This window comes from Elephas maximus, chromosome 1 (assembly GCF_024166365.1).
Source record: "Elephas maximus indicus isolate mEleMax1 chromosome 1, mEleMax1 primary haplotype, whole genome shotgun sequence".
Taxonomy (NCBI): Eukaryota; Metazoa; Chordata; class Mammalia; order Proboscidea; family Elephantidae; genus Elephas; species Elephas maximus.
The window spans coordinates 75,721,110-75,784,351 of NC_064819.1; the positions used below are offsets into that span (position 1 = coordinate 75,721,110).

Genomic DNA, 63,242 nt, shown 5'->3' on the forward strand with positions numbered 1-63,242 from the left:
AATTCTTCAGCTTTGCTCCTCTGTTCTCCCTCGGTCTGTAACAGCGACTTCTCATTGACTACCTTGGAGCTTTACCCTTGAATGCACATGAAGGAAACATTGTCTGTTTTTTTTTTTTTTTGTTGTTGTTGTTGTTTTAATCTCTCTGGTTTTAATTTTATGAGCAACATTGGACATCTCTGAAATGTAGTAAAATTGATCTTTTTGTGTTTTTCCTCCCGTATAGTTCCACATATGACTGGATTGGCAATGTCTTGACTGACACTTCGACTTAATTCATGAAGGAAAACCAGGGAAGTGAGAAGGGAAGGCAGCCCCAAGCAGGGGGTGATGCACAAAGAGGAAGAAGGTCTTCTCCTTCACTTCCCTTCCAGAGCTCTCCCATCCTTGCAGTAGCCTTGGCTTGGTGCCTACTTCTCTGCACCCGGGGGAACAGCTAGATAAAATACTAATGAGCATTTCAATAAATTATCCTACTACACTTTTAAAAATGTGATAACCTCAGCATCCACTAATTCATTTTGCTTGAAAGAGCAAAAGAGCAAAGAAATTTGGGCTCAGTCCATCTTTTTTTATTTGACTGATGATTGAATATTTTTTCCCAATAGACCAAGCTGGTATTGTTATTTTGTAATTAATGAATTACCACACTTATCTTTACTGTTTATCCCTTCTGCTTCCTTCAATATTTCTTTTTTCTTACTTCATTTGTTGAATACACAGCTTATTTAATCATTTGTACTTCAAAAGTATTTACAAATAGAATCTAAAACCAAAGAAGTACCATGAATAATGCTATAAAGTTTCTCAGCACATCATTTTCAAAGTAGTCTGATAACTTACTTTAATGGTTTTTCTAAAGTATGCATTAAGAATTAATATTTTATTGATACACAATTTAGTTATTAAGTTGCTTCTTACTATAATTTTCTATTTGCATCTTGTTTATTTTTATAACTTAATATATAATATCATATGCGTGTATGTATATAATTTTGTAAAAAGTAATAGAATTTACTACCCTTCATTTTTTATTATTAAATTAATTTTTAAAACCTAGTTTTGTAGTATAGAATAAAAATTCAAAGTTAATTATTAGTTATAAAGACTATCATCATATTTAATAAAGCAATTAATATATTATCGAGATTCAAAATACTGAATATAACTTGATTTGCTTATTAATGTCCTATTCAAATTATGTTTTCTAAATGTTTAAAAGGAATAGTGCTAAGTGTGAGAGATCCCACATTGTGAAGTTATTTTAATTGTAATCCATATCCTTAGTCTTCATTTTACTTTTGGGAGGACAAAACACACTTGTCAATTTGCCATGTAGCATGAGGGAAATGGATTTGTGCTGGAATTGATGAGTTATTCTACCTGCCTATAATTTTTAGAAATGTATTAGATTCCTTTAGCTTCCTCTTTTTCATCCCTTAGCCCTAGGAGTAAATTAAGAAAATAGCATAATACTATTTAGCTTTTCCTTGTCAAATTAATCATTCTTGAATTCATATCTGTCTCCCTCCCACCTTTTTATTTCTTTCTTCCAGAATCTTTCTTTCCCAGATACCCCGTTGTAACTCTAGACACTGGGGATATATTGAGAGAACAAGAAAGGACAAGGCTCAGGAAACATACAGTCTAGGGAAGAGATAGACAAGACAGTAATTTAGTGATGCTCTTCAACCAGATACATTTTATGTAGCAGATGAAGCCACAGATGGTATTAATTTAGTCAGAGTGGTCAGAAAAAGGCTCTCTGAAAAAGTGACATTTGTGTTGAAATCTGAATGATTGACAGGGAAGCTGCAGTGCCAACTCTGTAGCAAGACTAGGCAAGTTCTCATTGAAGGCTGTCAGCTGGAGTAAGGGCCTCTGGGGTGAGCCAACCGGCTTATAAAGGAACCCACAAAGGAGCCCAATGACCACCTCTGTGACACTAGGTATCTGTGCAGCTGAGCCAACTGCAAGCACTTTCTCAACCCAATTCTCTACACTGCATTGCTGGCCTATGGATTGCTAGTTTTGCTGAAGAACCTCCCCTTTCCCAGGACTTCTTCATGTCCAGTGCATCATCAAGAGGCGCCTTGATGGCTCAGGGCCCAAGGACTTGAGTCTCAGATGCTTAGCTCAAGTTGAAGGAGAGGAAAGCTGTGAGCTAGGGATGAAATGCCAGGACTCTCACTGCTCTGCAGTAGGAGAACCAGTAGCCTCTCTCCCTTCTTTTCACTGTCTTGACCCCCACCAGAATCTGAGAACTGATGGGGACAAAGCTGCTTTTCATTATTCTCGGTTGGGAGTTTTTTTTTTTTTTTTTGCATATTTTGCATATTTCTGCCTCTAAAAGTGAGAAAAAATCAGCTCAGCTTCTGGGACTGGTACTGGAAAATTATATCTATGTTTCCCTTTTTTAATTCTTGAGGCCTTTTTAAGGATATCTAAGGATTTTTTTTTTTTTTTTAATAAATCTGTACTATCATTACAGTGACCTGTAATGTCCATGATGGTGAGTCTCTGATTGTGGGGCCTAAGACAGACCCTTACACTTCCCTGTTGATCACCTATTTCCAATTACTCCCTTGCTCCATCTGTACTGTCATTACAGTGACCTGTAATGTCCATGATGGTGAGTCTCTGATTGTGGGGCCTAAGACAGACCCTTACACTTCCCTGTTGATCACCTATTTCCAATTACTCCCTTGCTCCCACTCTTCCCACATGAATTTTCTCTAAAGATTTCACTGGGTGTCAGAATCTTCCTTCACAGACTCTCTCGCTCTTCATGCCCCTTCCCCATGCCCATGAAACTGGGACATCCCAGCCTCACAAATTCTCTCGTTTGTCTCGCCTTTCTATGGGGACAACCATAGCTTCCTTTTTTCCCAGGATGTTGTGTGGTGTCGAGTCAATTTTGACTCATAGTGACCCCATGTGATAGAATAGAGCTGGTCCATTGAGTGTCCTAGTCTATAATGTTTACAGGAGTAGATCTCCAGGTCTTTCTCACATAGGCTAAAAAAACTAAACCCTTTGCCGGTGAGTTAATTCCAACTCATAGTCCTGAACTGCTCCATAGGGTTTCCAAGGACCACCTAGTGGATTTGAACCGCCAAACCTTTGGTTAGCAGCCTTAGTATTTAACCATTATGCCACCAGTGTTTGCCTTAGGCTACAGCCCTACAAAAATTGATGAAAATGTTCAGGGCAGTTGAGTACACAGAAAATTGCTTTGCCTTACTCTACTTTCTGGAACTTACTCTAGCCTGCCTGGGGTCCTGTCCCCACCACACTTTCCCTGATTTCCTTGGTCCTTGTCATGTTTTCAGCAAGAGGAAAAACTGGAGAATGCGGGTATGGATCCCACTACCTATTGCATGCTAAGTGAGTGTTCTATCATTTGAGCTAATTCTCCTCATCTTACTCTGCTTTCAAGATTTTGGTTCATTTGCAATTCAGATAAACAAATGTTATGCCCTCTTGACACCAAGATTGAAGCCATGATCCAAAAGCAGTAACTGCTTAGCATCTCAGAAACTGCCTTGTGCAATAATGAGGGAGCAATCATTGATTTGAGAGGTTACTGTGGGAAATTTCTTTTTTCCATCACATTTCATACTTCCTGATTTCATGGAAGAGAAGAGAGCATGTCTTATCTAGGGGAGGCCACACGGATGACTGCCGGGTTGATTAGCACAGGTATCCCAGAATGATTTGTGGCACTTTTGTTTAAAAAGAGTTATTATTATCAACTGAGTATTGATGAAGTGACATCTAGGAGAGGGTTTGGAGTCAGTGTTTCCAGACTCCACTTTCACTTGCCATCTCCCAGTGCAACTGAACCAAGACCAAAAGTACTGCTGTGGAGTGGATTTCGACTTACAGCAACTGAAAGGACAAAGCAAAACTGCCTCATAGGGTTTCCAAGGCTGTAAATCTTTATGGACGCAGACTGCCACATCTTTCTACCCTGGAGCAGCTGGTAGGTTTGTTAGCAGCTGAATGCTTTAACCACTACACCACTAGGGCTCCCCCAGTGTGACTAGCTATGTATAAGTAGAAAACCATGTTTACTGGTAACTTGTACATTTATATGTAACTCAAGCAATTTTAGTTTAAAATTCCAGTTAAATATTCCATCCTTTTGACATGAAAGGGAATTTGTTTTGTTTTTCAGTTGCTGACAAATAATTGTAAGAAAGAAATCAATGTTCAGCTTTAACTGTTGACACTATAAGATCTATCTGGAAACAGGTGGGGACCATGCAGTGTTGGAGAGTTGTTTAGTCTACTGCTTCCTGTTCCTCCCAATCTCCTCCCCAAAACACTGTAAGTCCCTTGTGCTCCACATTCTCCCTGAGCAATCCCATCACGAAAAAACCTTCAGCTTTTCCAGGCCGGCAGCACTGGGTTTTCTCCCTGGTATCTGGAGGCAGTACACACCTCCCCGGGCTCAGTTATTTCAGAGTATTGTGATAGATTTTCTTTCTGACCTTCAACCACACAGTAATCTCATTTGCACAGTGTGCTTGTACCATACATGGAGATCTCATCCATGAAATCCCACTTTTATTGAATGAACAAATAAGTTATTTAGATGTCTTGATTAAGAGAGTAGTCAAACGAAACTTTGAGATTGGGACTACCTGACAGAAACTTGATCCAGGGCCTGATAGATTTGCAAGACATCCCCTATCCAAGAGTTGGCACTCGGAGAAGTGAGGACATTACGTACAGAGTGAACAGCAGAGAGTATTTTAACAGCTGGTCTTTGTAGAACCACAGGCCTGCTGATAAGGCTAGAGCTCCCTCTGGTTACAGTTCAGCCTCTATCTCCCTTAAAGCCTTGTGCCCCAGCAGGCATTGTTTGGTCTTCCCTCACAGAGGTTTTGAGCAATAGGTAGCTGGGAAGTGAATACTGGGTTCCTGTTCCTGTGGCTTGAGTCCCTTTACTCCAGAACTGTAGGCATTTGGTGGTGCACTTCAAATTTCACTCCCTTGCCTGCAGGCCAGTAATACCCATGGGACTAACGGAGGCTGCCTGCCTGGGATTCCTGTTTCACTTCCCTTGTTGCGTCTCTAATCTAGTCCTATCTCCACTCTCAACCTTGGGCAGATAGGTGAGTAGCTTTGATAGGATTAGAAAACACTTTAATTTTTAATATCTCCTTTATCAAGGTTTCTGTAATCCTGAGCATTTTTAGTTTCTGGCCCTGGACATCCAAATTATCTTTGTAGGTGAAGACTCCTGTTGAGAGTTCAGAGAGTTTGGTCTACAAATTGGGGATAAATAATATGAGGAATTCACATTTGTCTTTTTTCAGAGGAGACCACTAAGACAGATATTTAATTTTAAAATTTTGCTATTTTGAATAGGTAATACAATCACGTAGTTGAATGTTCAAGAAGTTTTCCAAAGGATAATAGCAAAGAATTTCCTTCCCAGCTGTGTTCCTTGGCATTCAATTCTCTGTCCCAGATGCAACCAATGTTATCAAATGCTTATGTGTCTTTCCAAAGACTATTTAAAGAATGTATAAGAAATGATCTATTTACCTAAGTGTATTTTTGGGTAACTGACTCCTTTCTGCATCCCTGGTGGTGCAGTGGTTAAGAGTTCGGCTGCTAACCAAAAGGTCAGCAGTTCAAATCCACCAGCAATTCCTTGGAAACCCTAAGGAGCAGCCCAGTTCTATTTCCTATAGTGTGACTATGAGTCAGAATAGACTCAACACCAAATGGGTTTGGGTTTTTTTTGTTTGTTTGTTTGGCTTCTTGCTGGACCTTACCCTTTTAAGTTAATCAAAGATTCCATTGTATAGATCTCCCAAAATATATTAAACTATTTTATAGGTGGGCCTTTAGGGGGTTTTCAGTCCCTTGGTATTACAGCTATTGCTGCGATGATTATCTTCATACATACACTTTTCTGGCATCTGTCAAAGAGTACTGTAAGAAGTGAAATTGCTGGGTCAAAAGAATATGTGCATTTGTAATATTGAATTGTAAACTTAAACATCAGGAGAAGAGTTCTGGTATTATGCTACTGGACCTGGCAAAGATGCTGAATAGATACACAGAGTACTGGTGATGGCATTAGATAGATGCATTCATCCCTCCATCCCTTCAACACATATTTATTAAGGGTCCACCTGAAGTGTTAGGCTCTGGGGCTCTATATTATATGTTAGTCTTGGGGATTCAGGCCCCAGCAAGACAGTGTTACAGTTTTGTATGGGGGGACAAAAAATAAAAATAAGGTAATAAACCAGATGATTTCAGAAATGATGGAAGTAAAATGCATGATGTGATTCAGGGAAGGGCTTCTGAGAAGACAAATTTAAGGTGAGCCAATTAATGGAAAAGTCAGGTATGTGAAGACTCTTGAGACTTCCAAGCAGAAGGAATAGCTATGCAAAGGCCCAGAGGCAAAATCAGCTGGGGCTACTGAAGAGGAAAATAAAAAAGAAGGTAGTGTTTCTAATTCAGACAGAGAAGTTCAATGAAGAGAATTTAGTGAAACACTGAATGCCCATGCTGATAAGGGATATGAAAGTCCTTGGGTCTGTGTCTTGGGCAATTGCATGGATGATGGTGTTTTTCTCTAAGACTGGAACTTCTTTAACTCAAACAGTTTGGGGAGAGAAACTACTGGGTTGTCTTTACGTCCTATTAGTCCTGAAATACACATGGGATGGGTAAGTGGAGATATCAGTAAGGGAGTCAGGGATTAAGGGTGGAACTCAATGGATGTGGCCCTCCAGAATACAGATAGGGGTTGTAGATGAAGGCAGGAAAAATAAACTCTATAGGGACACACTGCTTAACAGGTTAACAACTAGTGACATGTGCCTACAGAGTATTTGAAATGTGGCTAGCCTATAATGAGATGACACAAGTGTAAAATACATATTGCATTTCAAAACTTAGCATGAGAAAAAATACTTCTTTAATAATTTTATATCGATCATTTATTGAAATGAAAATTTAATAAATAAAATATGATATCAAAATTAATTTCATTTGTTTCCGTTTACCTTTTTTTAATGTGTCAAAAAAATTTTTTTTTATTAGAACATTTAACGTTGTATATGATGCATACTGGGTAGCTCTGGGATAAGGTAATAGTTCAGAACATTCTTGCAGGGAAGGGGTCACAGTTACAGAAATATTTACATAAAATGTCTGAACGGCTACAGATACCCTAAAGTTAGGTTAAGATGAGAAGGGGGCTAAGGATAGAATCTCAGAGAACACTTGTTCTTAACAAAAAGGTAGAGAAAAAGTGGAGATGGACCAGTTCAAGAACTACTTTAAAACAAACAAACAAACAAAAAAAAAAAACCATTGTCACAAGTACATTCCGACTCATAGCAACCTTCATAGCAACTGCCCTATAGGATTTCCAAGGAGCGGCTGGTGGATTGGAACTGCTGACTTTTTGGTTAGGAGCCGAGCTCTTAACCACTACGCAACCAGCGCTCCCAAAACTTCTTGGTGTTACATAAATCCAGGAAACAGACGATTCTCATGGGGGCTAGGGGTGGGGCAAGGAATAACGGTCATATTTCAAAAGTAAGTTAAAAAAAAAAATTTCCCGTTGCACTTTACAATTTTAAAGACACTATTCCTGTCGGCACTGGTTTTTTTTTGTTTTGTTTTTATCCCTGTGGCATTGATGAGAGCAGTTTTAGTGAAATTTGGGTCGAGGCCTGAGTATCAAGAAGTGCCAAGCCTGGAGCAGAAGTGGAAAGAAATGGAGGCTGGAACCTGGGGTTGTGTTCTCTGCGGGGAGTAGTAACACAGGGACAACAAAGGCTCCCAGATATCTTAGGAGAGAAGCTCTAGGCGTCAACGGAAGAACAGAGTCAAATTGAGAACAGAGTATACAAATCAAGAGCGAGAAGCCAGTCGAAACTGGAGAATGCGGGCATTGATCCCGTTACCTGTCGCATGCTAAGGGAGCGCTCTACTATCTGAGCTAATTCCCCAATGTTTGTGGGCGAGCTTTTATATCACAGCCATTCGCTTTCCTGGTTACCTGGGGCTGCAGGGAACTTTAGGCCACCAAGCCCCAGCCAGGACAGGATTGAGGGCGGAGCTCCGCAGATAATGCCTGGGACAAAAACTTCATGAGCCGGAAGGGTGAAGAAAAGCGATTACCGGAAAAGCACATAGAGGAAAACCTTGCTTCTCCCTCCCAACTTCTCCTCCTTTATCTCCAGAAAGTAAAGAGAGCACATTCCGGGCGGGGAACTACCCCCGCGGCCAGCAAACTCCCAGGCCTACTTACACAGCTATCCCAGCGTGAAATAGAAAAAAACGTGTTTAATAAAAAAAAAAAAAAAAAATGTTCTCCTGTGGTCTATATATGGGGGATTGCTGAAAGGAATCAAATGGTGGCAGAAGGAGGTTTGGGGGATGGAAACAGAGGGACGGATAGAGGGGCAAAGCCTGAGGGCCTCAGGAGCTCCTGAACCCAGCGCATGCAGAGACCGAATGTCCCCATCAGCAAGATGAGCTCTGCTCTGGCCACCTGAGCTGAATGCCAGGTGAGATGTGGTTAATACAGACCCTCACGCAGTTTCTTTGAATGTGGCATAATATTGCAATTTCAAAAACATTTTTAAACGTGGCTCATCTTGGAAGTTAGAGGAAGATCTCGTTCCCAATTTATTTTGGGCACGTTTTCGTCAGAAAGAGCCCTTCAGGGAGATGAGTAAAACAAACAAACAAAAAACCCAGTGCCGTCGAAGAGAGATGAGTAGAAGAGTTAATTGTCACTTTCTTTATAAAAGCATATCTGACCACCCGAATTAATATGCCAGCCCTCACCTTCACACATGCTCGTCCCAAATCTCTCTGCTCTGTCTTTCTCCATAATACCTGGTCAACTGTCAGAGAAGCAGATAGAAAAGAAATTTTCTTCCGCTCCCTGCCCATGGCTTGTCAATGTGAGTAAAGACAAAAAATCAGCACACCCAGACTCTCCTACTTGTGCCTCCTGACACAATTCCCAGGGTGTTCCTTTTACTTAGTCACCAAGAGGAGAAATTTTATTTTCCCACAAAAACATTTTTTAACTTTGGGCTGAAGGCCAAAAAGGTATATTTGGAAAAGTTTTTTTTTTTTTTATTTTACCACTGTGTTCCTTTTTTTTTTTTTGTATACAATGTTTAATTTGTTTTTCAAGCTTGGCACAGAAGCACAGAACACAGTGGCACTGCCCTCACAAAGCCTGGTAAATCCGAATACCATTGAGTAACCAAGGAATTAGGGGAGGGAACGGGAGCATATAAAATTGGAGAATGCAGGCGTGGATACTGCTACCTCTCCAATGCTAAGTGAGCACTCTATCACTTGAGCTAATTCCCCTCGCTGTCTCCTTACTGGGTTCATTTTTCTATCAGAAATCCAAACATATCTCCATGTCCTACTTTGCTTTTTCGTTTGTTCGTGTTCTACAGAAATTTCATGATTACCAGGTCAGGGAAGGGCAAGACCCAGAGTAGGCCTTCTCAGAGACAGCCTCAAAAAAGGAGCACAGTGACAAATTTATGCTCAGAACTGGGAACGTGGGGAAAAGGAAGACTGAGACAGACCTCTTCAAGAAAGCTCTAGCTCTGATTCAATTTCACTCTCCCCACTCTGTCCCATAAGGTCGCTATTGGAATTAGAATCAACTAGACTGCACTCAACAGCAACAACATTAGGTGAAAGAGAAGGGAGCTCGTCCCTAATTAGCACAGTTATCCCTAATGCTCTGCTACCTACATCACCTTTTAGTAATACCTTCTTCCCCAGCCCATCCCATAAATCTGGAAATAAGCCCCAACATCCTCCCCTTTATTGCTCTTCAAATAACTAATCCTTTATCTAATATCTGGGCTACTAATTGATTTCTGCATTAGGAGGGTTGAGGTCTGTTATGTGTTTCTTCCTTGAGTCTGGATTATAATGATTACCTTTTTTTTTTTCAGAAGTAATTAGACGGTAATTATAGTAATTACCTTCTTTTTTTCAGAAGTAATTAGACGGGGAGCTCACACTAATAAATTTTATAGTGTTTGGTATTATAATGCCTATATGTTAAAATCTGCTTTATTGAGACATAATTTATACATAATAAAATGTGCACATTTTACATGTGTAGTTAATGAGTTATGACAAATATGTAATCATGACCATAATTAAGATATAGAGCATTTCCATCATATGAGTGTGCCTCATCTCGTTCCCTCAGTGTCCTCTCTCACACTCCTTCACCATGAAATCATTGGAATGATTTCTGTCAATGCAGATGAGCCTTTCCTGTCCTAGAATTTCCTGCAATTGGAATCACATAGTATCTATCTCTGTTTCTTTTTTTTTTTTTTTTTTTGTCTTCACTCTGCATGTTTTGGAGACTCATCCGTGTTTTTGCATGTATCAGTACTTTTTTTTTTTTTTTTTTGCTGACTACTGTTGCATTGTATGAATATGCCAAAAAATATATATTTAAGTTTGTTGCAATTACAGATTGTATTCTCTATTAAATCCATCATTTTACATTTATTAAGACACCATATGGTCTATCTTAGTGAACATAATATATTGACATATCTATTTTTTTTATTGTACTTTAGATGAAGGTTACAGAACAAACCAGTTTCTCATTAAACAGTCAGTATACACATTGTTCTATGGCATTGGTTAACAACCCCAGGACATTGCAACACTCTCCCTTTTCAACCTTGGGTTTGCTATTACCAGCTTTCCTGTTCCCTTCTGCCTCCTGGTGGCATAATGGTTATGTGCTACGGGTGCTAACCAAAAGATCAGCAGTTCAAATCCACCAGGCGCTACTTGGAAACTCTATGGGGCAGTTCTACTCTGTCCTATAGGATCACTATGAGTGGAAATTGATTGGAGAGCAATGTGTTTGGGTTTTTTGGTCTGCTTCTTAGCCCCTGACCCTGGGCTGGTGTGTCCCTTTAGTCCTGTTTCTATCTAATTTTCTTGTTTGCCTGTCCCATCTTAGTTAAAATTACCTGGCTATAATATCATCAGTGCTGTAACAATCTCTTAGCTTATCTTGCTATCTACAAGATTTCCTCCATTTTTTTCTTCATACTACACCCCACTGAATGTTCTTCCAATTGCAGATCTAGTTACGTGACTCATTCCTTACAGATTTTGAATGACTTCCTACTATTATCAGCATAAAACCAACACTCTTGCCTGTATTATTGCAACATTGAATCTATACGCAGTCTCATTTCTTCTGCTAGAATTCACACATACCTATTTCCAGCTCCTCAAAGCAATCAAAACCTAGATACTGAATCTACTCCAAGCTTTGGCATTATTTCTGTATGCCTGACACAGACCCATCATATCCTCTCTCACCAGCTTTCCTTCACCCCCCTCTGCCCTCAGTGATTGGGATAGGGTTCCCTCAGGAGTCTGTGTGGTCATAGTCAATTTCTAGGCTGTCACAAAACTGTAGTTTGCCTGTTTATCTTCTTTATTAGGTTGTAAGTTTCTAGAGAGCAGAAATTCTCTCTTATTCATATCAGTATACATGGCACTTACAGTGTCTGGTCCATAATGGTTATTCTCAATGGTGTGCTGATTACTAGACCACCTCCACAACAATACAACCTGATTTGCAGCATTTTGCAGTTCTGTTATAAATGCTCCTACCGTGGCTGATTTCAAACTACCAATAGTTTAACAACAGCCTTGCAAAATTCCTGAATATTTAATAATCAGCTCTCATAAGCCAGTGCGAGCTGGATCCAGAACATATTTATTCTAGGAATTTTTTAAAAATAAATAAGCAATTAAAGCATGAGTAGGTTTGTAAGGATGTAGGTGAAAGTTGGGAGATAAATCCAACGTCCTATTTAGACAGACAGGAGGAGATACTGTTTCCTCTTCAGTGTGCCAGAGTTGGAAGCCTTGGAGCTCCAGACTGTGGGACGACTTCAACGTTCTCCTCAAATTAGTTAGACAGGAACCATAGAGCTTCAAATCATGATTCTGGTTCTACAGAATTATATCCACATCTTTCAAAAAATTGACAAGTCTATTTATTTCGAGACATTTTATATTCAGGGATTGAAAATTTGGGGGGGAAGGAAAATTTTCCAGCTCCTTTGGCTTTATTATAATAGAGTTGCAGGCTGTGTTCTTATCCAAATGAGATTTGAGGAATCATGAATACTATGTTGATTTTTTGCATGCCTTCTCTAGTTCTGGAAGCTCAGCACAAAACAAACTAAACAAAATCTGGCGTTATACATATTTTCTGTAGAAAATAGATGTAAAAGAAGACATATTTCATTAGTTAACATTGAGAGTCCTGTTTTGTGGATGGGGACATTACAAATAACTTCTCTGAGCTAAGAGCAGACGCACAGATAGCCATTAGACTTAGCTACTTAGAAATTTATGTAAAGGTGACATATATTCCATTCTCCCTGTATATGAAGCATTTATCAAATAGGCCCAACACAGATTTTCAGCTTGAGCTAGTCTGTTAGAAGAAAGATCTAAGTGCTGAATGCACTTGGAATACAATAGGCACAAACTAGTGTCTACTTTTTAGTTCTAGCTTTCTTTTCTTCAATACATGTAATAGCCAATGTCTTTGTCATATTTAAATGGGTTACTTTCTAAGTGGAACAATACTTAATCGCCCCATTTAAGTTTACCAACCCTCAACTGTCCCTAACTCCCTTCACTGTATCATGATTCTCCATAGTAGACAGCATCATCTAACATTGCTATTTTGCTAATTATTTTGCTTACTTTTTCTACTAGAAAAATAAACTCCATTACAAAAAACAAAGCAAACAAAACCCCAAACCTGTTGCATGCCATCAAGTGTATTCTGACTCCGTAGAACTGCCCTATTGGGTTTCCAAGGAGCACTGTTGGATTCAAACTACTGATCTTTTGATTGGCGATTGAATGCTTAACCACTGTGCCTCCAGCAGTGTTAGTTTTTATTGCTTATTAGATCATCCTAAAAACCTAAATTTTTGCCTGGCACATGGTAAGCATTCGATTAATACATCTTAAATTAAAGAGTGGCTAATTTAATGCATTAATAATACATAGGAGAAATGGATGTGATACAGATTATAGTTTGTTTTTTTTTTTAAGGGAATCAGGGCAACTGTAGGATAAAGGATATTTTTGCTAGACTTAGAGATAAGAGACTGAGCTCTGACATGAATATTTTGGAGGTGGAGAATAAGAGGGTGGATGGAAGGCAGCTTCTTGGACAAAGACGTGAAGATAAATAAACAAGGGACCAGAAAAGAATAAGCACGTAAATTACTGTTGTTCTATTTAAACACGCAAAAAAAGTAGTTTGACATGCAGAAGGTGAGCCAATGGCTTGTACCTTCTTTAACAATTCCCATCTTGAACCCTTTGTATAAAATTTTATACATGACAGATTTAGCAACTAAATGTATAAGTCCTTTATTTGGCTAAACCACATCCATTAGTACTTTCTGTTCCAGCCATACTGAATTATGCGCAGTAACCAAACTCTATCACGCTGATCCTTACCATGGTATCTTACTTGCCATGTTGCTTCCTCTACCCTCTCATTTTGTAAATCAAGACAACTCTTCATTATGAATCAATTAAACTCAGCTATCACCTCTGCAGTGCTTCCCTTGATTTCTAAGACGAGTTGGAACAATTTTATACTTACACCCACTAGTCCTTGTCTATTCAATACAACAGTTTCAATTGATAGCTTTTCCTTTTTTTTTTTTTTAATTAGCAAGAGAAACTGGTACAGTGTTAGTTTTGGAAATGATGGGTGATTCAAGAAAATTATCGTGGACTTTGGACTTTTTTGTAACTGAGTTTTCTTCCCTGACTTGGCTCTAATAACTGATCTGACTTTAGCTAATCTTGGTTTTCTACTTTCCCATGGATAAATAGATATATGACAATCACGCAGGCTATGTTTCTAAAATGTCTACCACATAATATATTCTTATTAAGTGACAGCTGTTAATATTTACAATGCTAATAACAGATACAGCTAATGAATACACTTCACTTTTCTCTGTGTCACCCCGACTTTAGCAGTGAATTGCTCAGTAGAGGGGGTTCAGGAGCCTTAGGTTACTTTTAAAAACGCCATTCGAATCTTAGTTACATTTTAAATCATGTTCCATGTCAAACCAGATGGAATTACTCTTTTCTATAATAATGGAACAGTTAATAACGTGTTGTAACCCTGCCCCAATTCATAGACTTTCTCAAGAGAAAACTGCCTTTCAAAACCCTTTTAAAACTGACCATTCCCGAAGCTGACTCTTTAGACTAAGATTGGACTGGACTATAAAACATAAAATAATACTCCTGAAGAGTGTGGTTCTTAGTTCAAGCAAGACTAAATGGGTGGCTGCTGTCCAAAGGCAGGATGAGAAGGCTGAAAGGAACAGGAGCTAGTTGGATGGACATGGGAAACCTGAGTTGGAAAAGTGGAGTGTACTGCCACATTGCAGGGATTGCAGCTAGTGTCACATAACAATATGTGTATACATTTTTGTATGAGAAATTAACTTGTACTGTAAACTTTCACCTAAAGCACAATAAAATAAATAAATAAAAGCTTACCAGTGGCCATCTGAGATAGAGCTATCAGTCTCTACTCATTTGGAATAAAAAAGCGAGAAAAAGAAACAAAGACTCAGGAAAGAAAGCTGTTTATAGGACTAACAGGCTACATGAATCACAGCCTCATCTATCCTGAGACCAGAAGAACCAGACGGTTCCCAGCTACCATTATAGACAGTTCTGATCAGGGCCACAATAGGTGAATCTTGATAGAATGGGACAAAAATGTGGAACAGAAGTCTTAAAAAGTTCAGACCTACTGGACTGCTTGAGACTAGAGGAGTCCCCAAGACTATCGCCCTGAGAAATCTTTAAAACTTAAACTGAAATTAACCCTTCAGGTCACCTTTTAGTTAAATAATAGATTGGTTCATAAAATAAAGAATATCACCCATGAGTAATGAGTTTCTTTAAAAAAACTCCTTTCATGAGACCAAAAGGTCAAAAATTATTCTAAAGCAAAGATGATAGGGTAAGATGGTAGTGAAACTGAAATGAAAATGGAACATCCAGAACAGAATGAATCAGAAAGATGATACATTGTGGAAAATGTAACCAATATTACTGAATAATTTGTGTAGAAATTGTTAAATGGGAATCTAATTTGCTGTGTAAATTTTCACTTTAAAAACAATAAAATATTATTTAAAAAAAAAACTTTTAAAGCTAATGCCTACACAAGGATTGAATTTTGCCATGTTCTGTCTACAGGTGGGAGGTGTCTTCAATAACACATTCAGTTGGTATTCATTCATTAACAACAGAAAAGGATAAGGTGTATCTAGGAAGAAGTCCAAGGGAAAGCAGTCTCATCCTCAGTGAGCCACAAAATTAAGTTCCAAAAGCTAAGCTTGTGTTGTTGGTATGGTCAGCTTCTGAAAGGCACCTTTGCTCTTTTGTGTAATACCAATGCTCTTACGGTTCTGTTAAGAAAAGCGGTGAAGAGCAGCTCTGATCTCCGTGTGAGAGTTTTTCTATGAAACCAGATTCCAAGTAAGCTAAAGAGGCAGGAAAAGGTTAAGAACAGGCTCAACCAGACCTCCATTATGACAAACTGAGTCCCATCTTAGAAAACGGAAGGCTTCAGGGATTTATACAAAACGTGGGTGGGTTTGTGTGTGGAGAAAAGAATGCAGAGACAGTGACTGAGAAACTTTTTTTGGGCCATTAGAGAGTTCCCATTTGACACTCTTCCTGTTAGTGAGAAAGGAAGCAGGAAGGTCCTGTGTCAAGCCTATGCCATGGGAAGCTTCTTACATTCTCTTCTCTGGAGACATGCCTGCTAGTCAGCATGCCGTGTTCCAGGGAAGGTGGAAACCTTTCCCTGCCTCGTTATTCATGTGTGTCTCTTCTCCCAGTTTTTCACACTAAAATTCTCTTTTTATACATTTCTCCTTACGTACATTTCTTCACTCTGAATTGATTCCTACCCATAAAGTGTTTTTTCATCAAAGTAATAGAACTTATTAATTAACAAATTAGCATATAAAGTTTTTAATACACGCTTTTGTATTTTTTTCTTAAAAAAAACTTACACAGTATTATAACACAGCATTATGTATATTACTTTCTTACTGAATACATCCTGGACATTTTCCAATTATCTTTTATATAGGTCTGCCTCACTCAGATGAATGAAAAACCAAAACCAAATTCACTACTGAGTGTCAATTCTGATTCATAGCAACCCTCCAGGGCAGAACCCCCTATAGGGTTTCAAGGAGTGGCTGGTAGATTCAAACTGCCAACCTTTTGGTTAGTAGCTGAGGTCTTAACCCCTGTACCACCAGGGCTCCACTCAAAAAAATTTTTTTTTTAGCTGCAGAGAATTCCATTGAATGCAAGTACCATAAGCAGTCAGTGGGGATACGGCTTTTGCTCACCAATTAAGCATACGTACAGTTTCTGAATAATGTGGATTATTTTTAGTGATGTTTACTCTTCCAGACATGTCTGGGATTTTGATGTACTGGCTGAGTTTCTGGAGGTTATTTTTTATTAAGTTTGTTTTGTGTCTTTAGTGTATCCATGATCTGTTTATTTGGCAATATTTTCCATTTCTTTCTAGAGTCCTTGGCATTTGGTATTATTTTGGACTGGTTGCCAAGTTGTAATCTTTGTAGTTCTTTAAGCTTTTCTGCTGGGCTTGATCTAGGCTTAGTATACTGCCTGGACTTTTGCATGGTAATACTTTATGGTGAAAGTCTCTCAGTAGCCCCTTGCCCTTTTTTTTATTTTTTTCAGTTTCCACCAACTTTGGCCTCCAACACATGCCACCATTCTTATAAAATAAGTAATTGTGTAGAAAGAGTCATATTATATGCACTATAGTTCACCTTACATTTTTTTAACAATTTATTTTATTTGTTGTCCTTGAGTATATACGGAGCAGAACATACACTAATTTAGCAATTTCTACATGTACAGTTCAGTGACATGGTTCAAATTAAGCAACCATTCTCACCGTCCTTTTCTGAATTGTTCTTCCTGCATTGACATAACTCACTATCCTGTACGTTTCCTATCTATCTTTCAAGTTGGTGCTGTCAATTTGCTCCCGTATAAATAGTTCTTAAAAGAGGACAATGCTCAAGGCAGACATTCTTTACTAGTTAAGCTAAAGAGTTATTTGGTTTTAAGAAGACTTCAGGGGATACTTTTGGTTTAAAGTTTCAGGATTACCTCAGGGTAATAGTTTTGTGGGTTCATCCAGTCTCCCTGGCTCCAGAAATTCTGGATTCCATGAGAATTTAAAATTCTATTCTGCAATTTCTTCTTTTTTTCAGGATTCGTCTATAGAATCTTTGATCAAAACGTTCAGGCACCATCCAGTCCTGGTCTCATGGCAAAGAAGGCAGTTGCTCATGGGGCAATTAGCCACACGTTCCATTCCTGCTCTTATTCCTGACTCACCTTCCACTTCTTTGCTCCAGATAAGTGGAGGCCAATTGTTGTACCTGGGATGGCCATTTGCAACCTTTTAAGACCCCAGGCACTACACAACAAACTAGGAAACAGAACAGAAGCACTAAACACAATGTTAACAAACTGGGATTCCTATAAAACTACGACCTCATACTTCTAAACCAATAGGTCAAATTCCATGAAGTTTGATTGTATATAAACTTATTACAAATGTAATCAGAGAGACCTTTACATATCAGTGTATGGAATGCTTCATTCTTCTTAAAGATGGTGAAGAGTAGAAGAATATTGCACTACAGAAAATACCATATTTATTTAATCAGTTCCCTAATAACAGACATATAGATTGTTCCCATATTTTGCTATTCCCAGTGCTATGGGCTGATTTGTGTCTCCCCAAAAGATATGTTCTCGTCCTTACCCACTTAATTGGATGTTAGTGTATTTGGAAATAGAGTCCCTTGCAGACATAATTAGTTAACATGAAGTCATACTGGAGTAGGATGGGCCCTAATCCAATATGATAGGAGCCCTTTTAAGAAGACAAGAAGCAACAGAGGCAGTTACAGAGGGAAAACAGTTATGTGAAGACAGAGGCAGATGTTGGAGTTATGTTGACACAAGCCCAGGAATCTCTGGGACTGCCAGAAGCTATCAGAAAATACCTACTTTGTGCAAGGAACTTCCTCTAGAGCCTTCAGAGAGAACTTGGTCCTGTCAACACCTTGATTTTATACTTCTAGATTCCAAAACTGTGAGAGAATAAATTTCTGTTGTTTTAAGCCACCCGGTTTGTGATAATTTGTTACTGAAGCCCTAGGAAATGAATGCAATCAGCAATAGTGCAATTGGTTATCTTGTACACATATCAATTTACACACACACACGTATATACACACATATATATACAAGAGTATATGTGGGATAAATTTCTACAGAAATTAAGTTGCTGGATCCAAGGGTATGCAATTTTTTATTTTGGTAGATATTACCAAGATGACCACAGAAAATATAAAAGTTCATACTTCCATTGGCAATGTATGAGAATAGCTGGTTCAACATAGGCTTACTAACCTGAAGTCTTTTTTCCAAAAATGAAAGGTGAAAATCATGATTTTTTTTTAATAAATTTTGAGATACCAGAGATATAATTCAATCACGCAGTTTTGAGAAAGAGTGATGGGGAGACAAAATACAAAATAAATTATATATTCCTCCTTTTCTGCTTTAAGCAAATACTTTCACAAATGTTTCTTCACTCTGAATTTACTCTTCATATAGGATTTTGAATTCAGGAGAAATATTTTAATACCTACTTTGTGGTACGTTATCTCCCAAATATGTATTCTTCTCTTTTTCCTTATTAAAAGAACCCTGATATTGTAGGTGGCCGCCATGAGTAAAAAGGAAAAACTGCATTTCCCAAGTTTCTTTGTATAAGGGTCGTCATGCCACACAGAATTTGCCAATGAGATATTATATAGATAAGTCTTATAGAGAACTCTGGAAAAGTTTTCTCATCCTGATATAGATGTTACTCCTTTTTCCTTGTTCTGTCTCATTCTTGCCTGGATTGTTGAGAGGAGATTGAGAGTGGATTAGTCATTAGACAAGATGAAGGCAATATTCACACCCCAAAGCTGGAAGCTAGAAGGAATCTCAGTGCTTTAATAAATGTAAGCGTCTGTGCAAAATTGTACTGCCAGAGACTTTTTTTTTTAATGAATAAATAATTATTTATTTAGTTAAGCAACTGTTAAATGTATACCTATACAATCCTTAATGGCTACACCGTTAGTTTCTGAAGAGATCTAGCATATTGCCAGCATTTGGTGACGTGGCTGTTCCTGATAATTAAAATGAAAGGACTGACAATGGCATAACCAGGTGTTAGTAATATTTCAATATTTAATACTATAGAATGTCTTCCTGATAAAGAAGCTACATAGAAGGGCAAAATACAATCTGTCCAGTAAAAAAAAAAAACACCAGCAGAAGAATACTTTGAATGGCTTTGGCCTCAGGAGTGGTTTTGTGGGTATATCTAGAGTTTTTAAGATACAGAACATGTTTGTGGTGTTCAGGAAGGAGAAGTGCCATGTAGCTGCTGGCCCAGGTCATGAATCCCATAAAGAATACATCTTGCAATATCATGAGAATGAGAAAAATCCATCTCATTATCTCTCTGGGTGGTGGAACTAAGCAATAGTTAGCATAATGCCTAAATCTAGATCTGGTTATGTTCCTGGTGGTTTTGATGGAGTAGAGCAAGTTAGTATTTATCGGTGAACTGAAGATCCAAAAGCACAGAAACCAGTAAAGGTCATGCCAGGGGGTCCTTGGTATGAGCTTCATCCATGAAGCATCTCTGGTCCTGAAGGTGGTGGCCTGGACCACACTCAGGAGGCTGGTGGTGCAGATGGAAAGACCCTGGGACACTCTCCAAAGATAAATAACAATTTTACAACCAATATCACCAAGGAAGTTTATTAAGCCAAATGCAGCTATTGTCTTTGGTATTCCTTTGGTAAAAAGTATCATGGTATTGGTCAAAGCCAGATGACTGAGAATAACGTCAATCTGTTTCTTCTCAAGACTCATGATGAACACATACATATGTTCCACAAATACGAAAGTGTTTCCCACAATGCCAGGTCCAGTTAGAAAAAGCAAGATTGCTCCTTGCAAAATATTACTCCAAAACATCTTCTTAGTTTATGGGCTTAAGAACTATTGAATCAGGAAAATAAACTTTAAGAAATGCAAATAAGGAAAAGTATCACATGTTCCTCAAAATGTTTATCTCTCTGGATCCTTTCGGGGATAACTACATTAAAAAAAGAAGTTGGATACTTGAGTTAATGAATATATACTGTTATGTCCTGTGTTCTCCTTTCTTTCCACTCTTTGCTTTGAAATTCACTTCTTTGGCTTCGGTGCCATATATCTGGAGCAGACTTCAAAATATACATCTTCACCCTAGTTCCCTTACCTGAGTTTCACATCAAATATATGAAATGCTTTTTCATCATCTGCTTCTGCATTCCATAGGCTGGTCTAACTAAATCCATCCAAAACTGACGTCTTTACCTCTCCCAAAATTCCTTCTTCTCCTGAATAACATGTATCAACTGATGAAAGCCGTGCCCTGCAAATTCTGTACGTGGAATTCCAGGAGTTGTTCTTGACTCCTCCATCTCCCTCACCTCACATTTAATCAATTAACATTTCTCATTGATTATGTTCATGTTATCATCTCTAAACTTGATCAACTGATTTTCATCACAAAACTGCTATCTACTTACAGGCTTTGGTGGCTTTCCACTTTTGTCAGCATTAAGTTCAAACTTTAAGTCCTTCATACTTTTTCCCTTTCTTATTACTAAAGTCTTTTTTTTTCTCTCACCATGAGCACGTCCTAAAATGTTTTAAAGTCCACCAAATAATGAAATCTAGGTGCTTCATCTTACTCATGGGGCTTTGCTTTTACTTTTCTGCCTAAAATGGCTTCCTCTGATATCCTCTCTCTTTCTCTTTCCTACCTTAAAGCTAACCTCTATGTATTCTTTAACAATCTGTTTAGAATTTTCATTGTTTAAGTATCCCTCATGCAAAAACCTTCTGTAAGACTCCTTGATATCTGTCTTTACCTATAACCATTAACAGGCTGGGTTGCATTTCTTTATCTATGTGCCTCCTCCATACCTTAAGGACAGAGACTACCTTGTAATCATCCTTTGGTGAATGCTACCCAGCTCAGAGCCTAAGACATAAGAGGCACTCCATAAGTATTCACTGAATACATAAAAATTAGGATGCATAAAAGGATTTAAGGGTTCATATTAACAACAGAAGTGAGTGCAGAGACTATTTGGACAAAATTAACAGGAGGGTGATATTTCTCTGTGTATATTAAACTGGAAAATTTGGAAATTGCAAGGTAATTCTGGCTGGTTATCATAGGTGGGAGTTACATTAGTTTAGTTCAGGTTCTTTTTTTTTTTTTTTTTTGCTTCAGATGAATAGCTAAGTTTGACCCACAAAGCAGTCACTAATGATGCCAGCATGAAAATTAATATGCATATACTTGGAAAGAAAATAAACTGTCCTGACCTTCTTCTGAAATGCAAACATTGGCACTCTTAACAAATAGTGGCAATGCCTAGTTTGAGGAATGCTTTTCAGTTCACCAAAGGTGAGTCACAATGGGTTAGACTACTAACTACTCTGGACTTCACATGAAATGAATTACCACTTATGGCCGTTATGTAACTAGTCTTCTTTGACACTTCTTTTATGGAGAAGGAGATTCTATGTCCCCCTCCCTTGAATCTAGGGTGGCCTAATCACCTATCTATAATCAATAAAATGCAGCAGGAGTGATGACCTGTAACTTCTGAGGCTGGGTTTCAAGAAGGTCATGCAGCTTCTGTATTTTCTTTTGAGACATTTGTTCAGGGAGAAGCCAACCATTATGTAAGAATTCCAACTATCTTGAGACCACAATGCTGGAGAAGCAATGTGTATTCACTTTGACAGTCCAGCTTTGGTCGCAGCTGACATCTAGCCTCCACTGTAAGCCACATGGGTACCCTATATTGGATGTCCAGCCAAACTGGGCCTTCAGATGACTGCAATTCTATCCAATGTCTGACTTCAGTTGCATGATAAACCACAAGGAAGAATGGCCCGGCTGAACCCTTTTAAATTCCTGATTCACAAAATCATGAGGAAATTAAAATGGTGTTTTAAGTCACTGGATTTTAGGAGTAAGTTTTGGCATAGCTGTAGTAATTAGAACATTGCATTTTAATAATAATCTAATGTTAAAAATATACATGCTTCTTCTAGATTTAGAGAACCAACAAAATACTAGGTAATGTCACTATTTTCTGTTGGAAATGATCGGGACTCTTATAAAGTTATATCCATAGTCTATTTAAGAGCCAAAAAGATCCCATATGTGCCATTAGCATAAAAAAGGTGGTAAATTATGAAATTTAAAGTTCTCAAATTGATACATCTTTATTGTTTAATTCATGAATAAAACCACTTTCAAATGTCCCTAGCACAGGAATGTGTTTGAGAATCAGCGTGTTGGATCAGAATGAAGACATAGACACCAAAGTTTCTGGTAGACTGTAATATTAACTTGGTTCAACTTCTGAATTAAAGCCTGCAATTTACTCTACAGATAATAGATTATGAAATCTTCTCTGAAAAGCATTCTGTTATGTAATTTATAGTTTACATAAATCGACCAGCTACTGGTGACATCCATTAAGACATTGGAATCCTGGAGTGAAAATATTATATACATATATATCCTAAATATCATATAATAATTATATAAACCTATTGCCAGCCCAGTTATTCTGACTCATAGCAACCCTATAAGACAGAGTAGAACCGCCCCATAGGGTTTCCGATTAGTGGCTGGTGGATTTGAACAGTTGACCTTTTGGTTAGCAGCCTGAACTCTTAACTATTTCACCATCAGGGCTCCAAAGTATTATATAATAATAATATTTATATATAATAACATTAAAAAACAATTGTTATTCCTTGACTTGCACTAGATAAGACAGATAAAGAGAAAAATAAAACATGGTGCTTCTTTCAAGGAATTTACAGTCTTGTAGCCAAGAATCTAAAGAAAAAAAAGTATTCATGTGTCTCAAAGTATTCAGGTTCAATGGATGCTATTGGAGCACATTATACATAGAAAAAAAAAGCCATGTGCACCTTAGAGTGGGTATTTTCAGATAGAAAATCAGGATGGATTTCATAGAGAATGTAACATTTGCACTGGGCTTTGAAGGATATATAGGATTTTTCTGGTGAAGTTTGTATCCTGGAATGGGGGGTAGGATGTGGAGGGCCTGAGAAGGAAGACTTAGGATACTTCTTTAAAGAAGACATGGAAATAGAAAATAAAGAGACATAGAAGGAGGTCAGCTTATAGGTCATTTTAGCTTTATTGAACAGTAAATGAAAAGTAGATGGGATATGCAATAAGACAAGATAAAAATAGAGGCATACAGATGGGAAAGGAAGAAACTAGCTGTCTTCACTGATGGACAAACAAAAACTGGTGCTCAGTGGTTAAGCACTCAGCCGCTAACTGAAAGATAGACAGTTTGAACCCATCAGCCATTCCATGGGAGAAAATAACTGGCAGTCTGCTGCTGTAAAGATTACAACCTAGGAAACCCTATGAAGGCAGTTCTACTTTGTCCTATTGGGTTGCTTTGAGTTGGAATTGACTCGACGGCACACAACAACAACAGCAACATTGACGGATGACAAGCTTGTCTATGAAAAATATTCCAATGACTGTAGAAGTTACTAGATCTAATATGGGAGTTGAGAAAAATCACAAATACAGGGTCAATATACATAAATTAGATGTATTTCTATACACTAGAAATGAATAAATGGAAATCAAAATAAAAAAATACCATTTATGATAGCTTGAAAAACAAAATAGTGATAAAACTAACAAAATATATGTAAGATTGTACGATGGAAATCACAAAACATTAATGAGATAAGTAAAGCCTATTAAATTGAGAGATACACTGTGTTCATGGATTGAAGGACTCAATATTGTTAAAATGTCAATTCTTGCCAAATTGATATATATATTTAATTCATCCCAATCAACACTCCAACAGGCTTTGATATAGAAATTGACTCAGAAATTTAAATGGAAAAGCAAAAGATGTGGAATAGCTGAAACAATTTTTTAAAATGAAAAACAAAGATGAAGGACCCATAATACCTGATTTTAAGACATATAAAGTTACAGGAATCAAGACAGTGTGGTATTGGTGAAAGGACTGACATATAAATCAATGGAATAGAACGGCTCAGCTATAGGCCCATATATACATGGTCAGTTGGTTTGTTTTTACAACGATAGAAAGGTAAATTAAAGGAGGAAGAATAACATTTTTTTTTAATAACTTTTATTAAGCTTAAAGTGAACGTTTACAAATCCAATCAGTCTGTCACATATAAGTTTACATATATCTCACTCCCTACTCCCACTTGCTCTTCCCCTCTTTAGTCAGCCCTTTCAGTCTCTCCTTTCTTGACAATTTTGCCGGCTTCCCTCTCTCTCTATCCTCCCATCCCCCCTCCAGACAAGAGTTGCCAACACAATCTCAAGTGTCCACCTGATATAATTAGCTCACTCTTCATCACCATCTCTCTCCCACCCGCTGACCAGTCCGTTTCATTTCTGATGAGTTGCCTTCGGGGATGGTTCCTGTCCTGTGTCAACTGAAGGTCTGGGGAGCATGGCCGCCGGGATTCCTCCAGTCTCAGTCAGACCATTAAGTTTGGTCTTTTTATGAGAATTTGGGATCTGTATCCCACTGATCTCCTGCTCCCTCTGGGGTCCTCTGCTGTGCTCCCTGTCAGGGCAGTCATCGATTGTGGCCGGGCACCAACTGGTTCTTCTGTCTCAGGATGATGTAGGTCTCTGGTTCATGTGGCCCTTTCTGTCTCTTGGGCTCTTAGTTGTCATGTGGCCTTGGTGTTCTTCATTTTCCTTTGCTCCAGGTGGGTTGAGACCAATTGATGCATCTTAGATGGCCGCTTGTTAGCATTTAAGACCCCAGATGCCACATTTCAAAGTGGGATGCAGAATGATTTCATAATAGAATTATTTTGCCAATTGACTTAGAGGTCCCCGCAAACCATGTTCCCCAGACCCCCGCGCTTGCTCCGCTGACCTTTGAAGCATTCATTTTATCCCGGAAACTGCTTTTGGTCCAGTCCAATTGAGCTAACCTTCCATGTATTGAGTGTTGTCTTTCCCTTCACCTAAAGCAGTTCTTATCTACTGAGTAATCAATAAAAAACCCTCTCCCACCCTCCCTCCCTCCCCTCCTCGTAACCACAAAAGTATGTGTTCTTCTCAGGTTTACTATTTCTCAAGATCTTATAATAGTGGTCTTATACAATATTTGTCCTTTTGCCTCTGACTAATTTCGCTCAGCATAATGCCTTCCAGGTTCCTCCATGTTATGAAATGTTTCACAGATTCGTCACTGTTCTTTATCGATGCGTAGTATTCCATTGTGTGAATATACCACAATTTACCCATTCATCCGTTGATGGACACCTTGGTTGCTTCCAACTTTTTGCTATTGTAAACAGAGCTGCAATAAACAAGGGTGTGCATATATCTGTTTGTATGAAGGCTCTTGTATCTCTAGGGTATATTCCCAGGAGTGGGATTTCTGGGTTGTATGGTAGTTCTATTTCTAACTGTTTAAGATAACGCCAGATAGATTTCCAAAGTGGATGTACCATTTTACAATCCCACCAGCAGTGTATGAGAGTTCCAATCTCTCCGCAGCCTCTCCAACATTTATTATTTTGTGTTTTTTGGATTAATGCCAGCCTTGTTGGTGTGAGATGGAATCTCATGGTAGTTTTAATTTGCATTTCTCTAATGGCTAATGATCGAGAGCATTTTCTCATGTATCTGTTGGCTGCCTGAATATCTTCTTTAGTGAAATGTGTGTTCATATCCTTTGCTCACTTCTTGATTGGGTTGTTTGTCTTTTTGTGGTTGAGTTTTGACAGAATCATGTAGATTTTAGAGATCAGGCGCTGGTCTGAGATGTCATAGCTGAAAATTCTTTCCCAATCTGTAGGTGGTCTTTTTACTCTTTTGGTGAAGTCTTTAGATGAGCATAGGTGTTTGATTTTTAGGAGCTCCCAGTTATCGGGTTTCTCTTCATCATTTTTGGTAATGTTTTGTATTCTGTTTATGCCTTGTATTAGGGCTCCTAGGGTTGTCCCAATTTTTTCTTCCATGATCTTTATCGTTTTAGTCTTTATGTTTAGGTCTTTGATCCACTTGGAGTTAGTTTTTGTGCATGGTGTGAGGTATGGGTCCTGTTTCATTTTTTTGCAAATGGATATCCAGTTATGCCAGCACCATTTGTTAAAGAGGCTATCTTTTCCCCAGTTAATTGACACTGGTCCTTTGTCAAATATCAGCTGCTCATACGTGGATGGATCTATGTCTGGGTTCTCAATTCTGTTCCATTGGTCTATGTGTCTGTTGTTGTACCAATACCAGGCTGTTTTGACTACTGTGGCTGTATAATAGGTTCTGAAGTCAGGTAGAGTGAGGCCTCCCACTTTCTTCTTCTTTTTCAGTAGTGCTTTGCTTATCCGGGGCTTCTTTCCCTTCCATATGAAATTGGTGATTTGTTTCTCTATCCCCTTAAAATATGACATTGGAATTTGGATCGGAAGTGCGTTAAATGTATAGATGGCTTTTGGTAGAATAGACATTTTTACTATGTTAAGTCTTCCTATCCATGAGCAAGGTATGTTTTTCCACTTAAGTATGTCCTTTTGAATTTCTTGTAGTAGAGCTTTGTAGTTTTCTTTGTATAGGTCTTTTACATCCTTGGTAAGATTTATTCCTAAGTATCTTATCTTCTTGGGGGCTACTGTGAATGGTATTGATTTGGTTATTTCCTCTTCGGTGTTCTTTTTGTTGATGTAGAGGAATCCAAGTGATTTTTGTATGTTTATTTTATAACCTGAGACTCTGCCAAACTCTTCTATTAGTTTCAGTAGTTTTCTGGAGGATTCCTTAGGGTTTTCTGTGTATATAATCATGTCATCTGCAAATAGTGATAACTTTACTTCTTCCTTGCCAATCCGGATACCTTTTATTTCTTTATCTAGCCTAATTGCCCTGGCTAAGACTTCCAACACGATGTTGAATAAGAGCGGTGATAAAGGGCATCCTTGTCTGGTTCCCGTTCTCAAGGGAAATGCTTTCAGGTTCTCTCCATTTAGAGTGATATTGGCTGTTGGCTTTGCATAGATGCCCTTTATTATGTTGAGAAATTTTCCTTCAATTCCTATTTTGGTAAGAGTTTTTATCATGAATGGGTGTTGGACTTTGTCAAATGCCTTTTCTGCATCAATTGATAAGATCATGTGGTTTTTGTCTTTTGTTTTATTTATGTGATGGATTACATTAATGGTTTTTCTGATATTAAACCAGCCTTGCATACCTGGTATAAATCCCACTTGATCAGGGTGAATTATTTTTTTGATGTGTTGTTGGATTCTATTGGCTAGAATTTTGTTGAGGATTTTTGCATCAATGTTCATGAGGGATATAGGTCTATAATTTTCTTTTTTTGTAATGTCTTTACCTGGTTTTGGTATCAGGGAGATGGTGGCTTCATAGAATGAGTTGGGTAGAATTCCGTCATTTTCTATGCTTTGGAATACCTTTAGTAGTAGTGGTGTTAACTCTTCTCTGAAAGTTTGGTAGAACTCTGCAGTGAAGCCGTCCGGGCCAGGGCTTTTTTTTGTTGGGAGTTTTTGGATTACCGTTTCAATCTCTTTTTTTGTTATGGGTCTATTTAGTTGTTCTACTTCTGAATGTGTTAGTTTAGGTAGGTAGTGTTTTTCCAGGAATTCATCCATTTCTTCTAGGTTTTCAAATTTGTTAGAGTACAATTTTTCATAATAATCTGAAATGATTCTTTTAAATTCATTTGGTTCTGTTGTGATGTGGTCCTTCTCGTTTCTTATTCGGGTTATTTGTTTCCTTTCCTGTATTTCTTTAGTCAGTCTAGCCAATGGTTTATCAATTTTGTTAATTTTTTCAAAGAACCAGCTTTTGGCTTTGTTAATTCTTTCAATTGTTTTTCTGTTCTCTAATTCATTTAGTTCAGCTCTCATTTTTATTATTTGTTTTCTTCTGGTGCCTGATGGATTCTTTTGTTGCTCAGTTTCTATTTGTTCAAGTTGTCGGGACAGTTCTCTGATTTTGGCTCTTTCTTCTTTTTGTATGTGTGCATTTATTGATATAAACTGGCCTCTGAGCACTGCTTTTGCTGTGTCCCAGAGGTTTTGATAGGAAGTATTTTCATTATCGTTGCTTTCTATGAATTTCCTTATTCCCTCCTTGATGTCTTCTATAACCCAGTCTTTTTTCAGGAGGGTATTGTTCATTTTCCAAGTATTTGATTTCTTTTCCCTCGTTTTTCTGTTATTGATCTCTAGTTTTATTGCCTTGTGGTCTGAGAAGATGCTTTGTAATATTTCGATGTTTTGGACTCTGCAAAGGTTTGTTTTATGACCTAATATGTGGTCTATTCTAGAGAATGTTCCATGTGCGCTAGAAAAAAAAGTATATTTTGCAGCAGTTGGGTGGAGAGTTCTGTATAAGTCAATGAGGTCAAGTTGGTTGATTGTTGTAATTAGATCTTCCGTGTCTCTATTGAGCTTCTTACTGGATGTCCTGTCCTTCTCCGAAAGTGGTGTGTTGAAGTCTCCTACTATAAATGTGGAGGTGTCTGTCTCACTTTTCAATTCTGTTAAAATTTGATTTATGTATCTTGCAGCCCTGTCATTGGGTGCATAAATATTTAATATGGTTATGTCTTCCTGATCAATTGTCCCTTTTATCATGATATAGTGTCCTTCTTTATCCTTTGTGGTGGATTTAAGTCTAAAGTCTATTTTGTCAGAAATTAATATTGCTATTCCTCTTCTTTTTTGCTTATTGTTTGCTTGATATACTTTTTTCCATCCTTTGAGTTTTAGTTTGTTTGTGTCTTTAAGTCTAAGGTGTGTCTCTTGTAGGCAGCATATAGATGGATCGTGTTTCTTTATCCAGTCTGTGACTCTCTGCCTCTTTATTGGTGCATTTAGTCCATTTACATTCAGGGTAATTATAGATAAATAAGTTTTTAGTGCTGTCATTTTGATGCCTTTTTATGTGTGTTGTTGACAATTTCATTTTTCCACATACTTTTTTGTGCTGAGGCGTTTTTCTTAGTAAATTGTGAGATCCTCATTTTCATAGTGCTTGACTTTATGTTAGTTGAGTCGTTACGTTTTTCTTGGTTTTTATCTTGAGTTATAGAGTTGTTATACCTTTTTGTGGTTACCTTATTATTTACCCCTATTTTTCTAAGTAAAAACCTAACTTGTATTGTTCTATATTGCCTTGTATCACTCTCCATGTGGCAGTTCAATGCCTCCTGTATTTAGTCCCTCTTTTTGATTATTGTGATCTTTTACCTATTGACTTCCATGATTCCCCGTTATGTGTATTTTTTTTTTTAATTAATCTTAATTTGTTTGTTTTTGTGATTTCCCTATTTGAGTTGATATCAGGACGTTCTGTTTTGTGACCTTGTGTTGTACTGATATCTGATATTATTGGTTCTCTGACCAAACAATATCCTTTAGTATTTCTTGTAGCTTTGGTTTGGTTTTTGCAAATTCTCTAAACTTTTGTTTGTCTGTAAATATCTTAATTTCGCCTTCATATTTCAGAGAGAGTTTTGCTGGATATATGATCCTTGGCTGGCAGTTTTTCTCCTTCAGTGTTCTGTATATGTCGTCCCATTCCCTTCTTGCCTGCATGGTTTCTGCTGAGTAGTCAGAACATATTCTTATTGATTCTCCCTTGAAGGAAACCTTTCTTTTCTCCCTGGCTGCTTTTAAAATTTTCTGTTTGTCTTTGGTTTTGGCGAGTTTGGTGATAATATGTCTTGGTGTTTTTCTTTTTGGATCAATCTTAAATGGGGTTCGATGAGCATCTTGGATAGATATCCTTTCATCTTTCATGATGTCAGGGAAGTTTTCTGTCAGGAGTTCTTCAACTATTTTCTCTGTGTTTTCTGTCCCCCCTCCCTGTTCTGGGACTCCAATCACCCGCAGGTTATCCTTCTTGATAGAGTCCCACATGATTCTTAGGGTTTCTTCATTTTTTTTAATTCTTTTATCTGATTTTTTTTCAGCTATGTTGGTGTTGATTCCCTGGTCCTCCAGATGTCCCAGTCTGCATTCTAATTGCTCGAGTCTGCTCCTCTGACTTCCTATTGCGTTGTCTAATTCTGTTATTTTATTGTTAATCTTTTGGATTTCTACATGTTGTCTCTCTATGGATTCTTGTAACTTATTAATTTTTCCACTATGTTCTTGAATAATCTTTTTGAGTTCTTCAGCAGTTTTATCGGTGTGTTCCTTGGCTTTTTCTGCAGTTATCCTAATTTCATTTGTGATATCATTAAGCATTCTGTAAATTAGTTTTTTATATTCTGTATCTGATAATTCCAAGATTGTATCTTCATTTGGGAAAGATTTTGATTCTTTTGTTTGGGGGGTTGGAGAAGCTGTCATGGTCTGCTTCTTTAAGTGGCTTGATATGGATTGTTGTCTCCGAGCCATCACTGGGAAACTAGTTTTTCCAGAAAATCCGCTAAAAAAAAAATGCAGTCAGATCCCTATCAGAGTTCTCCCTCTGGCTCAGGCTATTCGGATGTTAATGAAGCCGCCTGGGGAGGGTGGGGGAGGGAACAGAGAGATAGGAGAGTAGCACCTCAGAATATAGCCAGAGTTGCTTGTCTTGCTTGGAATGACTATTATATCTGAGATTCCCGCGGGCGCGTTGCCTATGTGTGCTGGCTGTGTGGAGATTGCCCCCGGGGGGTCTGGCCCGCTGGAGTCATGGTCAGATCCTCCGCTTCCAGCCCCACGCCCAGCATCAAGGCTCCCCTACTGGGATGATGCACTCTCGACTCCAAAATCAGTCGCTGCCTCCCGGGGACTTCTCGTCCCTCCAGCAGCATGGCCGTGCCGCCCCTGAGAACCAGTTGGGCCTCCTCCCGGGGTTAGTTCAGATGGGTGGAGCAGCTCCCTGTGCTTGTGCTGTGACCGAGTGTCCCGGCTGGGACGCTGTTCTCCCCACTCCAATACCAGTCGCTGCCTCCCGGGGACTTCTCCTACCGGCTGCGTCCCACACCGCCCGTGGAACCGGCTGGTCCCCCTTCTGGGGTTAGTTCAGGGGGGTGGAGCAGCTCTCTGTGCTTGTGCCGTACCTGACTGGTACGCTGGGTCCAGGCTCTGGAAACAATCGCTGCTTCCCGGTATTAGTTCATTCTCCGTCTCTAAATCTGTGTTTGTTGTTTAGGGTTCGTAGATTGTTATGTATGTGATCGATTCACTTGTTTTTCCGTGTCTTTGTTGTAAGAGGGATCCGAGTTAGCGTCTGCCTAGTCCGCCATCTTGGCTCCGCCCCCAAGAGTAACATTTTTAACAACAATGTTTGAACAAGTGGCCATTCTTATGCAAAAATTTAAAAAGAACCTTGAGCCCTCCTTGCACCATATTAAAAATTTAAGATGAATTTGGTCATAGACAAGCTATAAAACCTAAAACTATAAAACCTCTAGAAATAGTAGAGGAAAAATCTTCATCATATTGGATCATGACAAGATTTCTTTGATAAGACATTAAAAGAAAAAAATTGATAAGTTGGACTTTACCAAAATTAAAAATGACTGTCCTTTGAAAGACATCTTTAAGAAAGTGGAAATATAAGGCAAATGCAGGAGAAAATATTTACAAACCAAATATGTGATAGATGACTTGGATCCAGAATATGTAATAATGCTACTAACTACGGTACAAAGAAACAGACAATACAATGTGAAAAGTACAAGAATCTTGAGTAGCATCCTGTAAGAAATATGGTTTGCAAATGAAAAGATGTACAATATCATGAGTCATTAGCAAAGTGCAAATTAAAACCACAAGGATATACCACCATAGATATATTAGAGTGAAAAACAAACAAAACAACAAGAACCAGTTTTATGGGTCTACCCTGAACCACGATGAAACTCAAGACCACTGAAGAGGAACCAGGACCCGAGTGAGTGCAGAGCATCTCAGACATGGCCTCAGACAAAAATGGGATGAACACCACTGTTTCTGTCAGACAGTGTAGAGAAAAGGTTGTTGTGGGAAAATTTGAGCCTGTTGCAAGTTTACCTTCTTGACTTTCCATAAAGGAAGAGACAAGTTCTAGCTAGATAGGATCTTCAGTCAGAACTACTTGTCTTTCTTAAAACTTGTGTTACTGTGTTCTAAAAGGAGGTTGTGATTCTCCCTTGATGTAGGAAATGTGGCAGACTCAGAGGAGGAAGTGGACAGCCTCTTAGGCCCATATACCTACACCATCATCCTTCCCAAAGTGGCCAAGATGGCTAGGTAGGGCTTGATCTGTTGACCTATTTTTCCAGAGAAACATATGGTCAAGGTAGGAAAACTTTAGGATCACGGGACAAGGATAAGTTAAGGGAGGGGAAGGACAATTTTAAGACATCAGTGGAAGCTGTGGAAATCAGGGCTTTTTCTCAGAGTTAGGTTTGAAGGAAAGGTTGACAAAGAGAACACTAATGCTCCTAGGGTCACAATCACTTTTGATTCTAATTATCTGCTAGAATTTTTAGGCAAAAATCACAAGAAAGGCTTTTCTCTCTCTTGGATGACAGGACAGGCTTCTTTTCTTCCTTTCCTTTCTGAGATCAAAAGAACCCTGGTGAACTTGCCTTTCAAATTGTGGGTACAAAACTGTCGTGTTCACTGCTTGTTTCCCTCCGTCACAGAAATCTCATTCTGGTAACAGATTTGCTGCTTTAATTTTGACTGTGTGAGCCTTTATCTTTTTCCTGAGGCCTTTCTATATGGTCAAATTCTGCCTTCCTATTTTTATAGGGTCGGCAGTTCGAATCCACCAGGCGCTCCTTGGAAACTCTGTGGGGCAGTTCTACTCTGTCCTGTAAGGTCGCTATGAGTCGGAATTGACTCGACGGCACTGGGTTGTTTTTATAGGGTTGCTATGTGTAGGAATTAACTGGATGGCAACAGGTTCTTTTTTTTTTTTTTTTAATAGGGTCGCTATGAATCGACTTGATGGTAATAGCTATTTTTTTTTTTTCCAACAGTGTTTCTTGGAATATTGGTGGCCCCAGTGGTTATGTGTTTGGCTGCTGTCCAAGAGGTTGGCAGTTCGAATCTACCAGCTACTTCTTAGGAACCCTACGGGGCAGTTCTACTCTGCTGGGTTTGGCTTTGGTTTTTATAGTGGGGCTTCCTGCTTTTTCCAGAAAATGCCCAACTTCTGAAGACCATTCAGGATTCTTTCATCACCTGGGAAGATCGGAAACCTTAGAGAAAGCCAGGTCTTTCCAGGAAGAGAAGTGTCTTAGTTACCTAGTGTGCTATAACAAATACCACAAGTGCGTGGCTTTAAAGAACACAAAATAATTGTGTTACAGTTTAAGAGGCTAGAAGTCTGAATTCAGGGCTCCAGCTCTAAGAGAAGGTCCTTGTCTCAGCTTCTATAGCTTCTGCGTTCCTCATTTCTTGGTTCTTTGGTGATCCTCACATGTGCTTCTGTCTTCCCCCATTTGTGTTGGCTTCCACAGCTATAGGGGTCAGGACTCCAACACTTATTGAGAGGGGGTGAGCATAATTCAGTCTGTAACAAGAACCCTGGTGGATTCTAACCTTAATCCATAAATCCATTTGTCTAACCCCTAATGAGCACCTATGTGCCAGAGACCAGTGTTCTACAGGGAAATGGCACCTAACACAGAAGCAGTTCTTATTGCTCTGGTCCTGCTTCAGGTATTATTAACCCACCCAGAGAGTTTTACAGTCCTCATTTTCCATCTGAAGAAATGTGAAGGATTTAAACTGCAGGACTCACATACCACCATTTTTCCAACTAAGCCAACAAATATTAAGTGAAAAAAGTTCTCATAACCCCCAGTTACCTTGATTGGTAAAAATCATTCTAATGACAGTATTAGGGAACCTGGGCACAAGGGTACCAACAAGAGGGCTGGAGGAAGGAAAGACTAAATGGGATCTTCAAGGTGACCTACTTACTGTCTCTTCCTTTGAAAGCTGAATATACCACCTTCAACTTCAACTCCCTTTATTTCCCTGCAGCAGGCATCTTCACCCAAATTTTTATGTATTTTTCTTATTGGTTCTTGTCTGTTTCTCCCCCCTACTGTGAATTAGGGTATAGCTCTACATGTGGGGGGAACCCTAGTGATATGGTGGTTAAGAGCTCAGGTTACTAACCTGCAGTTTGAATCCACCTGCAACTCCTTGGAAACTCTACGGGGCAGTTCTACTATGTTCTATATGGTTGTTATGAGTGGGAATCAACTCGACAGCAATGGTTTTCTACAATGGTGATTTTTGTGTTTTATTCACTCTCAAAATCCTTGCTCCCAGAACATTCCTGACACAAGATATGTACTTAAGAAGTATTTGTCAGTTGAATAAATGAATGAATGACTTTGCACTTCACCCTCAAAGCAGAACTTGGAAGAGAAAGTTCTGTTTTCTTATGACAAGCTGAGGAAGATCAAGGATAAAATATGACTTGTAGTTTTTGGGGAAATCTAAATCGCTTTATCCCTCTATTGTATTCAAACCACTAGCAGCCTCAAAAGACTACAAAATAAAGCAAATCTCAGCGAGTAATGGGGCCAGTCTTCAAATTGTTATTTGACAGGGTTTTTTTTGTTTTTTTGTTTTTTGGAGCTTTTCCCTTGTTGGGAGCCCTGGCTGTGCAGTAGTTAAGAGTTTGGCTGCTAACAAAAAGGTCAGCATTTTGAATCCACTAGAAGGTCCTTGGAAACCTCATGGGCCAGTTCTACTCTGTCACCATGAGTGTCAGTATGAGTTGGAATCGACTCGATGGCAACAGTTTTTTTTTTTTTTTTTTTTTCTCATTGTTTTGCTTTTAGTGTCTTGTGCTTTTCTGTGGACTGTGAAAGGAGGAAAACACAACTTCAGAATCTTGAACTCAGGACCTTCAGATAAGACTGATATGCTGTCAGCTTCGCCTAGTGTACCTCCCTGAGGAAGGCTCATTGAGGAACGGAGATATCCAATGATAGTATCCAAGAGACACTGTTTGGCCGATTTCCAGTTTTCTAAAATCATACCCACTGTTTTATAAAGTGACTCCATGTAAGCCAACAGTACCCCCAAGGATTTCACAACCAGGTGGCGTAAAGTCCACAGCAGGCTGCAGGACAGGGGGCAGTTATGTCTGTCTTTTTACTCTGATGTTCCAATGACTGGATCTTACACCCTCAGAGATCTCAATCGCCTTTTCACCTTCCAGTCTCTTTTGTTGAAATGAAACATAAGAGGGGCTCAGGTAATATTAGCTGACTGACTGAGTGACAGAGTGAAAGAATAGTAGTTTCCAACCCTATGTCACACCCAAACTTCCTCCTTTACTCTACACCTGCACTTGCATCTATGTGACCAGCTACATTCCCTTTTTAACACCCCCCAAGTGAACTTATAATACTATCTTCCATGCTTTTTTTTTTTTCAGGATTATGTGTCATTGATTCTACTAAGACATGTAAAATTATTTCATTTAGTCCAGTTGAATTTTGGTAACACAACTGTGCAGCACAATCTGCACTTACCTGTTAAAGGGAGGTTGCAGGGTGTCCAGTATGGACTTGGGCAGTGGTCTGTCTGTTCAGTCTCAAAGTCTATGGACTGTTGCTTAGGATCAGAGCCACACATTCACAGCTCTGAGCTGCATCCTGGAGCTCAATGTCTCCTCTACAATCTCAGAGGTGCTTTCTTGTTGCTTCTCAATCCCCCAGCTAGGGAGCTGGGGCTTTATTTCCTGAGCCCTGCTTCCACCCCCTTCTCACCCCTGCCCCCCCCCCCCCCCCCCCCGCCTCAGGTCTGTGACTGCATTTAGGGCCAACCTGCAGGGAGAAAAGTAGTAATTGGACATGCAACGCCCTCTCGGAATCACAGCTCCTCTGAACAAACAGAAAACAAATTATAGAACGCTAGATCTATATACTGTCAGAGCTCGAACATAATAAACCTGAAGAGGCATGCACGTGAACAACTAATTTCAAAGAGTTCGATGTTTTCCCGTTTTCAACAGGTCAAAGTCCAAAGTGCAAAATCTGGAGAATGTGGGCATCGATCCCACTACCTCTCACATGCTAAGCGAGCGCTCTACCACTTGAGCTAATTCCCCACATACCTAGAAAGCATTATCTTCCATTAATTCAGTAATTGAAATTTCGGTCCACACTCCAATATCCACTATCTTGAGCAGTTCAGAATGCCAAGATTTTCCATGTCACTAAAGCAGGACCACAGGAATCCCTGGAGTGGTTAGGCGCTAGGCTGCTAACCAGAAGGCTTTAACCCACCAGCCACTCCAGGGGGGAAAGATGTGGCAGCCTGCTTCCGCAAAGATTTACAGCTTTGGAAATCCTGTGGTACGGTTTTACTGTGTCCTGTCTCCAAGAGTCGGAATCCAACGGGTGTGGTTTCAGGGGAAACCTGGTTGCGTAGTGGTTACGTACGTGCTACAGCTGCCAACCAAAGGGTAGGCAGTTCGAATCCCCCAGGCGCTCACTGGAAACTCTATGGGGCAGTTCTACTCTGTCCCCTGTCCTATAGGGTCGCTATGAGTCGGAATCTACTCGACTGCACTGTGTTTTTTCTGGTGGGTATGGGGTTTTTTGTTGTTGTTGTTGTTTTTTTATGGTTTTAGTAGAATTAATGTGAAACCCGGACTTATCGAGGGGCGGGCCATCTCCGAGATCACCTGGGGCAAGAGCGCCCTGAATGCTCAGTCAGCTGTGCCGCCAGGAGAAGAAAAGGCAAATCAGGAAAATGTCACGGTGGTAATGTTCAGGCGCCGCCAACACTTTCTGATTTTCAAGAAGTGAAGAGAGGACGTCCCAACTAGAGAGGACCGACCCAGAACGTTTTGGCGGCATGGCACAGCCCTCCTAGGATGACCATCTGACTCTTTGAAAGGCGTGATTGTCATTTGCTCCCCGCAGCTGTGGCCACCCAGGAGGAGGCAGGTGGGCAGCCTCTCCCCGATTCAAGAAGGCAAACAGCACCAAGTATTTCTGCTGGGTTTTGAACCATAGACCCTACACTCCTTAGGCGAGCATGGTAACCGGTATAATCCCAAAACTCGTCGATTTCTGAGTTTTCTTCTTCTAATTTCTGAGATTTGGGTTCAATTCCCATTAAGGTGTGTCATGTACAAATCATGTATCCGCATCATATGAGAAAACAGAAAAAATCACCACAGTATTACAGAAAGGAGCCACGGAGGTCATGAGGGAAGATCATACTCTTCTGAAGGAATCAAGAGTGGACCTTGAAGAATGCAGATGAGGAGGGAACACAGGCCTGAGAGAACATTCCTTTGTGAGGAGAATACCTGTGCGTGTGTAAAATACTCATGAAGGGAAGCAGTGATTGAAAAGCCTGGACGCTTGGAGTTATGTTGTGAGAATATTGCGGAGGTTTAAGAATCTTCGAAGAATTCAAGGTAACATTTCAAGAAAAGGATTTTAGCTCTAAATGTTAAAGAGTTTATAAATAGTGAAATAGAAATTGGGAGAAAAGGAAAGAAGTTATAGAAGTATTTATGGATTGAGGTTTATCCTCTGTTGTCCCGTCAGATCCTGAGGTCAGCACCGTGAGTCTTTCTGCATCTCCAGCACCCACTGCACTGCCTGTTGCAGAACGCATCCTCCACACATTGTAGAATGAATGGAAGGATAGACGAATGAGAAGCAAGAGGAAGATTCTAGAGAGGTTGTACAGGAAGACTCTACGGTATTTGTCAAACATTGGGTGAAGAGATTTGAAGGAGAAGGAGCTAAGAGCACTGAACAGTGTTGTACGGGGGTGGCCGACACAGAACAGGCTCTGAATTCATGTCTGAAGAATGGGGTACTAAATCTATACACTTACAAGTAATAGCAAATGAACAAATGCATGAATCCGCTGATACAGAGAAAAACAGATGCTGAGACTGTGTGCTAGATTAAACGAAGAGCACATAATAGCTTGTTTTTTGAATTTTAATAGATCTTTTTTTCAGAGGAGTTTTAAGTTTACAGAAAAATAACTGGAAACTTGCAGAGGCTTTCCATATGCTCCCTGTCCACCTCCAGTTTCTCCTATTATTTACTTTTTGTATTAGTGTGGGACAGTTGTTACAATTGATGAACCAATATTGGGACATTATTATGAACTAAGGTCCATTGTTTTCATTAGGGTTCACTCTGTGTTGTGCAGTTGTGTGGGTTTTGATAAGGGCATAATGTCATGTGTTCACTATTACAGTGATATACAAAATAGTTGTATTGCCCTAAAAATCCCTGGGCTAAACTTTTCGTCATTCCCTCCCTCTCCCTGAACCTCTGTCAACCACAGGTTTTTTTTTTTTTTTTTTAAAGTCTCTGGAGTTTTGCCTTTTCCAGAATGTTCTATTTGGAAGGATACAATAAGTAGTTTTTTTTTTTTTTTAGACTGGCTTAATTCACTTTGTAATATGCATATAAGTCTTCTTTATGACTTTTCATGCCTTGATAGCTTATTTCTTTGTATTGCTGAATAATATTCCATTGTATTGATGTACCACAGTTTGTTTATCCAGTCACCTATTGAAGGGCATCTTAGTTACTTCCAATTTTTGTAAATTATGAATAACTCTTCTGTAAGCATTCATAGGCACGTTTCTGTGTGGAAGTAATTTTTCAACTCATATAGGTATATACCTAGGAGTACAATTGCTGGATCCATGGTTTTTAAATTAAAAACAAAAAAAATCAGCTTGCCATTTCTGGTTTTGCTCCTTACAGTTAACTGACCTGAAGAAAATGATTTAACTCCTCTAAGCACACGGTGCTGAAAAAGTATTTGAGGTTTGGAAGTTAGGGCTTTGAACTTAAAAATGGACTGACATGAAGTATCTAGGTGTAATGATAGTGCATGCACATTGCCTGAGAGAGGTAGGGCCATGTAGCCCAGCTGCTGTAAATTGAAGTGTGTCCTCCCAAAATACATGTAATAATCCTAACCTCTGTGCCTGTGGTTATAATCCCACTTGGGAATGGGTTGTATTTGATAGATGAGACAGAATTGGAGCCCTGGTGGCACAGTGGTTAAGAGCTACAGCAAGCTATGGCTGCTAACCAAAAGGTAGACAGTTTGAATCCAACACCTGCACCTTGGAAACCCTATGGGGCAGTTCTACTTTTTCCTATTGGGTTTGTAAAGTATGTCCTAAATCAATCTCTTTTGAGATATAAAAGAAATCTCTTCTGAGATATAAAAGAGGTTAAAGAAGCAAGGGAAAAAAGCAGAGATGGGGGAAGAGACGTATCAAGCCATGTGAAGATTGCCCAATAGCAGAAGCTCAGAAGAGGTAAGGACCTTCCTTCAGAGTCAACAGAGAACGACTACTCTAGAGCTGGCACTCTGAATTCAGACTTCTAGCCTCATAAACTGTGAGAAAATAAATTTCTGTTTGTTAAAGCCATCCACTTGTGGTACTTCTGTTTATATCAGCACTAGGTAACTGACACACAGGGCTTCTCTCCACTTTCCACCTTCCTTTCCTTTACTTGTAGTAGAGATCTCTGCTCTCTAGATGACAACCACAGAGCTTCCCACCTGTGGCAACAGGTTCAAACCTTGGTAACAGTTGGGATTAGGTCTGTTTGTTTTTTCTTTTTTTTGTGGGTGTAAACAGAATGGGGGTGACAATGACTTGACCAACAATCCAAGTCAAGGGCTGCAAAAAGGTGGAAGAAATCAGGAAGAAGAAGCAAGGAAGTAATCCCAAGCAGACCGGGATCCTCACAGAGGGAGAAAGTCACCAGACTGTGCTAGGCATTCGGCGTGGAGGATGAATGGTACATCTCTGTATCGAGAAAAGACAATTTCAATGGTGATGAGAAGGGATCCCTGTTAACTGAGACTGAGATTTATGTGGAGATTTAGTCTGGCAAATAAGGAAGACCAAATCCTGGAAGCTAAAGGGGCCATATGCAGGAGAGAATGCACAAGGCAGCACTTGAAAAAGGATTTTAGAAAACAAAAGAGTCAGGGAAAGAAAAGTTCTGATACAAAATGAAATTCATATAGAAAAGTCTGGCAGGCAGAGTGGGAACAGTAGGCAGTTAATCATGGCTGTAAACATCCACTCAGATCTCTCCATTGCAGTCTGTGTCTTCTTACAGTAATGAGAGTCCAGAGCAATATCCTCCATATTGTTGATGTTTTCCAGGGAGGTGATTCTGACTCCTAGCAACCCTATATGACAGAGTAGAGCTGTCCCATAGGGCTTCCTATGCTGTAATGTTTATGGGAGCAGATCCCCAAGTCTTTTTTGTGGCATGTTAAAACCATCAAACTTTCTGTTAACAGCCCAGTACTTAACTGTTGCACCACTACCAAAACAAAAACAAATCCAAAACCCACTGCAATCAAATTGATTCTGACTCATAGCAACCGTATAAGACAAAGTACAACTGCCCAATAGAGTTTCTAAGAAGAGGCTGGTGGATTGGAACGGAGGACCTTTTTAAGAGCCCAGCTCTCAACCACTGTGCCATCAGGGCTTCAAAGAGAAACAAGCCTGACGGGAATACCTTGACTCCAAAAGTAATTTGGCCCATACAGGGATTGAACCCATGACCTTGGTGTTATTAGCACCAAGCTCTAACCAACTGAGCTAAGTGGCCAGCTGAATCAGAGCATTCTACATGATGAGGCTCTACTAACAAGGGCCCTATGGAAATAGGATGGACACTCAGGAACTCAAAACCCCTTAGAACTGTGATGTACAGTTTCAAAGATTGAGAAAAAGAAAATTCTTCTATTTGGGTATGCTGTGGAGATGGGCTCTTGCATTGTCTCCTCAGTCGGCCTACCAACAGAGTCTCTGGCATCAGATGTTAGCCTCCAAGCTCCTCTACTCTTGCTCCAGACTTGGCACAGTTGACTCTCTCATCTCTCAGACTACAACTCAAATGTCACTTTCTCAGAGGGCCGTCTCCTGACCTCACCTGCTAAATCAACGCGCTCACTCTCTCTCTCTCCAACAAGTTTACGAAATCCTGTATGGGAACATATATTAAATTATCAATTCTCCCCTACAGTAAAAGTTTCTTAAAATGTTGATAGTCTAGATCCTCCCAGTTTATCCCCAGTGGCTAGGGTTACAATGATGTTCTTTGTGGTTACTGCCTGTTCAGAAATTGGTGACATGGAGGGGAAACACTTTCCTCTATTGTATTCCTTCATGGAGTAAATTCAGGAAGAAATAATTAGTATGCTAAGGAAAGGTGGCAAGCTCCGAGGTCTTCTGCTGCTCTGGAATGGACAAGATGACTTGCCACAACTGGAAACAAGATTAATCCACTCAAGAAATTATTGTGGAGTTCATTCTCAGCTTGGAAGACAGGAAGTAGGTGCTTTTGAGCTCTTACTGGTTTGATAAAAAGGCAATTGTCATAACTAATATGTAAGAAAGAGAAATAAACAACTATTTACAGTGGCATTCCATGATTGTATAGTGCTTACTACTCTGTGTTGCTGTAGCATCCACATTTTGAATTCAAGTTATGTCACTCTAGAAATTTCTGTTCCTCACCCTTCCCTCCTTGGACACTGATTCTTAGGTTTAATGGGAAGCTAGCCTTGTTCCATTCAGAAGAGATATAAAGAAAACCTTCTTTTCCTTTTTCTGGGTACCTACTGTGAATCCAGACAAGAAGAGGAAAGAAGGTATGAGTTTCCTCAATCCTTTTTCTCTCAGTCTTCTTCCCCCTTCTGTTTCCACCTCCACTCAAGACAATGTCCACAATTACATTTTAAGGATGAGGAGACATTCAGCTGCCTTACTGAAGGGTGTGTCAGGCGTGTGCAAGGTCTTAAGAAAAACGAAACAGTAAGTAATGAAGGTGAATTGGCAATGGCTTCATTTGTCCAGAGGGTGCATGGGATAATTTCCAGGAGTGAAGCTGAAAGGCAAGCCAGCTGTTCTCATGAAGGACTGTGGGTGCCCAGGTGCCACAGAATCAAATAAAACAGGAAATAGAAATAGAGACAGGCCAGGCAGTCTGCTGCATTTTAGCTGAGGTGATAAACTGGACCTTTTGGTTAGCAGGCCAGAGCTTCAACCACTGCTCAACCAGGGCTCCCACAGGACACACCAATCAAAGAAACCAAAGCCGTTGCCATTCAGCCATTCTGACTCAAGGTGACACTATAGGACAGAGAAGAACTGCCCCATAAAGTTTCCAAGAGCAGCTGGTGGATTAGAACTGCTGACCTTGTGGTTAGCATCCTGAGCCCTTAACCACTGCACCACCAGGCCCACTACAGGACACCCAGGGGCCATTAACAGTGATAGTTGGCGGTGGAGCAAACAGAAAGGAGGTGATGAAGAGAGAGAACTGCACGTCTGTCTTTCCCTCCAAGGAGTGTACCACCTCTTCCAAAATTTCAAAAAAGTTTGTTTCATAACAGAGAGTTCCACTCTGTCCTATAGGTTCGTTTAGTCTGAATTGACCCCATAGCAACAGATGGTGCTCTCTGCCCCCCTGGTTTTTGCTTCTTTCTTTTGTTATGTAACTGTAGCTCCTTTTTGGGTGAACTTTTACAGCTGAACTTCAAAGGAAACGAAACAGGATTCCCGGAAGATTCTGTGTTAAATCTCAGGAAAGAGAGTTAAAACAAAGAGCCAAGAGTTCACAAAACGGGAGACTCATATAAAATGGGCTGGTGAAGAAGGTACTATTTCGTGGATTTGTGCTAGATTCAAATTTTATTCCTGTAAATCTTATTTAGCCTCCCTCGCTTTTCTCTAACCTGTCTCTCCAGGTTTGTGATGATAGAATCAGATTCTTATTTCATTCCTTGTAAATCCTTACCAGCCTCCCTTGCCGCTCCCGACCCTTCTCACTGAGGAGTGATAATAACAGAAAGTCCCAGGAACTACAGCGCCTCCTCATTAAAAAAGCGGTTCTGAATTTTTTTTTTTTTTAATGCATGTGTATCATATATAATACTGCAGAACACCAGCTTTCCCCAGAAAACTAGGTAAAATCTCAAACTAGGGAGAAGTAGAACCTGAAGTGTTCATCCGCCGCTTTGAAAAGTTAAAAAAAAAAAAAAAAAAAAAATTCCACCTTTGACAGCATTGTTAAGTAACTTTGAGTTTTCCACTTTTATACCGTCTCTTTCTGGCTGTGACTGATGTCCACTTGGCCTCCCACCCACTGTCTGCTCCCACGCTTCCTAGCTGAGTTGTTGTGTGCCTTAGAGTGATTCTAACTCACAGCGACTCTACAGGACAGATTAGAACTGCCCCATGGGGTTTCCTCCACTATGATCTCTAGGGCAGCAAATCCTGAGGTCTTTTTCCAGGAGCCGCTGGAGGGTTCGAACCAAACCTCTGACCTTTGCTTTGATTTGCACTCAGGTGCTTAACTGTGACAGAAGGTAAAAATTCATGGCCTACCTTTGAGCCTCATTAATTCAATTTTCTTCTGACCTCAGGTCCTTAGCCTCATGGTGAGAGCCCTGGAAACAGCAGATAATGGAGGAAGATTTTAGGTTCATCTATCCTAGAGTGGGAAACAAAACAAAGCAATGTGAACAAATGGAAAAACCGAAAGGCTCACAAACTGAATGAGCTATCAATTCTTTCTCCAGGATTGGCTGTTTTCCCTCCTATACTCTCAGGGCCCAGGGCACAGACCTCAATTGTACCATTTATCACCCTGTGCTTAAACAACTGCTTACTCAGTTGTCTTCCCCACTATAATTTTACATTCCTTGAAGGCAGCACCTTCAGTGTCTACCATAACTAATTTTATATAATACACCCATGTGTGTGAGTGCTGAATTGACAAAGAAAAATGCCTGAGGCATCAGGAAAAGAGTCTAATTTTTTGTCTAGATGGATATCACAGAGCTGAGATTCCATGCTATTCCAGCTCACAAGTGTAAAGGGAAAAGCAGTGAACTTCTCTATACAGTAAACCTGATAACCAAACCCATTGCTGTCAAGTTGATTCCAACTCATAGGGAACCTGCAGGAAAGGGTAGAACTGCCCCAAAGTGACACCAAAGAACAAGGCAGAACTCCCTCCTAAGGTTTCCAATCTAAATCTGTATGAAAGCAGACTGCCACATCTTTCTGCAAAGGAGTGGCTGGTGTGTTTGAACCACTAACCTTTGGGTTTTTCACCACCAAGGCTCCTTCTACAGAGAGTCAAAACCAAAAACCAAACCCATTGCCATCAAGTTGATTCCAGCTCATATTGACTCCATAAGACAGAGTTGAACTGCCCCACAGTGTTTCCAAGGGACACCTGGTGGACTCCAAGTACCAACTTTTTGGTTAGTAGCTGCAACACGAAGTAACTCTTAATCACTACGCCATCAGGTTTCCTGTATATACAGTAGAAGTATCCTAACTTCATAAACGTAGCTTTGAGGTATGGCTGTATAAACTTCCAGGGGCTGGATTGAGTTGGGACTGGAACGTATCCAGTAAGCCTAGAGGTAGTAACAGTGTGACAGCAGGGTTGGGCTAGAGTTAGTGGCTGACAGGTACCCCTCCCAAGTAAAGACAGTATCTAATATGAAAGAAAAAAGCTTCGTGAGCCAAGGGCACAAGAGACTCAACTTTTTTGTATTATTTACATGGTTAGATGTGAGTTTTTTCACAATGTCAGTAATCAGAACAATTGAGAACAAAATGAACATAAAATGTGCTTACGTGAAAAATCTAGCGTAACCACCTATCCCCAGCAACAGGAAACTTTTAGCAAGAACTCTGCAATTAAAACAACAATCGACTGGGTTAAACAAAGTGGATTTATAGTCACACATAACAATAAACCCAGAGGGTAGGGAGGCTACATGGCTGGTTAATTCAGCGGCTCCATGATGCCATCAGGACCCAGGTTCTTTGCCTCTTTTCACCCTGCCATCCTCCACATGAGTCTCATAGTCCAGCTGGTCCCCCTGCAGTACTTCAAACATTCACAGTTTCAGACAAAGTCTAGAAGGAAAACAAACAAATCTCTGTGTTCCATAAATTGAGGACAGTCTCTTCTATATGCTTCCCAGTGTCATTAGCTACATTTGTATCACATACCCTTGCCTAAACTTTACTGCCATGAAGAAGGGAACCACTATGATTAAGTAGATCAATCACAACTCAGACTCCGGAGCTGAGAATGGGATCCACCATCTCTAAAGCACAGGGCAGAATAGAGGTGGCTCCGTGAAGAAAATCAGTTTCCTGTTGGCAACGGGGCCTGGCGGGTGGTGTTAGTGGCTGACTGTGGTGTAGGCAAGCAGTAGTGGCTGCCATGGCCTACTCCATCTCCATGTTGGAAATAAAATGTTTTTCTTTCTTTTTTAAAGAATTTTGAAACTCCCATTAAATAACCCATATGAGGCCATAAGTAGATTTCCAAACCTAAGCATCATAGAAATAATTTGGTCTAGAGCTTTTATTCAGTACTGATGATGAGAAAAATGGCATTAATTCTATGTGCTGACATATTGACATGAACCAGGACTGTGTAAGTTTGGCTATTAGTAATACAACCAAGGAGCAGAGTGGCGCAGCGGGAGCGTGCTGGGCCCATAACCCAGAGGTCGATGGATCGAAACCATCCTCTGCTATTTTAGTGGAGCCCTGGTGCCAAGTGGCTTAAGTGCTTGGCTGCTAAAAGAAAGGTTGGGTGTTCTAATGCACCAGCTGCTTCTTGGAAACTCTGAGGGGCAGTGCTACTCTGTCCTATAGGGTCACTATGAGTTGGAATGGACTTGATGGCAGTAAGTTTTTAGTAATAAGGTACTGTGCTTCTCAGATCCTTATGACTGCATGGTAAAACAACATTGTAACTTCTGAAACAGAAGTGCTGGAGACTAACCTGTACATGGTGGTGTGGAGATCTGAAGCTCAACCTGAAATATTTGTCTCAGTCTGCTCTGTAGGACAGGCCAGTAATCTTAAATTCCTAATTCTGAAAATTAGTCATTTCTGCACTCGAATTTGTCTATAGAAGATCTAACTCTCATTGGCTTCCAGGCTTATTTTTGCAGATTCTTTAATAACCACAATTTGTTCCTGTGCAATATAACCATAATTTTATGTCTTAGCTTTAACTCTACATTCCTATCATTGTTCAGGTAGAAGTAACTTGACATGAAGAGAAAGTACAGGCTTTGGGACAGAACCAGGTTAAAATCTTAACCCTGCCTTTGTTAGCTATGTGAATTTGGACAAACCACTGTTCAGTAACTCCACTGAGACCTTGTCTACAAACTGGGGATCATACTTACTTTGTAGGATCATGAGGATTAAATGAGATAACGCAGGTAAAGCAACTCGCAGATATTTAGGCTGTCAGTAACAGGTAATCATCATTGATAACAGTGTTCAACTCCTTCCCAAACTTCTAAAGATTAACTTTAATAACTCAAAAACATTCATTAAATATCTCTTTACCAAGCACAATATGATACCCTATGGATTCAAATTTCACTGAGATACCCTCAGGGAATTAACATCTGGTAAATGAGATAAATATAAAGTGATAGGTCACAATAACAGAGAAATGTTAACTCAGAAATAAGAAAATGCACTAGACCACAGAAGCAGAGCAAGTCACCCTGGAGGGGAAATCAGAGGAATTTCTCCATGACATCACATTTGAGCTGAATCTGGGGAACCCACCCTCCCCCTGCTACCCCCTCAACCCCTCCCCCCACCCTCTACCCCCAAAAAACCTGTTGCTATTTTGTCTATTCCAACTCATGGAAACCACATGTGTTACAGGGTAGAACTGCTCCATAGGGTTTTCTTAGCTGTAATCTTTATCGAAACAGATCTCCAAGGCTTCTCTTTTGTAGCACTGCTGGGTGACTTGGAACCACCAACCCTTCATTTGAGCTGAATCTTGAAGAGAAAACAAAGTTGACCTTGTGAAAAGGAGAAAAAACGGCCAGGGGTTCAGGATGTGGAAAGGAATATATCAATTGTATGAGATTACATTACTACCAATGTTGTCTCTTGAATAAACATATTCCAATCTCTCCTATTTTTTTCCCTAACATATCCATAGAAAGCCTTACGTAGTTTTCATTTGGCTTGTCTACCACTCTCCTGGCCAATTAGTTGTACAATATGTATGATGGGCACTCTGGCACCCTCATTACTGCCAAGCAATGATCACATTTTCCAGAGACAAGGCCTTTTTCTGCCTGGGTCTTTTATGTTGATTGCTTTTTCCTCCAAATTATTATCCTTTTTTTCCTGGGACACCCTCTATTTCCCTCTAGTGTTGGGTCCTTGTGGGGCTGGGCAGACCATCTTCCCTGACAGCCCAGACCCACTGGTGTTCCCCTACCCCATCCAGGAGGCCCTGGAACTTTTTATAAACCTTCCTCTGTCTCTACCCCCTCAGATAGGGCTCCGAGAGGGTTCAGCTCCTGCCCCCCAGATGGTCAGGTGGTCCAGGGCCTGATTCTCCTCACCCAGGAGGGGTTCGGGTCTCCCTCCACCCCTGGAGGCCCAGGCTGAGGGTAGCCGTGGGGGCAGGGATATGGTTTTCAGAACTTGGACCCGCTCTCGCTGTCTGGTCCACTCCTGCTGCCTCCCAGCCCATCAGGTAAGAGCTGGGCTGCGGGGGTGATCTTGGCAACTGAACCTGCACCCATCAGCCAGTCCCACTAGGTGTCATTTTCTCTTTGGGGAAATGTGGACATGACACTTGATCCACACTGTCCTAGAATTTCAGGCAGGACTGGCTTAAGGGGCTGCAGTGACCCCTGGCTCTCTGTTGATTACTTTTTTTATTTTTTTGATCGTGGTGAAAATTTACACAGAGAACATACACAGATTCAATCATTTCTAAATGTATAATTCAGTGATGTTGATTATGTTCTTCAAGTTGTGTAGCTATTTTCACTATCCTTTTCTGAAATAGTCCACCACCATTAACATGAACTCAGTGTCCCCTAAGCAAAAACTCCCCCTTCCCCTTCTCTCCCATTCCTGGTAACCACTAATAATCTTTGGTTTCTATGTATTTGAAAGGAAAAAAACCTTAAACAAAAAACTTAACACATACTAAATACATTCCTTGGTGATGACAAGTGAATTAAAAATTTTCATACGCTCTGAAGCCTCAGCATTTCCGTTATCATTTATGCCCTGGAATCACAGCTTTCCCTCTCCCCTCCCCCCCATCTCCTATTGTCTCAATGTTAGGAGCTTATCTTTTCTCTCTCTCTTTTTTTTTTTTAACCCCTTTTCCCCCACTTTCCAGGAGTATTGCCTTTCAGCTTTCAACTTTTGATTACACTCTGTTTTCTACAGCTCTTTTTAAGTCAGAGGCTCATCCTAGCCTTCTCCTCAAGAGTAGGACCTTGTGATCTCTTCCAGTCTCCCCACTGGCAGGAACATCTATATGATAACATAAGTATGTGAACTAAACAGCACAAAAGGAACATGGAATCTATCCTGCTGCCTCTGTCATTTAAAAAACTTGCCACCCCCATAGCCTCCACCCACCAATTCCTGTTTTCCTGGGCATATTTGTACCTCAAAAGCTATGCCTGTGCCTTTAGCTCTAACTTCCACTGCAGGAGTACTGTATTCCTGCATCAAACTGAAAGATACCTGAGAAAGAATGTAGGATAATCAGGGAAATAACTGAGAAGACGTGAAAGGAAATTAGTTTTGTGTTGAGGGTATGATGGAACAGACACCTTTCACACTCCTCCCTCAATGATTCTGAGATACTTGAGCATTTATGATTCCTGTGCCTTCTTAGCGCAGCGGGCAGCGCGTCAGTCTCATAATCTGAAGGTCCTGAGTTCGAGCCTCAGAGAAGGCACTCTGTTTTCTTGCTCTACAGGTTTGTGTTCCTTGTACTTCTTTCCTGGTACTTCTGCAGGTGATAATCACAATTCCCTTCGGAGATAAAATATTCAGAGCATTCGGAGATGGCTGTACTAACTTACAGTTGGGATGGAGTCCCTTCTTTCCTAAAATATCAAAAAAGCCAAAGTATCCGGGCTAAAACTTTCCCAGGGTAACGGTCTCCGGGTCCCCCTTTGTCCGGAGCTCCCCGCTACAGAGACGGTGTTTCCCGAGAAGTTGAGGAGACGCTCCACCCTCAGTCCTGATCTGGCTCCACCAAGCGGTGGCCCTGGAGCTCTCAGAGACCCGCAGAATTCTGCAAAACCATAAAATTTTTTTTTCCCAAAATAACCAGTTATCCAAAATATCCGGCAGAGCCCGAGTGAGCTGAATTTGTACCTGGCTGGCTTAAAATTCTCCAGCTTTGCTCCTCTGTTCTCCCTCGGTCTGTATCCTTGACTTCTCATTAACTACCTCAGAGCTTTAGGCTTGAATGACGATGAAGAAAACATGGTTTTTTTTTTTTTAAATCTTCTTCTTTTTAATTTTATGAGCAACATTGGTCGTCTTTGAAATGTAGTGCACTTGATCGTTTTGTGTTTTTTCTCCCGTATAGTTCCACATATGACAGGACTGGCTGTGTCTTGACCCACACACTGATTTAATCCACAAAGGAAAACCAGGGAAGAGAGAAGGGAAGGGAACCCCAAGCAGGGAGCAATGCACAAAGAGGAAGAAGGTCTTCCCCTTCACTTCCTTTCCAAAACTCTCCCATTCTTGCTTGGTGCCGAGTTCTCTGCCCCCAGGGAAACAGCTAGATAAAACACAAATTAACAGTTCAATTAACTGTCTTACCACAGTTTTAAAATGAGGTACCTCAGCATCCACTAATTCATTTTACTTGAAAGAGCAAAGGAGCAAAGAAATTTGGGCTTAATCCACCTTTTTTTATTTTCCTGATGATTGAAATTTTTCCCAATAGACCAAGCCCATATTGTTATTTTCTAGTTAATGAATCACCATACTTGTCTTTACCGTTTATCCTTTCTGCTCCCTTCAATATTTCTTTTTTCTTACTTCATTTGTTGAATACACAGCTTATTTAATCATTTGTACTTGAAAAGCATTTCAGAGTAGAACCTAAAATCTAACAAGTATTAGGGATGATGCTATAAAATTTGTCAGCGCATCATTTTCAAAGTAGTCTGATAACATTAATGATTTTTCTAATGTATGCATTAAGAATTAATACTTTATTGATATACAATTTAGTTTTTAAGTCTCTTAATCAAATTTTCTATTTTCATCTTGTTTGTATTTTATAAATTAATATGTAATATTATATACATGTATGTATATAATTTTGTAAAAAGGAATAGAATTTACCACCCTTCATTTTTCATAATTAATTTTTTTAGATCTAGTTTTATAGTATTGAATAAAAATTCAATGTTAATTACTAGTTGTAAAGACTGTCCTTATATTTTAAAAAGCAGTTAATATTATTGAGATTCAAAATACTGAATATAACTTGACTGGTTTATTAATGTCCTATTCAAATTATGTTTTCTAATATGTTTAAATGGAATAGTGTTAAGTATGAGAGATGGAATACTGTGAGATTATTTTAATTGTAATCTATATCCTTAGTCTTCATTTTACTGTTCAGAAGACAAAACACACTTGTCAATTTGCCATATAGTATGAAGAAAATGGATTTGTGCTAGAATTGATAAGTTATCCTACCTGCCTATAATATTTAAAACCATATTAGAATCCTTTACCTCCCTCTTTTTCCTCGTTAGCCCTAAGATTAAATTGAGAAAATAATATAATTTAGCTTTTCCTTATCAAACTAATCATTCTTGAATTCATATCTGTCTCATTACTTCTGGGTATCTTTCTTTCAGAATCCTTCTTTCCCCAGATACCCTAATGTAACTCCAGACACTGGAGATACATTGAGAGAACAAGAAAGGACAAGGCTCAGGAAGCATACGTTCTAGGGAAGAGATAGACAAAACAGCAGTAATTTAGTGATGCTCTTCAATACAGATGTATTTGAAGTAGAAGATGAAGTCACAGATGGTATTAATTTAGTCAGAGTGGTCAGAAAAAGGCTCTCTGAAAAAGTGACATTTGTGTTGAAACCTGAATGATTGACAGGGAAGCTGCAGGGCCAGCTCTGGAGCAAGACTGGGCAAGTTCTCATTGAAGGCTGTCAGCTGGAGTGAGGGCCTCTGCAATGAGCCAACCAGCCTATAAAAGAACCAACAAAGATGCCCAGTGACCACCTCTATGGCACTATGTGTCTGTGTAGCTGAGCCAACTGTATTTTCTCAACCCAATCCTCTACACTGCATCACTGGCCTTCGGATTGCTAATTTTGTTGAAGAACCTTCCTTATTCAGGAATCCTTCACGTCCAGTGCATCATCAATAGGGTTCTCGATGGCTTAGGACCCAAGGACTTGAGTCTCATGTGCTTAGCTCAAGTTGAAGGAGAGGAAAGCTGTAAGCTAGGGGTGAAATATAGTTTTTTTTTTTTAGGGGTGAAATGCCAAGACCCCCACTGCTCTGCAATAGAAGAACCGGAAGCCTCTCTCCCTTGTGTTCACTGTCTTGAACCCCACCAGGATCTGAGAACTGATGAGAACAAAACTGCTTTTCACTATTCTCAGTTGAGAGATGTTTTTTCTTCATATTTCTGCCTCTAAAACTAGAGGAAAAAATCAGCTCAGCTTCTGGCACTGGTGCTGGGAAATTTTATCTTTTTTTTTTTTTTTTAATTTTTGAGGCCATTCTAAGGGTATAAATCTGTACTGTCATTACAGTGACCTGTAATATCGGTTAAGATGGCTCACTGATGGTGAGTCCTGAGACAGACCCTTACACTTCCCTGTTGATCACCTATTTCCAATTACTCCCTTGCTCCCACTCTTCCTACATGAATTTTCTCTAAAGATTTCACTGGGCGTCAGAATCTTTCTTTCATGGACTCTCTGGCTGTTCATGCCTCTTCCCTGTACTTGTGAAACTGAGACACCCCAGCCTCACAAATTGTCTCCTTTGTCTAGCCTTTCCATGGGGACAATCATAGCTCTCTTGTTTCCCAGGCTGTTGTATGCTGCGGAATCAATTTTGACTCATAAGGACCCCATGAGACAGAATAGAACTGCCCCACTGGGTTTCCTAATCTCTAATCTTTACAGGAGTAGATTGCCAGGTCTTTCTCCCATAGCCTAGAAAAAAAGCCTAGAGCCCCAGATAAATCGACAAAAATGTTCAGAACAGTTCAGTACAGAGGAAATTGCTTTGGTTTACTCTACTTCCCAGAAATTACTCTAGCCTTCCTGAGGTCCTGTCCCCACCACACTTTCCTGATTTCCTTGGTCCTTGTCATGTTTTCAGGCAGAGGAAAAACTAGAGAATATGGGCATGGATCCCGCTACCTCTTGCATGCTAAGCAAGAGCTCTATCATTTGAGCCAATTCTCATCTACCTCTGCTTTCAAGATTTTGGCTCATTTGCAATTCAGATCAACAAATGTCACACCTCTTGTCACCAAGATCCAAGCCAGGCACCAAAAACAGTACCTGCTTAGCATTTCAGAGACTGCCTTGGACAAGAATGAGGGGGCAATCATTGATTGGAGAGGAGGAAGGAGGGGATAAGGAAGACCTGGAGAAGATTAAAAAAAAAAAATTTTTTTTAGCTGTGGGAAATTCCTTGTCTCCATCACAATTTGTACTTCCTGATTTCCTGGAAGAGAAGAGAGGAAGTCCTATCTAGGGAAGGCCACAGTGATAACTGCCAGGTTAATTAGCACAGGTATCCCAGAATGTTTTGTGGCTCTTGTGTTTAAAAGAAGTTATTATTATCAACTGACTGTTGAGGAAGTAATATCTAGGAGAGTGTCCGCAGTCCCTGTTTCCAGGCTCCACTTTCGCTTGCCATCTCCCAGTGTGACTGAACCAAAACAAAACCACTGCCCTGGAGTGGATTCTGACTTAGAGCAACTAAAAAGACAGAGCAAAGCTGTCTCATAGGGTTTCCAAGGCTATAAATTTTTACGGACACAGACTGCCACATCTTTCTACCATGGAGCAGCTGGTAGGTTGGCTAGTAGATGAGTGCTTTAAGTACTGCACCACCAGGCTCCCCTAGTGTGACTAGCTATGTATAAGTAGAAAACCATGTTTACTGGTAACTTGTACATTTATATGTAACTCAAGATAAGCACTTTTAGTTTAAAATTTCAATTAAATATTCCACCCTTTTGACATGAAAGGGAATTTGTTTTGTCTTTCAGTTGCTGAAAAATAAGCATAAGAAAGAAATCAATGTTCAGCTTTAATTGTTGACAGTACAAGATCTATCTGGAAACAGGTGAGGACCCCGTGGTGTTTGCAGACCTGTTTAGTCTACTGCTTCCTCTTCCTCCCATTCCCCTTCTGACAACACTGTAAATCCCTCGTGCTCCACATTTTCTCTGAGCCATCCCATCATGAAAAAACCTTCAGCTCCTCCAGGCCAGCAGCACTGGGCTTTCTCCCTGATATCTGGAGGCTGCACATACCTCCCTGGGCTCAGTCATTTCAGAGTATTGTGATAGATTTTCTTTCTGACCTTCATCCACACAGGAATCTCATTTTCACAGTGTGCTTGTAGCATACACGGAGATCTCATCCATGAAATCCCATTTTTTATTGAATGAATAAATAAGTTATGTAGGTGTCTTGATTGAGACTGGTCTCAAAACTTTGAGACTGGTATCACCTGACAGAAACTTGATCCAGGGCCTGATAGATCTGGAAGATCTCCTCTGTCCAAGGGTTGGCACTGGGAGAAGATGTGAGGACATTATGTTTACAGTGAACGGCAGGGGGGTGTTTTAACAGCTGGCCTTTGTGGAACCACAGGCCTATTGGTGAGATTAGAGTTCCCTCTGGTGATAGTTCAACCTCTATCTCCCTTAAATCCTTGTGCCCAGCAGGCACTATTCGATCTTCCCTCACAGAGGGCTTGACCTATGGGTAGCTGGGAAGTAAATACTAGGTTCCTGTTTCTGTGGTTTGAGTCCCTTTACTACAGAACCTGTAGGTATTTGGTAGAGTACTTGAAATTACACTCCCTTGCCTCCAGGCCCTTAAAGCCCATGGGAACTAATGCAAGATGTCTGCCTGGGATTCCCCTTTCCCTTCCCTCATTGCACCTCCAATCTAATCCTTATTTCCACTCTCAACTTTGGGCAGATAGGTGAGAGGTGTTGCCAGGATTAGAATACACTTTAATTTTGAAAACCTCTTTTATCAAGGTTTCTGTAATCCATTGCACATTTAGTTTCTGGCCCCGGACATCCAAATTATCTTTGTAGATGAAGGCTGCCGTAGAGAGTCCAGAGAGTTACATCTAAAAATTGGGGATAAAGAATATAATGAATTCACATTTGTCTTTTTTCTTTGGAAACATAGAAAAGTTCAGAGACTACTGAGACAGATACTTAATTTTAAAATTTTGTGTATTTTGAGTAGGTAGTACAATCACATAGTTCAATATTCAAGAAGTTTTCCAAAAGGTAATGGTGAAAAATCTCCCTCCCAGCTGTGTTCCCTGGCATTCAAGTCTCTGTCCCAGAGGCAAGCAATGTTATCACTTATGTGTCTTTCCAAAGACTATTTAAAGAATGTACAAGAAAAGATCTATGTACCTAAGCATATTTTTGGGTAACTGGCCCCTTTCTGGGCACCTTGTATTACAGTGGTTAAGAGCTCAACTGCTAGCCAAGAGGTCAGCAGTTCAAATCTACCAGCATCTCCTTGGAAACCCTAAGAGGCAGTTCAGCTCTGTCCTACAGGTTGACTATGAGTCAAAATAGACTCAACGCCAATGGGTTTTTTTTTTTTTTTTTTTGGTTGCCTCCTTGCTGGAGCCCTGGTAATGCAGTGGTGAAGGCAGTTCAATTCCATCAGTGGCTCCTTGGAAACCCTGGAAACCTCTACTCTGTCCTAAAGGGTCACTGTGAGTCAGAATCGACCTAACAGCCATAAGTTTGTTTTTGAGGTTTGACTCCTTACTATATACTCTTTGGGAAACTTACTTTTAACAATAGACCTTTAATCTCAGTCTTTTTTAAAATCTCTTCCCTTTTTAAGTTAATCGAAGATTCCATCATACGTGTCTGCCATAATACATTAAACTGTTCTATAGATGGACATTTAGGGGGTTTTCAGTCCCTTGGTATTACAATCATTGCTGCAATGATTATCTTCATACATACATTTTTCTGGCATCTGTTCAAAAGTATTGTAGGAAGTGGAATTGCTGTGTCAAAGAATATGTGCATTTGTAACTTTGAAGTGTAAACTCAAGGGTCAGGGGGAGAGTTCTGGCATTATCCTAAAGGACCTGGCAAAGATGCTGAATAGATATGCAGAGTACTGGCAGTGGCATTAGATGTATTTATCCCTCCATCCATTCAGCACACATTTATTAAGGGTCTACCTGAAGTGTTAGGCTTTGGGGCTCTATATTATATATTAGTCTGACAGTGTTACATTTTTATATGGGGTAACAAAAAATAAGATAATAAACCAGATGATTTCAGAAATGATGGAAGTAAAACACTTAATGTGATTCAGGGAAAGTCTTTCTGAGAAGATTAATTTGAGGTGAGCCCAATTAATGGAAAAGTCAGGTACCTGAAGACTCTTGAGACTTCCAAGCAGAAGGAACAGCTATGCAAAGGCCCAGATGCAAAATCAGCTGAGGCTACTGAAGAGGAAAATAAAAAGAAGCTAGTGTTTCTAATTTAGACAGAGAAGTTCAATTAAGAGGATTTAGTGAAACACTGAATGCCCATGCTGATAAGGGATATGAAAGTCCTTGGTCTCTGTCTTGGGCAATTGCATGGGTGATGGTGCTTTTCTCTAAGACTGGAACTTCTTTAACTAAAGCAGTTTGGAGAGAGAAACTATTGGGTTCTCTTCATGTCCTATTAGTTGTGAAATACTTATGGGATGTGTAAGTGGAGATATCAGTGAGGGAGTCATAGATGAAGAGTGGAACTCAATGGACATGGCCCTCCAGAATATAGATAGCAGTTGTAGTTGAAGGCAGGAATAATAAACTCTATAAGGATTCACTGCTTAATATGGTTAACAACTTTATTGTCATGTGGCTGTTAAGCCAAAAAACTAAACCCATCACCGTTGAGTCACTTCCAACTCATAGCAACCCTCTAAGACAAAGTAGAACTGCCCAGTAGAATTTCCGATGAGTGCCTGGTAGATTCAAACTGTTGACCTTTTGGTTAGCAGCAGCAGCAGCACTTAACCACTAAGCCACCAGGGGTTTCAACATGTGGCTATAGAGTATTTGAAATGTGGGTAGCCTATAATTAGATGCTGCAAGTGTGACATACATGCTGTATTTCAAAACTTATTATGAGAAAAAAATTAAAAATGCTTCTTTAATAACTTCATATCGATTTCATTTCATATGATTATTTAATAAATAAAATATGGTATTAAAATTAATTTCATTTGTTTCTGTTTACCAATTTTAATATGTCTACTAGAACATTTAAAATTGTATGTGATGCACACTGGATAGCTCTGAGATAAGGTAATAGCTCAGAACATCCTTGCACTGAAGAGGTCACAGTTACAGAAATATTTACATACAAGTCTGAATGGCTACAGATACCCCAAAGTTAGCTTAAGATGAGAAAGTAGCCAAGGATAGAATCTCAGAGAACACAGTTCTTAAGGGAAAGGTAGAGAAAAGGCGGAGACGAAGTGGATTAACCAATTCAAGAACTAATTAATACAAAACAAAACAAAACCCACGTTGCCAAGAGTCAATTCTGACTCATAGCAAACCTATAGGAAAGATTGGAATTGCTCCCATAAGGTTTCCAAGGAGCTGTTGATGGATTGGAACTGCTGACTTTTTGGTTGGCAGCCGAGCTCCTAACTACTGCACCACCAGGGCTTCCAAAACTACTTGGTGTTATATAAATTATCAGGGGTTGAAATGGTCATATTTCAAAAGTAAGTAAAAAAAATAATAAAAGTTCCCACTGCATTTTATAATTTTAAAGAGATCACCCTGTGGCTTTGATGAGAGCAGTTTTGGTGAAACTTGAGTAGAGGCTTGAGTGACTAGAAGCACCAAGCCAGGGGCAAAAGTGGAAAGTACAGGAGGCTGGAACTTGGGGTAGTGGCCTCTGGGGGGAGTAGTAATACTGACGCAACAAGAGGGAGAAGGGAGTCAAAACTGGAGAATGTAGGTATGGAACCCTCTACCTCTCTCATGCAAAGCAAGCACTCTACCATCTGAGCTAATTCCCTGATACGTGGGTGTAGCCAAATAAGCCACACCCCACCCGCTTTCCTGGTTACCTGGGGCTGCAGGGAACTTCAGGCCACCAAGCTCCAGCCAGGACCCGATTGAGGGCAGAACTTCGCAGATATCACTTGGGATAAAACCTCTATGAGCCAGGAGTGTGAGGGAAAGGGATTACTAGAGAAGGCGCTGGGGAAAAACCTTGCTCCTCCCTCCCAACTTCACTGTCTTTATCTCCTGAAAATAAAGAGAGCACATTCCAGCTGTGGACCTCCCCCCACTCCCCAGAACTGCCTGGCCTACTGACACAGCTCTACCAGCCTGAACTAGAAAAGCATGTTTAATCAATAAAGATATTCTCCTATATTCTATACATGGGGTAATGCTGAGAGGAATTAAGTGGTGCCAGAAAGAGGTTTCGGCAATAAAAAAGAGAAGGCTGGATAGAGGGGCAAACCCTGAGGGTCTTGGGATCTTCCGGATCTCCGGAACCCAGAGCTTGCAGAGACCGTATGTCCCCATCAGCAAGGTAAGCCCTTCTCTGGCCACCTGAGCTGAATGCCCTGAGATGCAGTTAATACCAAACCTCACGCAGTTTCTTTGAATGTGGCATAATATTGCAATTTCAAAAACATTTTTAAATGTGGTTCACCTTGGAAGTTAGAGGAAGATCTCGTTCCCAATTTATTTTGAGCACATTTTTGTCAGAATGAGCCCTTCAGGGAGATAAATAGAAGCGTCAGTTGTCACCTTCTTTGTAAAAGCATACCTGACCACCCGAATTAATATGCCAGCCCTCACCTTCACACATGCTCCTTCCAAATCTCTCTGCTCTGTCTTTCTCCGTAGTACCTAGTCAACTGTCGGAGAAGCTGATGGAAGATTTTCTTCTGCTCCCTGCCCATGGCTTGTCAATGTGAATAAAGACAAAAAGTCGGCACACCCTGACTCTATTCTTGTGCCTCCTGACACAATTCCCAGGGTGTTCCTTTTACTTAGTCACGAAAAGGAGAAAATTTATTTTCCCACAAAAATATTTTTTAACTTTGGGCTGAAGCCCAAAAATGTGTATTTGGAGAAGTTCTTTTTGATCACTGTGTTGCCTTTTTGTTTTGTATACAATGTTTAATTTATTTTGCAAACCTAGCACAGAAGCACAGAACACAGTGGCATTGGACTGGCTAAAGCCAGGTAAATCCAAATACCACTGGGTAACCACGGAATTAGGGGAGGGAACAGGAGCACATAAAATTGGAGAATGCAGAGGTCCCTCTGGCTACCTCTCGCATACTAAGCGAGCACTCTACCACTTGAGCTAATTCCCCTGCTGTCTCCTTATTTGTTCTATGTTTATATCGGAAATGCACACATTTCTCCATGTCCTATTTTGGTTTTCAGGTTGTTCGAATCCTACAGAAATTTCCCGATTATCAAGGCAAAGCAGGGCAGGACCCAGAGTGGAGCTTCTCAGATACAGTCTCAAAGGAGGAGCACAGTGACCAACCTGTGCTCAGAACTGGGAACGTGGGGCAAAGGAAGACTGAGAAAGGCCTTTTTAAGAAGTCTCTAGCTCTAATTCGATTTCATTCTCCCCACTCTGTTCCATAAGGTCGCTAAGAATCAAAAGCAACTAGACTGTACTCAAGAGCAACAACAACGTTAGGTGAAAGAGAAGGCAGCATGTCCCTATTTAGCACAGTTATCCCTAATTCTCTGCTACTTACATGACTTTTTATCCCTAATTCTCTGCTACTTACATGACTTTTTAGTAACACCTTTTTCCCCACCCCGTCCCATAAATCTGGAAATAAGCCCCAAGTATCCTCCCATTTCTTGCTCTTCAAATAACTAATCCTTTATCTAGTGTCTGGGCTACTAACTGATTTCTCCATTGGGAGGGTTGAGATGCTGTTTCCTCTTCAGTGTGGCGAATTTGGAAGCCTTGGAGCTCTAGACTATGGGCTCCAGACTGTGAGAAGGCTTCAATGTTCTTCTCAAATTAGTTAGACAGGAATCATAGAGCTTCAAATTTTGATGCTGGTTCTACAGAATTATACCCACATCTTTCAAAAAATTGACAAATCCATTTATTTCATGAGATTTTATATTCAGGGATTGAAAGTTTTTTGGAAAAAGTGACTCTTTCCAGCTCTCCTGGCTTTATTATACTAGAGGTGTAGGCTTTGTTCTTTTCCAAAAGAGGTGTGAGGAATTGTGAATATTATGTTGGTTTTTTGCATGTCTCTCTAGTTTTGGAAGCTCAATACAAACCAGATTAAACAAAATCTGGTGTTATACATATTTTCTCTACAAAATAGATGAAAATCAGACTTACGTCATTAATTAACACTGAGAGTCCTGTTTAGTGTAAGGGGACATTATAAATAATTTGAGCTAAGAGCAGAGTCACAGATAGCCACGAGACTTAGCTACTTAGAAATTTATGTAAAGGTGACATATATTCCATTCCTTGCTTCCATGAAGCATTTATCAAATACGCCCAACACTGATTTTCAGCTTGAGCTAGTGGATTAGAAGAAAGCTCTAAGTGCTGAATGCACTTGATATAAAATAGCCACAGAGTAGCGTCTACTTTTTACTTGCAGCTTTCTTTTCTTCATTACATGTAATAACTGATGTCTTTGCCACATAAAAATCAGTTACTTTCTATGTGGAGCTGTGCCTAATCGTCCTGTTTACCAACCCTCATCTGTCCCTAACTCCCTTCGCTACTTTATGTTTCTCCATAGCAGACAGAATAATCCAACATATTCTAGTTTAGTACTTCATTTTGGCTTACTCTTTCTACTAGAAAAATAAGCTCCAGTATAAAAAACAAAATTAACAAACAACAACAACAAAGAAACCAACCCTTTGCTTGCCATCGAGTAGATTCTGACTCATAAACGACCCCATAAACAACAGAGAAGAACTGCTGCATAAGGTTTCCAAGCAGCGATGGTGAATTCAAACTGCCGACCTTCTTTTTTTTTTTTTTTTAATAACTTTTATTAAGCTTCAAGTGAACGTTTACAAATCCAATCAGTCTGTCACATATAAGTTTACATACATCTCACTCCCTACTCCCACTTGCTCTCCCCCTCTTTAGTCAGCCCTTTCAGTCTCTCCTTTCTTGACAATTTTGCCGGCTTCCCTCTCTCTCTATCCTCCCATCCCCCCTCCAGACAAGAGTTGCCAACACAATCTCAAGTGTCCACCTGATATAATTAGCTCACTCTTCATCAGCATCTCTCTCCCACCCGCTGACCAGTCCCTTTCATGTCTGATGAGTTGTCTTCGGGGATGGTTCCTGTCCTGTGTCAACTGAAGGTCTGGGGAGCATGGCCGCCGGGATTCCTCCAGTCTCAGTCAGACCATTAAGTTTGGTCTTTTTATGAGAATTTGGGGTCTGCATCCCACTGATCTCCTGCTCCCTCAGGGGTCCTCTGCTGTGCTCCCTGTCAGGGCAGTCATCGATTGTGGCCGGGCACCAACTAGTTCTTCTGGTCTCAGAATGATGTAGGTCTCTGGTTCATGTGGCCCTTTCTGTCTCTTGGGCTCTTAGTTGTCATGTGACCTTGGTGTTCTTCATTTTCCTTTGCTCCAGGTGGGTTGAGACCAATTGATGCATCTTAGATGGCCGCTTGTTAGCATTTAAGACCCCAGATGCCACATTTCAAAGTGGGATGCAGAATGATTTCATAATAGAATTATTTTGCCAATTGACTTGGAAGTCCCCGCAAACCATGTTCCCCAGACCCCTGCGCTTGCTCCGCTGACCTCTGAAGCATTCATTTTATCCCGGAAACTTCTTTGCTTTTGGTCCAGTCCAATTGAGCTGACCTTCCATGTATTGAGTGTTGTCTTTCCCTTCACCTAAAGCAGTTCTTATCTACTGAGTAATCAATAAAAAACCCTCTCCCACCCTCCCTCCCTCCCCCCCTCGTAACCACAAAAGTATGTGTTCTTCTCAGGTTTACTATTTCTCAAGATCTTATAATAGTGGTCTTATACAATATTTGTCCTTTTGCATCTGACTCATTTCGCTCAGCATAATGCCTTCCAGGTTCCTCCATGTTATGAAATGTTTCAGAGATTCGTCACTGTTCTTTATCGATGCGTAGTATTCCATTGTGTGAATATACCACAATTTATTTACCCATTCATCCGTTGATGGACACCTTGGTTGCTTCCAACTTTTTGCTATTGTAAACAGAGCTGCAATAAACATGGGTGTGCATATATCTGTTTGTATGAAGGCTCTTGTATCTCTAGGGTATATTCTGAGGAGTGGGATTTCTGGGTTGTATGGTAGTTCTATTTCTAACTGTTTAAGATAACGCCAGATAGATTTCCAAAGTGGTTGTACCATTTTACATTCCCACCAGCAGTGTATGAGAGTTCCAATCTCTCCGCAGCCTCTCCAACATTTATTATTTTATGTTTTTTGGATTAATGCCAGCCTTGCTGGTGTGAGATGGAATCTCATGGTAGTTTTAATTTGCATTTCTCTAATGGCTAATGATCGAGAGCATTTTCTCATGTATCTGTTGGCTGCCTGAATATCTTCTTTAGTGAAATGTGTGTTCATATCCTTTGCCCACTTCTTGATTGGGTTGTTTGTCTTTTTGTGGTTGAGTTTTGACAGAATCATGTAGATTTTAGAGATCAGGCGCTGGTCTGAGATGTCATAGCTGAAAATTCTTTCCCAGTCTGTAGATGGTCTTTTTACTCTTTTGGAGAAGTCTTTAGATGAGCATAGGTGTTTGATTTTTAGGAGCTCCCAGTTATCGGGTTTCTCTTCATCATTTTTGGTAATGTTTTGTATTCTGTTTATACCTTGTATTAGGGCTCCTAGGGTTGTCCCAATTTTTTCTTCCATGATCTTTATCGTTTTAGTCTTTATGTTTAGGTCTTTGATCCACTTGGAGTTAGTTTTTGTGCATGGTGTGAGGTATGGGTCCTGTTTCATTTTTTTGCAAATGGATATCCAGTTATGCCAGCACCATTTGTTAAAGAGGCTATCTTTTCCCCAGTTAATTGACACTGGTCCTTTGTCAAATATCAGCTGCTCATACGTGGATGGATCTATGTCTGGGTTCTCAATTCTATTCCATTGGTCTATGTGTCTGTTGTTGTACCAATACCAGGCTGTTTTGACTACTGTGGCTGTATAATAGGTTCTGAAGTCGGGTAAGGTGAGGCCTCCAACTTTCTTCTTCTTTTTCAGTAGTGCTTTGCTTATCCGGGGCTTCTTTCCCTTCCATATGAAATTGGTGATTTGTTTCTCTATCCCTTTAAAATATGACATTGGAATTTGGATCGGAAGTGCGTTAGATGTATAGATGGCTTTTGGTAGAATAGACATTTTTACTATGTTAAGTCTTCCTATCCATGAGCAGGGTATGTTTTTCCACTTAAGTATGTCCTTTTGAATTTCTTGTAGTAGAGCTTTGTAGTTTTCTTTGTATAGGTCTTTTACATCCTTGGTAAGATTTATTCCTAAGTATCTTATCTTCTTGGGGGCTACTGTGAATGGTATTGATCTGGTTATTTCCTCTTCGGTGTTCTTTTTGTTGATGTAGAGGAATCCAAGTGATTTTTGTATGTTTATTTTATAACCTGAGACTCTGCCAAACTCTTCTATTAGTTTCAGTAGTTTTCTGGAGGATTCCTTAGGGTTTTCT

General features: G+C 40.0%; 4 non-coding genes across 4 annotated transcripts; 2 read left to right on the plus strand and 2 right to left on the minus strand.

The window, feature by feature from the left end:
- Positions 1-36,390: 36,390 nt before the first annotated feature.
- On the minus strand, positions 36,391-36,463 carry TRNAA-AGC (transfer RNA alanine (anticodon AGC)). The gene has a single exon. It is a non-coding gene; the product is annotated as a tRNA-Ala (tRNA).
- A 4,457-nt stretch (positions 36,464-40,920) lies between these two features.
- TRNAI-AAU (transfer RNA isoleucine (anticodon AAU)) lies at positions 40,921-40,994 on the minus strand. Its single transcript has one exon. It is a non-coding gene; the product is annotated as a tRNA-Ile (tRNA).
- A 4,894-nt stretch (positions 40,995-45,888) lies between these two features.
- On the plus strand, positions 45,889-45,960 carry TRNAM-CAU (transfer RNA methionine (anticodon CAU)). The gene has a single exon. It is a non-coding gene; the product is annotated as a tRNA-Met (tRNA).
- Positions 45,961-49,108: 3,148 nt separating this feature from the next.
- Positions 49,109-49,181, plus strand: TRNAM-CAU (transfer RNA methionine (anticodon CAU)). The gene has a single exon. It is a non-coding gene; the product is annotated as a tRNA-Met (tRNA).
- Positions 49,182-63,242: the final 14,061 nt, after the last annotated feature.